Source organism: Trichosurus vulpecula, chromosome X (genome assembly GCF_011100635.1).
Source record: "Trichosurus vulpecula isolate mTriVul1 chromosome X, mTriVul1.pri, whole genome shotgun sequence".
Lineage (NCBI taxonomy): Eukaryota > Metazoa > Chordata > Mammalia > Diprotodontia > Phalangeridae > Trichosurus > Trichosurus vulpecula.
Window position 1 is genome coordinate 910,869 of NC_050582.1, and position 71,042 is coordinate 981,910.

Consider the following 71,042-nt stretch of genomic DNA (forward strand, 5'->3'; position numbering starts at 1 on the left):
ACCTGGGCTGCAGACAGAGAACAGGGTGGAATGGAGTGAAACCTCAGAAGTGGAGACCTTAGGACCTAGAACAGAGAACAGAGAATCTTAGAGCTGGAAAAATGTGAGAGTGGGACAGCCTGGAATACCTGGGTTGGAAGAGGCCTGAGAGCTCCTAAGGCCTTCCTATTTGGAAGCAGGTCAGTGAAGGCTGGAGAGCAGAAGGGAGTGACTTGGCTGAGGTCATAAAGCTCTATTTTGAATTGCGAAGAGCTGGCCCCTGGCCCCACTCCTGGGGCTGTAGATGGGGCAGGGGGAGGCGAAGCTGGAAACATAGGCCTGCAAGAAACCATGATTCCCATCTGCCCTCTTCCTTCCTTCCTCTCCCCCCAATAAGATTTGAGTCATAGACAAATAACCCTGTGGCGGGGCTGGCGCTTGGCTCCCAGCCTTGCCCCGCTCATACCCAGCCACAGACACATTTGGAATTCCCAAACTTTGTCTTTTCCTCTTTTTTTTCAATACAGTATTTGTTTCAAAAACCACCCACTGACAGAAATATTCTGAAAAGGATCATTTCTCTCCTAGACTGTCAGCTGGGAAGAATCTACAAACCCATCTAGGGAGGAAACTGAACCCCAGCCTCGGGCAAGAGACTTGCTCAAGGTCACTGTGCGAGTTAGCAGCAGAACTTGTATTAGAAGCCAGGTTTCCTGCCCCCGGGCCAGTGCTTCCTTCTACAGCTCTCCCAACCTCCCTCCTTGCCTTTCCTTCTCATCTGGCCCTCTCTGGCCTCTCCAGCAATGCCCTATGTCGAAAGGGAGAGCCCAGATCACTGGAATCCACAGAAAGCCCAAAGCCTTCACTTTGGCCAGCTTCCTCCAGGGTGCTGGCAGGCCCAGTGAGGCTGGTTCAGTGGGTTAGGCTGAGCGCTAAAATTCTAGAGTGCTCAGAAATCTCTGAGGCCTTCTGGTCACCCTATCCCTGAATAGGAACACCTCGGAGCAGTCTCCACTCAGCCGCCATTTAAAGGGACTTGAAATCCCTCCCTCCTGGGTCAGTCCATCCTACTGGCAGTTAGAGGGGTACAATCTGCATCATTTCACTTTTCCCCTGTTGCTCAAAGTGGGGTGCTGAGGAGAAGCCCAGGGTACCCTGAAGTGGGCAGTTAAGAGGGGGCCAGGATCACTGGAACGGAGTTTCATTTATTGGCAGGGTTTTGGGGCACCTTCTTATCTTATGGGTACATAGGGAATAAGGCCCAGAGCTGGGATTTCACTGGCACAGAGAACTCAACAGTCTGGCATCACCAGTGCAGGTTGGCACTTACTCGAATTCTCATCTTGGAAAGCTGCCTGAAGTGCTGAGAGGTGAAGCAGCTTGGCCAAGGTCACAGAACCAGACCATGGCTCAAAGCATCAGGACTGAGGCCATCTAGGCCAAAGCCTTCACTTGAGAGAGAAGCAAAGTTAGGCCCATGTAGGTGAGGGGAGCTGCCCAGAGTCACACGGCCAAGTATATGCCAGAGGCAGCAGCAGAGTAGAAGTAAACAGTGGTCACTGGGGGTCTCAAAGCTTTCTGCTATGGCAAACCTGTCACATAGGGTTTTGGAAGAGCCATTCTCTGGGGATGGTGTGGAGGACAGGGGGCTCTGGGGAATGAGACAGAAGGAAGGGGAAGGGGATGGAAGAATCCTAAACCTAAGACACAGGAACTAGGCAGGAGGGCCAGTGGGCACTTGGGCTTTGAAAAAAGAAGAGACAGTCTTCTACTCCCTTAGAGAGGAGCCACCCTGAAGCACTTATCTGAGGCATTTGAATCCTAGAATCATGGGCTGGGAGTGAGCAGAGAGATAAAGAAAGAGAACTAGATCCCACAAGTGACCCCAAGGCTCCCTGGCCTAGTTCATTCTCTCATCCATCTACAATTCCTAGGGGTGAGCAGGACTGCAGTGGACTCAAGATTGAATGGAGCTCGTCACAAGCATTGGAGGAATGCAGCTACAAGGCATTGCTCCAGGGCTGCTGCTCCAGGGCCACAGCTCCAAGGCCGCCCATAGTGGCTGGATGGCTGTGGGTCTCGCAAACTGAGTGATGAACACTGAGCTGAAGCCCCTGTCCGTGGGGTTCTAGGAAGGCCTCTGGGACTTTAGTCAGACCTGTTTGGTTCCCTGGTGCCTAAATGCTCTCCACAGGGGTAAAGTCAGTCTGGACAGTCTCAAACTCCCCCCGGAGGAACTATGGTGTGCTGGAGGGAGCAACTTCCAGGTGAGATGGAAATAGTTTGCCGTATAAAATGGACGTATGATGTGAACCTGTTATAGCAGGATCCCACGATGGGCAGCAGCCAAGCAGTCTTGCTGAGAGATGCTATGGTCTCCCAGAGCCACTGGCTTCATCAGCAAATGGAAATGGGGATTTCAAGTCCCTTTAAATGGCGGCTGAGTGGAGACTGCTCCGAGGTGTTCCTTTTCAGGGATAGGGTGGCCTAGAAGGCCTCAGAGACCAGGTGAATCACAGGGGAACAAGTGGAGGAATGATGGTTCTGGAAAGCATTCTGATCCATGCCCTGACCTGTCTCTGTGCCCAGTGAAGAAAGTTCCCATTCTACTAGCAGAGAAGTCCGAAGGAGTGAGCCATGTCCTGGATGGTCACGCCCATTAACATAGAGGGTCAGAGAAGCATTGGGGCCAGGATCCAGGCTCAAATATAGAGAACTGAGTCAAATTTATAAGAATCCAAGTCATTTCTCAATTGACAAATGGTCAAAAGATATGAAGACAGTTTTCAGAAGAAGAAATCCAAGTTATCTCTAGTCATATAAAAAGTCTCTAAATCGCTATTGATGAGAGAAATGCAAATTAAAACACCTCTGAGGTATCACCTCCCACCTATCAGATTGGCTTACATGACAGGAAAAGAAAATGACCAGTGTTGGAGGGGATGTGGGAAAATTGAGACACTAATGCATGGTTGTTAGAGTTATGAACTGATCCAACCATTATGGAGAGCAATTTATAACGCAAAGGGCTATAAAATTGCATGTACCCTTTGACCCAGCAATACCACTACTAGGTCTGTATCTCAAAGAAATAAAATAAAAAGGGAAAGGACCTATATATACAAAACTATTACAGCAACTTTTTGTGGTGGTGAAGAATTGGAAATTGAAGGGATGCCCATCAATTAGGGAATGACTGAAAAAAGTGTGCTATATGATTGGAATGGAATACTATTGTGCAATAAGAAATGATGGGTGGGCAGATTTCAGAAAGACCTGGGAAGACATATATGAACTGATGCAAAGTGAAGTGAGGGGAATCAGGAGACCACTGCGCACAGTGACAGCAACATTACATGATGATCAACTGTGAATAACAGCTCTTCTCAGCAATACAACGATCTGAGATAATTCCAAAGGACTCACGGTGAAAAATGTTGTCTACCTCCAGAGAAAGAACTGATGGAGCCTGAATGCAGATCGAAGCAGACATTTTAAAAATTTTGTCTGTTTTCTTTTACAACATGACTAATATGGAAATATGTTTTGTGTGACTGCACATGTATAATCTATATCAAATTGTGCGCCTTCTCAAGGAGGGGAGGGAGGGAGAGAATTTGGAGCTCAAAATTTTAAAAATGAATGTTTAAATTTTTATATGTAATTGAAAAAAACATTTAAAAATAATTTTAGCGCCCTTCCTTTAGGTTTTTTATTTCATTTTTTGTGCCCATTTCCAAAAACGATTTCTCTCACTTTCCTCATTATCCACCTTCTCTTTCAGTGTATTCTAGACCCCCATTCTCTGATTCATGCCCCCTACAATTGTCTGGTCTCTCTCTTCTCTCTATATTCCTTATGCAGTCAAAGTTTCCAAGGGATTCACTCTGGGCTCTCTCCTCTAGGGGGTTTCTGCTCCTGCCTTGCAGGGTTTGCCCTATGAACCCCCCCTCTTCCATTGTGCCTCACTTCCAGAACAATGCCAATTATTGCAGGGGTCAGAGACGACGCTGCCCCATGGTAGAGTTCCTCCCCCATTGTATCCCTATTTATGCAGCCCAGCACCAGTCTATACCCTCCCCTGGTTACCTTTCTTTCCTCATTTGCCTCAAAATCCCTCCCCTGCCGCCCCACCTCACCATGTGCCTGTTGGCCTCACCGCCCCCACCTGCGTTCCAACTCCTCCCCCTCTCAATGCAGGCTGAGCCAAATCTCCCACTCCACGCTCCGCTAATCCTAAGGTCCCCACGTCTGTTCTCAGGGCCCACTGGGTGAGTTCCCAGAGGGACTTAACCCTCTTGGTGCCCCAGGGAATTGGAGCTTTGCTTAAACACCTGAACTTTCTCTAGATTTCAACTTCAAAGTGGGAGCCAGCAAGAGTGATCCCCAGATCCGCAAGGCCACGCTTACTTTTTACAACCCTTTTATCTAATCTGATTAAGCTGCTTCCTAAGATAATGATGCTTTCTTTACACAAGGCCTTTTGACTGACAGCTTGAAGGGAAGGAAGGAAATTGCTAGTAGTTGGGACTGGCCATGAGAAGATCTTCAGTCTTTTGTCAGAATCTAGGTTTGCCTAATGCAGGAGGTGGAGCCAGTGAGTGAGTGACAGCCACATGCCCCGAAGATCTTAATTGAGCGAGCAGCCCTAAACCCCACAGAATCTGAATCCCAGAGTTAAGCTGAGGTACCTGGGTGTATTGGAAGGCTTGATTGCTTTGGAGTCAGGAGACCTGAGTTCTAATTCTGCCTCGTGCCATTCACTTTCTGTGCAAACGTCTGATGAGGCTGTGGATTAAGGTGACCTCGGCTGATGGTGACCTACCTGCCTTCCAAGCAATTGCAAATGCTCCCTAGGGCTACCCCGTATATGTTCGGCATTTCCTTCGTAGTTCTGGCCTCTGAGGTGAGAAGAGATTTGTTTCGTTTTCCTCTTGAATCAAAGAACTGTTTCTTTCCCACATTCAACAAGAGCCGTCACCCAGCCTTGGAGGGTGCCCAGAGCCCCAAACCCAGAGAGGCCAATGGGCTGTGATTGGTTATTTCTAAGATTCAATGTGGGTAGAAGTGGAAACAGACCTTCCACTGTGAGTTCCGTTCCCCACCTTTCCAAGCCAGCCCGAGTGTCGGCCAAGGCTCGGTTACCTCTCACCTCCGGATTGACAGAGCAGGCCAGAGGCCCATTGGGAGGGAACTGCTACCTACCCCTGCCCCTGAGCAGAGAGACACCGGCAGAACTGAGGGAGGCGCTGGCGGCCCAGGGGCCAAAGCAGAACTCGCCACCTGAGCAAGGATTTCTGTTTCCTTTTGAACTCCTTAAAAGCACGTTCTGGTAATATCCATTGTGCTGACTTCAGTGGTCAAATCAAACTCTGCAATCAAATTATTTCGAACATGCTTCAAAATACTACTTGACCACTCCTTGTAAGGGATGGAATTAGGGGTAGCTCAAATGCCCCCCTCCCCCGTGAGAAGCCTGCCCTGATGGCCCACATGTCAGCATTCTCTCCCTTTGCAAGGATCCTGGAGTGTAGGGGCTAGCTCCCTTGGCAGCGTTCCCCATCCCTGTTTCGCAGTACCCATGTACAGGGAGGATCCTCCCACCCCACCCCTCCCAAGTGTACCTCCAAACATTTGGGTAGTCCATCTCTTGTGCTTAGAATGCATTGTCTCATCATCTCCATCATCCCCAAGGCCCAGCTCAGGTGCCACCTCCTACGAGTAGCCTGCGGGGATTCCCCCAAGCTGAGGGAGTCCTAGTCCTAGAGCACATTTTCTGTCCTTCTTCTCTCTGTCTCTCTCTCTGTCTCCCCGCCACCTCCAAACAAAGCTTGTAGGCCACTAGAATGAAAACCAAGAAATGCCTTTACTGTGCAGTTATTTGCTTAGGTTTCTGTGAGCACAGTAATGACTGAGTTTAGAGATGTCCCAGTTTCACATGAGGTGGGGCCTTGGGGCATATGATGTCCACTTTTCAGAAGATACTTGAGTCTGAGGGGCTAGAGCTGTCTGGCAAGAAGGCACCAGAGGAAGGTCTTGAGTGTCAGGGTGTGCTCTGAGTTGCCTGAGGTCTTGACCTTCGACAATGCATTTCCCCTCAAAGAGCCCTTATTTCCTCAGCTTTAAAATATGGGTAAATATAACTGTGGAGAAAGTACTTTGTGGACCTTAAAGTACTATATACATATTAGATTATTATTCTCGTCATATTTTGGTTCAGCATTGACTCCGTGTCCCCATGTGTAAAAAACAAGAGGATTGGACTAGATGTTCTCTGAGGTGACTCTAATCCCCACACAGCATCCAACCCTCTGACAGTTCTTCTAATGCATCCTGGTCTGAAGCCAGATAAGGGGACTCACACCTGCCCTGGCTAGGCTCCGGGTCCTGCCAGCAGCATCTTACAGGCCGATTGCAACCTAAAAAGGCCCCTCAAGAAGGAGCTCTTCACTGCCCCTGTTCCTAACCTCCCCTAGTCACTGAAGTTTCATTCTTCAGCATCAGCTCAGTCTCAACCCAACTGGCCCCCTGTCAGGGTGAGCATTCCCTAGTGCACAATAAGGCATATACCTCATGGTCCTGGAAATACAGGAGGGAGAAGGGAAGTCCTACTCTTCTGGTCACTTTTGCAGGGAAGGAAGGAACAATCTCATCCTAGGAGCTGCCTTCCCAGTGACGGACAGGGCAAGCTAGCTTGGAGGAAGCTGGCTCACCCTGTTTCAGGCCTGAAGTGAGCTTGCCCATTGCTGAGTAAGCCAGGAGTCCAGGTTGGAATGCCCAGAAGCAGGATCATTTTTATTATCCTTCCGTGTCGGGCTCTGATAGAAACATTCCAAGGACCTGTGATTACCCTGCCCTTACTCCTTTCTCTTGAATGTTCCATGGACTGTGGCACAGGGGACAAAGTGATGGCTTTTTCTAGTTGAATCTAAGTGTTGGGGTATGAGCTAGTTCAGCTCCGGCAGCAGATGGGACCACAGGAATGGCGTCTTCCTTCCTCCCGTTCCCATGTCCCTCTGCTCTCCTCTGCTGTTAAACTCCACGTACCTTGGAGCTGGTGGGGGTGGGTACATCCATTTAAAAAGTCCTTTTGGAATTTTCATGGATCCATGTCTGGGTGTTTCTGGGCACTGGCTGCATCTGCGAAAATGGGCCAGTTCCAGTACAGTTTATTGGGTGGCTCTCTCTCTCTGGCCCCAAATCTCAGCGGGCCGGGAGCAGGGACGAAGAGCAAGAAGCCTCATTTAGCTGGCATTGTTCCCCTCTTCAACTTATCTCCTGCCCCTTCTCATCTGCATCCCCCATACAGACTCACTTCCATACATGCACACACACACACACACACACACACACACACACACACACATACACAGGCATACCCACTCACACATACACACACGTTCACACATGTTCATACACATACACACACACACTTACATATACACACACTCACACACACACTCATTACTTCACTTCTTTAAACAGAGAGAGCCCAGACCAGGTCCCCAGCACATAGACCCAGAGCTAGGCACAGACCTGGGAGCTTCTGTGTGTTCCTGTGTGAAAGGGAGGGGGAGTACAGGGTGGTTTTATGGGTTCCCCGGAGGTGACATCAGCCTCTTTAAATGTGGCCATTATTTCTTAACTGGCTTCTGTAAAATGTGTTATTACCTCCGATGCTGAGCAGGAGGGAGGGGGTCGATGGCCCAAGGGGGAAAACAGGAGGAGAAAAAAGTGCAGCAATTTCTGGCCTCCCTTTCCTTCCCCTGGGCCTTTGCTCACCATGTTCCTACTACTTGAAGTGCCCTCCTGCCTCCTCTTCACCTGTTGCATGTCTTGCCTTCATTAACTCAATTGCTGCCTCCTTCAGGAAGCCTCCCTGATTGCCCCTAGATGACCCCCCCCCCACTTCTGCTCCCCTCCTCTGTAGAGCACTTTGTTGCTTCCTCTTAGATGCATTTATTGAGTTTTCTGGGTCTGTACCATCTCCCACTGCTAAGCTGGAAACTATATTATGGATGGGGGGGGGAGAGAAGGAGGGAGGGGGAATGGATAGGGCCAAACCCTGCACCTCCTCCTCCCCTGCTCAGGGCTCCATCTAGAGCCGGTCTTTAGGTTCCTCAGCATTTGTTAAATTAAATTGAAGGAGAAAGTCAAGGGAAGTGAGCGACCCACCACCACCACGTGACCTGTGTAGCCTCGGGGCCACAAAAGGCTCAAAACCCAGCTGGCCCACTTCCTTGCCTTGGGACAGCAAGCCTCACGTTCCCAGGAGCAGGAATTCTCATTGCCCAGTCCCTGCAGGGTTCTCAGGAGGAAAACCTGAAGATGTGGCCACCTTCCTCTTCTACAAAGCCCTTCATCATGAGGCCTAGGGAGAGAAGTGCCTCCTCAGAGCAGATCCAGAGGCCCCTGGGTCCATTCTATCATCTCACCACCTTGACAGTGTCTGGGCTGGGGGTGCCATTCACATAGATGTTCCCAGCACCCATGTGGGAGTCTGTCACCACAAGGGGCCACCTTGTTCTCTGATCCACCCATTTAACAGACACCGATGATGAAGCATCTACCAAACTCCTCCTAGCTTGAGTTTCAGGGGTGAAAAGGACCCTGCTCTCAATCAAGCAGCTTATACATGGGGGTTTGCATGGGGGAAGAACATTTTAGTCATGTACTTCAACCAGAATTCCTGGCAGAGGAAGAGACTGGGACTCCAAGAGAGGTTCAGTGATTTGCCCAGCAACGCACAGCTAGAAAGTGTCTGAGGTAGGATTTTCACTCAGGACTTCCTGATTCCACTCCTGCTCCATGCCTAGAGGGGGTCCTCAGAAAGTCTCAGGACTTCCAGGGAGGGGTAGCCAAGTAGGAAAGCTGACACCCAGATCTTTGTCCTTTTCATTGGATTTCAAGAAATCCGCTACTCTGTGCCCGCCACATCCCTAAGAACAAAGTGGTTTGGCAGCAAAGTACTTGGCCATGTGTGGCTCAAATCACATGGATCGCCACATTGAGCCTTAGGATTTTAAACTCTCCATGTGTATATGGGAGGGGGGGATAGAGGGACGGGGGATAGGGGGAGGTGCTTGTATCTTCCAGCAAGCGAGGGTCCATTCTCTGTAGGATGGGCAGGGAGGTGGGGGAGGGCATTCGGTTACTACTATGGACCCAAAGAATCCATTGAATAGGATAGAGTTCCGATGGTCTGTGGCTTAGAGGGGACCCAGATGGTCCATTTGGTTGACTTTGATTCCATCGGCAGGCACCAGGGAGCTGTGGACAGGTCTGGGGCTAAGAGGTGACAAGAGCAACAATCATGTCTCTATACCAACATATCAGTGAGCATTAGGACTACCAACATTTTCTTCCAAATTCATTTCCCGTCTTCTCCCAAGACTTGCAGCAATGAAGAGTATGAGAAAACAGACTCCCAACAATTTCAACCCAAACGAGGCTGGTAGGAGGTGGCCATGAGGAGGATCTGGTCACCGTGAGAGGCACAGAGCCCTGGCTGGTGGGGAGTCAGTGATGAAATAGCCTTGTAGGCTTTCCCATCGGTTACAATCGCCGGGGGCAGGCTCAGGTCTCCCCCTTAGGGTTAGATCAGACGAGTCTCAGATAGGACACAGTACAGGGCAGATCTGCCTGTCTTTGTCAGAGATGCAGGCATGGCACATCTGGACCAGATTTTGACATGGAAGTCTGGCAAGTGCCATCAGGCTGCAGAACGGTTTGATTTTTCTTCATAATTGAATTTTTTCTTTTTTTTCAAGTATAATCAATGTGAATTCTTTTCAGGTGTAATTGTGAAGAGGCGGTGACTATGGGGCAGGGAAGAGAATCCTGGAGTGGGAGTCCTGAGGACCTGGGAGCAGAACCTCGCTGAGTTTTCTTGGGCAGGCCTCAGTTTCCTCATCTGGAAATTCTCAGTACTTAAAATGACTGCTGACCAAAATCATGTCCTGCCTCCTTAGGCTGGTGTGCATTGCTGAGCTCTCAGAAGAAGGGGGTTACAAGGAAGGCCAAAGGAAGGGCAAAGGGACTCCCAGAAATGGCCCAACACCCACTATGGTTCCCATTCAGGATTAACCTCAAGGAGCTTCCAGTCTAGCAGAGGCACAGCCTCCCAGGCTCCATCACCTCAGGAAAATAGGGTTCTCTTTTCCCCTCCTCCCCTCCCCCTCTGGGAGTGCTCTCTTCCTTCTCCATTTTACCTGCATCTTAGGTGCCCCTCCCCATCTCCAGGAGAACATCAGTTCCTTGAAGGCAGAGACTATTTTATTGGGGTGGGGGGAAGGGTAAATCCCCAGAACCAAGCTCAGTGCCTTGTACACTGCGTCAGAGGGTGGAGGGGAAGGGATCTGGGACCTCTGGCTTCACGGGAAATTGATGAGTTCACCAACTGAGACAGTATAAGAGAAGACCCAGGCCAGAATTTTGGAGGACCCCCACAGTTAGCTGACATGATCTGGAGGAGGATCCAGCAAAAGAGATGGAGGATGGGTCAGAAAGGCAGGCAGGAGGAGGTCCAGGAGAAGAGACTGCAGAGAACACAAAAGAATGGTGAGGACTGAGAGGAAGCCATTTGATCTGGCAGTGATGACTCTGGAGAGGAAAAGGCCAGGCACACCACCCAATCTCACCCCCCAGACAAATGATGCCAGCCACCAAGAGTCTAGGGAACACCGTAGAGAAAAGATCACAGGCCATGGATTGGAAAAGATGTGGATTGAAAGCCTGGCTCTGCCAGTTAGCTATGTGACTCTGGACTACAGAAGGCCCTCTGTGCCCAGTGAGTGCCCAGAAATTGGGAAATGGCCAAATGATGGGCTTCTAGGACCACAATAGAACCTCACTGGCTACTTACCTAGCACCAGCCTCCCAAGATCCTTGGGAGAATCAAAGGGGGTGATGATGCCAGACATTATTATTGTCATTGGTAGGCCATAACAAATGGCAAAGATGAGGAATTCTGAGCAGCCTGGGAAGATTTCTCTGAATTGACCCAGAGACAGGAGAACAAGATACACGATGACCACGATATGCACACATGTGCCTTGTCAAGGTGACACCTGCCCCTGGGGAGGAGGAGGCAGGTAGATCTTTGGAGTTTGCCAATTTTGAATCGCAGTAGCCTAAGCAGATCTAACATTGGAACTGGTTCCAAGATGGTGAGCCCCTGGGCAGAGGAAGCCACCAGGCTGCCTAAGGATGGGAGAGCCAAGCAGCAGTAGGGGCAGGTCTGCTTGGCTGCTGCACTTCCAGCCTGAGAGAGAGGGGGAGAGCCAGCCTCCCCAAAAGATGAGCTAAATGTTGTATGATTGGAATGCTCAATCTTGGCCCTAGGGAAGAGGAATAAGCAGCATTCTCCCTTAGTTAGGGAGCTAGGAAGGGACCTGAGTGCAAAATGTGGTGTGTCGTATTGGGCGCACTCACTGTACTGGTTAGATTTGCCAAACCATTTTTCTTTGTTACAATGGTGGGATACATGTATGTGTTGCGGTGGGGGGTGTTATATATGGGAGTGATTAGGGTGTAAAAATGAAAGGCGTCAGTAAATTTTATTTAAAAAATAAATAGCTAGGGATGGTTTGTCTCCAGAGCCTCTGGGGGTTGGTGAAGGTAATGGGGAGGTAGGACAGAGATCTGGTGGAGGGAAGGGTCAGTGATGAGGTAGGAGATCAGGGGAAGGAGCGAAGCACACTGGGAATCCCAGCCCCAGCTCTGCTGCTTCCCCCGGTGTTGTTGTTCGTCCTTCATTTAGAAGAGGGCCAATGACATCAGAAGTGATGTGTTGATCTGAGGCTGAGCTGCACAAAATCTTCAGCTTCACTCTCTCTTCCCGAGCCATTGAAGTCCAGGACCAGAATCGGGAGGAGTGGGGATGGCTCGGGATGCAGGGGATGACCTTGGCGTCCTCAGAGTCCGACCAAGCTCTCAGCGCTCCACGGCGCCTGCTTCGGCTGCCTTCGCGGACGTTGGAACAGATCGTTCTCATCCGCCTGTTCTTCCGACGGATGTCTCCACATGCTTGGGGTAGACAGCCTTCTAACTCACCAATGAATCGGAGGTCTGCCTGTTACCCTCAACCTGGTCTAGCCCGTGTGGCTGCCGCGCCTGCTACAGCTTCTAGGAGCCACAGGCGAGAGCTGAGTGAATCGGGTGGACACCCAACATGGATAAACCAAAAAACTGCTCATCCACTTCCCCTGTATGACCTTGGACAAGTCACAGCCCCTTTCTCTGAGTCTCTTTTTCTTCCTCTGTGCAATGAAGGAGTTGGATCTCACATTTTGTGAGTCTAGGAGAAGGTTTCTCCTGGGGGTTTAATGGGAAGCAGAGGCAGCGCCCTGGGAGGTGAGCTCAGTGGGCATTGCCTTGGTTCTTTGAACCTGCAGCATCCTGCAAAGTGTGGTTCATGGACCGCTTGCTAGGGGCAGCTAGGTGGCGCAGCAGTGGCTTGAGTGCTGGGCCTGGAGTCAGGGAGACCTGAGTTCCAATCTGGCCTCAGCCACTGCCTAGCTGTGTGACCCTGGGCAAGTCTTTTTGCCCCTTCTGCCTCAGTTTCCTCATCTGTAAAATGAGCTGGAGAAGGAAATGGCGAACCACTCCAGCATCTCTGCCAAGAAAACCCCAAATGGGGTCACGGAGAATCTGAAACAACTGAACAACAAAAACAAAAACCACTTACTACATGGGGCCTTTCCTCTTCTCTCCCCCATAAACCCTCCCACCCCCCCCAAATCATTTGCCTCCCTCCTCTGTCTCTATTTCCACATCTGTCTCTGTATCTCTGTCTCTGTCTCCATCTGTCTCTATTTCTATCTCTGCTGCTGTTTGTCTCTGTCTTTCTATTTTTGTCTCAATCTCTGTCTGACTCTGAATCTGTCTCTGGGTAACCTGGGGGAGGGCAGACACGCCTCCCTGCTAAGGGAGGAGGAGCCCCTGGCCTGGGCCCCCTCCCCTGGCAGTTCTTCCCCATTCTCTGTGGCTCAGAAGGCTGGCCAGGCCAGGCCAGGCCAGTGTTGGAAAGTCCTGGAGTCAAATTGGCCCCTCTCACTTCCAGCTCCACCAGGTCAGGGCCCAGTGTGGGAGGCTTAGCTGAGCTGGTCCTCATCCTTGAGACTCCTAGGAAAAACAGCAGCGTTGCTAATCAGGTTTTCTCCCCAGCCCAGACATGGGAGCCAGGTTTCTCTATCCTTCCCCTCCCCCTCCCCTGTCACTATCTAGGCCTGTTTGGGGGTGGGAAGGGCAGAAAGGGACTGGGCACTAGGCTGCTCCAGATTTAGGGATAGAGTAAGGCCGAGCTGGGGGCTGGAGGGGGCTGGGAACAGGGTTGGGGGAGCCCAGGCCCACAGGCAGCGGCTGGGAGTGCTGCCCCCATGGGGATGATAGAGAGGGTGAGACATAAATTTCTCAGGACAGGCAGCAAAAACCCCACTTCCAGCCCCTCTTTCCTGAGTCTGGTTTCAATCAGGCATCCGGCCCACTCACTCCCTGTGTTGTACCACCAGAGCTCCTCCAAAGGCCAGAGTGATTTAGGGTTTGTGCTTTCTTCCTCTTCTCCCTACTGTTTGAGAGACAGGCTCAGGATGGAGCTCATGCACACTCAGACATGCGTGCACATTCATACACATATAGGCACGCACGCATGCACTCACACGCATACATGCACACATGCACACGCACATGCACACATGCACGTGCACACACACACCCCTCCTGCTGGCTCCGTCTTCAGAGCATCATAGGGTTTCAGGCTGGAAGGGCCTTTCCAGAATGCCTAGTTCTACTACCTCACTGTACCCAGGAGATAACTGAGGCCCAGAGAGAGGCAGCCACTTCTCCAAGGGTACACAGCTGGGAATGTGCATAATAATGATAATCCTGATCTGAGCAGAGCTGGGATTTTGGTCCTGGGTCCTTGGACTCCAAATCTGGGTGATTCTGCTCTGGCACCATGCCCACCAGTGTCACAGGGCTGGCATACATGTGTTGCTTTCTCAAATTCCAAGCGCAGCCTTCCAGCCTGAATCAGAGGCACCAGACCCAGAGCAAGTCCTAGAGCCCAGCCTCCTTCTCCTGCTCACCTTTGGACACGCTGAGTTTGAGAAGCGAGCAGGGCAGTCGCTCGGAGATGACCAAGAGGCAGCTAGACACGTGTGACTATAACTGAGCAGAGATTCGGTCTTCGTCCAGAGATCTGGGAATCATCAGCGTGGCGAGCTGCAGAGATCACTAAGTAAAACAGTAGAGACCAGGGAGAAGAGAAGAGGGCACAGGGTAGAGCGGCTGCCACCTGGATGTTAGCGGCTGCCACTTGGATGGAGAGCCAGCAAAGGGGACTGAGATAGAAAAGAGAGAGGGGAGTCTACAGTATCAGAGGCTGCAGAGAGCTCAAGAAGGTTGAAGATTGGGAAAATGCCATTGGAAACAGGGCAGAATGAAGAAGAGAGGGTGGGGGGAGGAAGGGGAGGCGGTAAGGTGAGATCTAGGATGGCGGCTGGGAGGCGTCATATAATCTAATGAGAGATTCTTAAGCAGCCAGAAGACCTGCTCACGTTTGGAGACAATAAGCAAAGAGGGAAGATTCTGGAATGAGGGAAGATTATGGGAGGAGCAATCTGGTGGACAGGATAGGAGGGGATCGGATCAAAAGCACATGCAGAGGAGTTGGCCACCTCATTATCAGAGATTGGAGCCAAGGCAGCGGTAGGGGGGCGAAGTGTCAGACGAGGGAGCTGTTGGCAAATGGTTTCCCTTTTGTCAGTGAAGTAGGAGATGAGGTCCTCAGCTAAGAAGGGAGGGGCCAGGGAAGGTGCGGGATGGAGAAAAGCTTGGGAAGAGCTGCTGTAGGGAGGAAGAGGAGGAGGCCAATGACGATTGCCTTCTCACAGTGAGGACCCAACTGAAATCATGTAACAGAAATTTGTAGTCAACTCAGTCAGCGTGATTGAATCATTTTGTTCATCTCCACTCAGCAAGGGAGGTGGATGGTCAGAGCGATACAGAGTGGGATTTGGCAAAGCACGATCAGCAGTTGGATGGAGAGTTGGGGCTGAGATGGGAGAGGAAAGTGAGTGTGGCCAGAACAGGGGAGGGGGAAGAGCCAAGGAATAGAGGGAATGGAAGGAATAAGGACAAATGAGAGGTGGAGGGCACCCCCAGTGCATGGCCAGACAGAGGAATTTCAGTGTCCAGGAACAGCAGAACCCTTGAGGGTGATGGTGAGATCCGGGCTCTGACCATCTCTGTGCAGAACTGTAATTCATGACCTGAATGGGGAGATGGAAGGAAATGGCTTTCTAAGCCCCTGTTCTTCCATGCCTCAGTGTTCATGCTACAACTGGATGGGGTGGACAAGAGCTCTGGCTGAGTGTAGCAAGAAGCCTACGGGCCTTCTCGGGAAACTCCCTTTCATCACTGGTCCAAGGTGGTCCAATAAGCTGCGTTCAACTGCGGCGAGGATCTGCTGTGACCACCCTAAGGGCACCAGGGTTCAAGCACTTTGGGAAAGGGCAAGAGAGGGGGGCTATCAGAGCCTTCCCAATGCTGCTCAGCCTGGAACCTGGCCTGCCACCTGGCTGGAGAGAATATCTCCAAAGATCTCTTCAGAGCGTTCCCTTGGGAAAATTCCTAGGTGGAGGATGGTTAGGGAAGAGAGGAAGGCATGGGCGGTCCAGCAAGGCCTCCCAGGGCCTGCTTAGGAAAGGCCCTTCAGGGCTGAAGAGAATAGGGACCCACTCAGATCGGATTACTAACCCTGCCCAGGGTAGGGATGGTTAAGGGCAGCAGAGAGAATCTGCCCCCAAATACTAGCCCAATCCGGGTAGTCCAGGACTAATTGGAATGTAAATTAACCTTTAGAAATGCAAATGTGAATTCCAAGCTCAGTTGGGGTGTGTGGAGGGGGCTCTGAGGGGCATGGATGAAAGGAGGCACAAAGGTTTTAAAGAAAGGGAATTGAGCAAAGCTTGGAAAGCTGGAGAGCAGAGAGCAGGATGAGCTGACCGAGGCTCCAGGAGGAGGGGAAGGGGACATGGAAAGGCTGTCCAGCGACCCCTGAATAGAAGAGTCGGAAGAGACAGGAGAAACATCAAGCACGTTACAAATTTGATCTCCTTCATCCCCACAACAACCATGGGAGATAGATAGGTGCCTTTATTATCCCCATTGAGCCATCTAACTGTGGAAGGAGAGGGATCTTGGAAATGACTTCCATTTGGCATGCAGGACCTGGGATTCCCCAATTCCTGGAGCCATTCTTCCTAAAGCTTTTGTTTTCCTTGGCTTCCCTTTCCTGGCTGCAGATTCTTTTTGGAAGCTGTCAGACTGGCTAGTTTTCCTCTTCTTTTTTGACCTTCATAGCAATTGCCCTCCCATGTCCTCTCCCTGCCTCCATCCTGGTCCCTAAGCTATATGTGTTATTTGAAAAAAATCCTGCCTCCCTCCCCACCAACCAGTTCCCGACATCCTGAGGATTAGGTCACATGTGAGCCAGAGAGTAGCTGGGAGACAGCTCTGGCCTCCAAAGCAATCCATGGGTGATCCACTTTGGAAGCCAAAGGTGACTGACCTACCATTGTAGCTTGATCCCTGGGTCCTCCCTATTCCCTCCCAACCATCCAAACCTCCTTTTCCAGCCCTGGCCTCCTTGGACAGCTTCCATCTGCTAGGTTACTCCCAAGACTATAAAGTAGAAGCAGTCATAGAATCTCCACCATCCTCAGGACTCTTGGAGCTTCTGGGCTGGTGAATGTCAGAGCTGGGAAGGTCCTTAGGATAGAGTCAGGTGACCTACTGACTGGAAATAGGATAAGGAGGTCAAAGGGGACCCTCCATTTCAGAAATGGAAAAGAGACCAAGATTTCTCAGCCTGACAAGAATCTCAGAGATGGTCTAATTCTTGCCTCAAATCTTGTGTCAGCAGCCACTCTGTGTGCTGTCCCTGCCTGGTTTTTTCTCACCTGTGGGGCTTGCCCCAAAGTCTGGCTTGAAACCACTTGAGCATCTCCTACCCTGACCCCCTATGCCTAGTGAGCCCTGGAAAAGCTGAGCATGGTTCTCAACTCATCTAGCAGTCCATGAAGGCATCCAAAGACATCTATTGGATGAGGAAGCTTTGCCAAGACAGAACAGCCCATCGATTTTCACGTTAGAGACTTGGCCAGGGCAGAGTCACACAGCCAGGCTACGTCAGGTAGAACTCAAACCCAGCGCTTCCTGGTTCCAAGGCCAGCACTCCAGCCACAGATACTTAACCAATGTTTGTTAAATGATGTAGTTTTTTTCAGTGGAAAGATTGCTGGGTTTAGTGAGAGAATCTAGGTTCAAATTTCATGTCTACAATTTTGTATTCATGTGACATTAGGTAAGTCCCTTCCCTGGGTGCCTCAGTTTACCAAAGTGTCTTTTTAGTGTATAAGAGTCTATGGATTTTGTGGTTGCTTTCAATCTTGACACTGACTTGACACTTAGTGGCTTCCCTGCCCTGAGATATGGTTTTGTCTTGTGTCCCACATGGTCTCTGAGGCTGCCGTCCATCCTGATTCTCTTGGGACCCAGACCTCATGGCAAAATTCTACCCTTTGATAAACTTTTATAGTAAAGGTGCCACCATCTGCTCAATCTCCCCTCAACAGCTTTTCTTCTCTCTCTTTTATATTCTTTATACCCCAAGCGTGATCCTTGAGACCTCAGCTTCACTTACCTCCCTGGGGGGATGGGGGAGGGTAACACTGATTTCATTTCTCTCTCCCTTTAGTGAAAAAGAAAAACAATTGAGGCTTGTGAAGGAGGAGTGCTGAGGCTCCCCAAATTGGCAGCAACCTCAGAGCTGACATGGGGGAAACTGAGGCTTAAGAAGGAGAAGTTGTTGATCATCCTAGGATGTTAAGATTGGAAGGAGGAATCAGCTCAGAGAACAGCTGCTAACTGGCCTAGCCAGCCAGGACCCCATGGGACTCAACATCCCCTGTGTGACTTGCCAGAACTCCTCACTGGGGGTTTCCAGAGCAGAGTCCAGAGACAGAGGGAAATTCCAGGAGTCAGGGACTTTAACATTTCTCACACGCACACACATTCACCCCCTAGGCCTCTCTGCTCACCACACCCCCTGCCATATTGCCAGTCTAGTGGAAAGAATTTCTTCTATTCAGGCTACTTTTGCTGGTGTCCTCCCTTCATTCCTGCCTGCTGCCCCAGGATTCCCCGTCCAGGGCCATATATTCTCACCTGGCCCCATCTCCATTCCCACACCAGCACCAGCCCTGTGCCACCTCCCAATTTTTGTTCTGTGTTGGCAAAGGAACTGCAGGGCTCACTTCTGCTCACTAATTGGGCCAAGGAGGCCCTACCTGGTGACTGGAACATGGCCTCCAGGCCTGGGTATTGGCAAGCCCCAGAGAACTGGACTGAAGAATTCCTGACATGAGTTTGGCCAGGAATCCCAGTGAGCAGCCCTAGCCCCTCCCTAGCCCAGGCTGGCCTTCAAAGGGCCTGGCATGTTTCTAAAATCAAGCAGCAAATTCAATCAGGCGCATGGGAATTTCTATTATTTTCATATATTTAGAAGAGATTTTAAGGTGGATTTCGTTCCACACTGTATATTTTTATGATGTGAGGTCAGGCCATGCTGATAAATACTATAATATTGGCAGCAGGAGGGCCTGGAAAATGTGTGTGTGTGTGTGTGTGTGTGTGTGTGTGTGTGTGTGAGAGAGAGAGAGAGAGAGAGAGAGAGAGAGTGAGAGAGAGAGAGAGAAAGAGAGAGAGAGAGATGGAGAGAGAGAGACAGAGAGACAGACAGACAGACAGACAGACACAGACAGACAGGCAGACACAGACAGACAGACACACAGAGAGAGACAGACAGAGACAGACAAACAGACAGACAGATAGACAGACATAGGAGTTAGGAGTCTTATCATCATCCCTGGGGTGGGGAAGTATTAGGAAGCACAGAGGGAGTTGCTTCCCTCTTTGGGGGAAGGGATACCTGTCCTAAAACCTTTGGATACTGCCACCAGAAGATGGGCCCAGCCAAGCATCCTCAGCCCCTTCTCCCACCTGACTCAGCGGGTTCTTTTTCTGAGAGCAAGGATTAGAAGATACAGAAAGAGGGAAGAGGGAAGAACTGAGTCAGAGGGAGACAAAGAAGGTTACATGTCTTCCAAAAAACTGGAGCGGGACGAACAGGATGAGTAGCTGGGCTTGGTGTTGGTGTCTAACCTTGGGGTACATTGAACATTGATTTCTCAAGGAATCTTCTATGATCTTAACATGAGAGACTGCATGGAAGACAGCCTTTAAGGCTGAATTCTGTTCTGTTGAGTCGAATACTTTTTTGTAATCAATACATACAGCAAGATTTTGTATTCTCTGGACAATTCTTCATTGTGTGACTGTGCAAATGTAGCCTGCAGGAAAAAATGACTGTTCCCTTTTTATTTATTCATCAAGGACATACTCAATGTATTTCTGTCATTCTCATAATGGTTTTTATAAAGATGAGAAAGTGGGCACATGAGCTGGGATTTCAACCCCTTTTTTCAGCATCGATGGGTTTTCCCCCCATTCTTCTGATTTCTTCCCCTTCCCAATGTAGTTTGTAACACAATCCTTAATGTGTTTGAGATTGTGTTGCCTTCAGTAGGTGTTTTCCCATTGTCTACCTGGTCTGGTCCAGCTTTTTGTCCCAACTTTATCTTAAGTGACATTTCTAATTCCTTTTATTGTGCATCAGAGACTGCAGTGTTGAGGTCCAAATGTGTCATTGCTGATGAAAATAACCCATTACAGAAACATTGGTAAATCTGCTCCATTTTCTGCCAGCTTCATGTGGGAATGCTCTGGGGATGATGTGGCTTAGTGGAATCTCACGCCAAGTATTCAGTAAACTTGTCTTGGCCTCCTCTGCTTTTCACTGTTTTATGAGGCAATGCTGTTCCTAAACATTCCAGGGTGTCTTATAAATGAATGTGTGTATTCTGAACCAGTGTTACCTTTGGCTGCCTTGTCTCTCTTCTTGGCAGTATTGGGCCTCTTTTGACCTCCTCATTGTGTTGACTGCTTTACATTGCTTAAACTTTTGGATTTGGATAGCCAAGGTCATTCTTTGCCTTTTGTCATTTCCCAATCTTTGGCATAGATGGGTCATTGGGATAGGGTGGACCGAAGTATATTAATCATGTGCAATGGCTTCCCACCTTTCTGCTTTGCTATTGATTTGAGGCCTCTGCACTAACTAGTTGACTGTCTGACTGCTGAATCAGAGACAGCTGATTTAGAAATGCCTTCCATCTCAGCAATCAATCATTTCCTGTCCACATGAAATCAGTTTCCTTGCTTTTCATGGTATCTGATGCTTGCCATGTCCAACACCTTTCAAATCTCTTCAGAAAGAAAGAATCTATACTGCACAGGCACATAGTGTCTGAGTAGCCTAGGAAGCCTTTTCCAATATGACTTTATCATCCTTTCTTCTGCCAATCTTTGAATTAAAGTCACCATGTATCAAAATACAGGTTGACTCTGAGCAATGGGGGAGGGAGAGGGAACATAGCCCAAAGTGCTCAAGGAACTGCAAGTTTGGGCTGTCTGAAGGAGTAGGGGGACATGAGGCTGAAAAAGTAAGTTGGAGATGAATTTTATGGGACCTTTAATGGCAGTCTAATTTGCTAAAGAGAATGAGAGGTTTCAAAAGGAAACAAAAGTGCTTCAATGAGAAAAAGGAGTTGGAGGTGGAAGAAGAGATCCTTGAGCTGTGTAAGGGTGGTAGAGCATGGAAGAGTGTTATACATGGGACAAAGGGCACCTACACAAGTACAGCTTGAAAATAGGCTTAAAGAGAAGGAAGGAATGCTACAGAAGAACCCCAGAAGCTCTCAGGGGAGACATCATTCACTAAAGGGCAGGAGAGGAAGAACAGTAGTTGGTGAATTCCTGCTGCTCAAGGGTACTGACCTGATAACTACAAGGGAAAGGACTTCCCTGGGGTATGTATCTGAGACATAGCAGAGAAGAACCTCCTAAGACTTGTCAAAACAGACAATTCCCTATTTCTTGTGATTCACAAGGGTGCAAATGACACTGCCAGAAGGAACCTAGAAAGTCAGATTATGAGGTCTTGGGCAAGAAATTGAAAATCATCAGGATGCAGACTGCATTTCCCTCACTGTTGTCCATTAAAGGCAAAGGCTATCAGAAGAACAAAATTAATTTGGGAAGTGAAGAGCTGACTAAGAAAGTAGAGGGAGAGATTTGGATTTCTATACCATGACTAACCATAGAGATATGACAGGTTCCTGGCCAGAGATGGAGTATACCTAGCAATGATTGGCATGAATATATATGCCAGGTGTCCTGTGGACCTCATCATGAAAGTTTTAAGATACAAAGGATGAGGGAGAGAAAAGAGTGCATAAGTCTATCCTCCCAAGTTAGATACTGTAGAGGACAGCCACAAAATCAGGAAGAATAGCAACTGGAGGCCTTAGAAATTCACAGGAGACAAAAATCTTAGACAAGTGCCAATAGTCAGATCCAGGTCAAATGAGCTAATGTGGAGAAAGCACTCCGCAAGCCTTCTAGAGCTATGCAAATCTCAGCTATCAACTGTCCAGGAAATATATATTCAGAAAGGGAGGTGGACTGGCCTTGCAGGAGAGAAAAAGAAGAAAGTTGGCAGGTGGGCCTGCCTAGCCACTGTCAGAGATATTTTAAAGATCAAGGAGAATGAGGTTAGAGAAGAGCAAAGTTTGGCCACTTTTCAAAAAAGGAAGAAGGTGGAATCTGCAAATTATAGGCCACTACCAAAGATTGAGTTGAATTCCTGAGAAAATCCTAGAATAGCTCATTTAAAAGATGGTTGGCAAGAGAAGCTGTGGTCACAGAGCCAGCCTGGTTCCCTCCAGATTCACCTCATTCCCTTTTGGGACAGGATGACCGAAGGAGGGAAATGTACAGCTTGTTTACCTAGATTTTAGTAGATTCTCTTTGACTGTTCCTGTGGTGGAGAAGAAGGGTTGCCTCTATTGGAAGGAAGCGTGTTTGGGGTTGGCCTCTTGGAGCAAGGAACAGGCAGGAAGGCCTGAATAACTCTGAAGACGATGAGATTATCTTTGCCGCTGGCCAAACAGGACTGGCTTCCTGGGCTGTTTTGTGTCTGGCATCCAGGAAGTGAGGGAGAGTGAGTCAAGGCAGAGGAAATGACCTTGGAGGCATTGGGAGATTTATCTGTGCATCTCATTCAAGTCAACACAGGGCCACAGCCATGCTGGATTGGAAGTCATGCTATAGGAAATAAGCAGGCCTACTCTGCACCAGGCACTGGGCTAAACACTTTACAAATATGACCTCACTTGATCCTCATGACAACCCTGGGAGGTAGGGGTTATTTTACAGATGAGGAAACCAAGGCAGGTAGAAAAGTGACTTTCCTAGGACCACCCAGCTAGGAAGTGTCTGAGGTCACATTTGAACTCAGGTCTTCCTGACTTCAGGCCTAGCACTCTATCCACTGAGGCACCCCCTAGCCGCCTCTGCCAGGTCCAGAGTACGCAGGTTGTCTCCTTACTCTGAGGATGCACACCCGTATCAACAGGCCTCCTCTTTTTCAGGATCTCCCCAGCCAGGAATCCTTTGGTGACCTGGGGAGGGTCTAACCCCCAATTCCAGGGCTAGGCGAGGGTGTGTATGTGTGTGTGTGTGTGTTCAAGGCTGCACTGCCCACCTCACCCCCACCCCCACCCCCCAGATTTATAACTCGGGGCAGATGGGCAGTAGGCAAGAGGGGCTGGCTGCCTTGGGATCAGGGCTGCTTTGGTTCTCCTCTCTGCAACCCCAATCTGGGGCCAGAGCCCCTTGGGAGCAAACAAAACAAGACCAAGGCCCTAAGGAGGGAGGTCTGCTTCCCTTCCAGCTCTGTACAGGAGGCCTCTGTCTGTCCCCTGCCTTCAGGTGTTAGTCAATTCTCTCTTACGTAGCCCAGAGTATATCCAGTCGCCTGCCCTCTCTGTTTCTGTCTTTTTCTCCATCTCTGATTCTGTCTCTTGGTCTCTGTTTCTGTTTCTGTTTCTCTCTCTCAACCCCTCTCCTGCTTTGCTCAACCTTCCTGGGGAAAGGAGCAAGCAGAGAAGGACAGTGTGACCTTCCCCACGTTGCCCACCGTCGATGTTCATGGCCTGGTCAGTTCAGGGGAGGCCCATTGTAAGTCACAATTTTTACTGTGTCCAAAGGAAGGCCACCATGATGGTGAGGTCACTGAAGAGTGGGCCAGGTGAGGGAAGTAGGGACATTTAGCCAGAGAAAAGAAGGCTAGAGGTTGGATGGGGTGGGGGTGGGGATGAAAGAGGAATTCATTTTGTTCTGTTGGGCACCACCAGGCAGAACCAGAGCCATGTCTGAGGGCTTAAGTCAAGCCCTCTCCAAGAATGGAGAACGTCTTCAAGTAGAGGCTGGGTGAAATCAGGGCTGATTCCTGCTGGGAAGGTAGGGGTGGGACCAGCTGGATTTTATACTGGTTCCAGGTCAAAGAGGATGAGCAAAGGCTAGCCAACCAGAGCGAGGAGGGAACCAGCAAGAGACCTTGGAAAGAACAAAGGACCGAGGAAGAAACTGCAGAAGAGACCCTTGACCTGGAAGGGATCACTGGATGTGATCACCTCCCTCCATTTGCAGATGAAGAATCTGATTCTTAAAGAGGAGAAGTGACTTTCATAAGTTAACAAACCCAGCTTGACTAGAACCCAAGTCTCCTGGCTCCTGGTTCACAGCTCTTTCTACCATACATCACTTGAACAAACCCTAGGGGCTGGGTAGGGCAAGGAGGAGGATATGCAGAATGGTTAGGTGTGAGTCAAGGTGGGAGGGCGAGAAAAGCAGGGCTGTCTCTGGGGACGAGAAAGTCAATGAGGGGATTCCATCCATTGTGTGACCACTAGAGTCCTTTCTGCCCTGAAATCAAGGTTTTTGTTCCTCCTGAGCCTCAGCTGGTTCTGGTGCCCCTGCCAACTTTGCATCCTTGGATTCCCCGGGAGCATCCCACTCCTCCTCCAGCCTCCCCAGGAGCATCCCACCCCTCCTCCAGCCTCCCCAGGAGCATCCCACCCCTCCTCCAGCCTCCCCAGGAGCATCCCGCCCCTCTCCCAGCCTCCCCAGGAGCATCCCACCCCTCCTCCAGCCTCCCCAGGAGCATCCCGCCCCTCTCCCAGCCTCCCCAGGAGCATCCCGCCCCTCTCCCAGCCTCCCCAGGAGCATCCCACCCCTCCTCCAGCCTCCCCAGGAGCATCCCGCCCCTCTCCCAGCCTCACCAGGAGCATCCCGCCCCTCTCCCAGCCTCACCAGGAGCATCCCGCCCCTCTCCCAGCCTCCCCAGGAGCATCCCACCCCTCTCCCAGCCTCCCCAGGAGCATCCCGCCCCTCTCCCAGCCTCCCCAGGAGCATCCCGCCCCTCTCCCAGCCTCCCCAGGAGCATCCCGCCCCTCTCCCAGCCTCCCCAGGAGCATCCCACCCCTCTCCCAGCCTCTCCAGGAGTATCCCACCCCTCTCCCAATCTCCCCACAATAATGCCTCAGCCAGGTCTGGCCAGCATTCTTGGGGCTTCTGCCTAGGCTCTCCAGGCTTCCAAGGTGACAGTACACAAATCACTCCGATAAACTGAGCCCCAAGGAAAGGAGCACCTCCCCACCCCCACTCAAAGATAATAGGTGGGCCTGTCAATGGGACTTGTCCAAGCAAAAGAGAGTCTGATGAAGAGAGAAGGAAGGAACCAGGCTTGGGACGGCTACTAGGCAGCAGCAGTTCCTCAGTTGGCCCCAGGTTCAGGTGCTGGCCAGCACTGCCACTAGCTCCGGAGCCCTTCTTCCCACGGTTTCTCCCCCAGGCTCCCCTAACACTGTCTCTCCTTCACCCTTCTTCACTCTGGCTCCCTCCAATCAAGCTCTTCTCCTCCAGGCTCCCCAGGCCTTTTTGATTTTTCAGGGCTCCACGAGGTCCAACCGAGGCAGGAGAAGAGGCCTGGCCCCCTGCTGCCCAGTGTATGTCTCCCTGCCACCATGCTCCTTTCTCTGCCCCTGGGGACTGTGATGGAGACAAATTGCAGAGAGTTCAGAGAGGCCAGGCCCCAGTGACAGAGGGGAGCCCCAGGGCTGACGGATGGGGCTGAGATGAAAGTCTTCGGATCTGTGTGGCTTGGCTGAGGGACAAGGGGGAGGGGAGGGGACTGGGAGCTAGCTCCAGGGAATCCTACAGTTCCATCAGCCCCTGGAGCCCTGGTCTGTCACAGTGGCCCTGCCAGGTGAACCAGCCCTTTCAGAGTACCCGAGCTTGAGACCACAGGATTTGGGATCTGGGCCCAAAGGGATATTAGAGGTCAACCAGCCCAACCCTTTCATTCCATAAATGAGGCAAATGACCACCCCACTGTCACTCAGAAAAAGGATTTGAACCCCAATCCTTGGCTGCCAATACAGCATTGTTTCCTCTGCACTTATCTATCATGGGAAAAGTGAAAAGCATGTTCTGCTGCTGCTGCTGGCTGGACCCGAGCAAGTCCCCCTCCATGCCCTGGGGCCATTGTAAATTTTGTATCCTACGGCCCTTCCAGATGCGCCATCCACAGAGCCAACGAGCCCACCGGCCCATTGTTTGTCAGCTCCCCGACCTCTGCCCTCTTCTTTCTCCTGGGCACTGGGGAGAGACCAAGAGGAAACATTGGAAGTGGCCTCCCCATCCTCCTCTGGGGCCCCACTCTCTTCCCTGGGCCAAGACAAATAACACAATCCAGTGGAGAGGCATGCGGAGGTGCTGAAGGCAGAAGCAGACACTGAGGGGGGAGGGAGCTGGGCCTGGGGAACGCAGCAGCTGCACAGACAGACCCCGGGCCTCCCCTTGGCTGCCTCCTCCCTGGGGCCCCAGGAAGTGGGACTTGGGGGGGGAGGGGGAGGGGAAGGAAGGCTCTCCTCACCCAGTAAGGATGCAATCGAAGGGTCCCAGGCAGCCATCCCCCAGACCGCCCCTCGCCCCCCGCCCCAGCCACTGGCAGCCACCTCTGGAGAGAGATGGAGCAGCTGGACCAGCAGGCCGCCAGAGCTCCTTGAACTGTTGGAGTCCTCTCAACCCCCGCATTGGACGGGGGGGGGGGGGGGGGGCGGGAAATGGAGGCTAAATGAGGGGGAATGCCTTGTCTAAGAGAGCAGGAGGATGGCTGACTCTTGGGAGGTCATGTGTACTAGTGGGGGGCACAGAGCCTGGTAGCTTGTGGGCCAAGAAGAGCTTGGGTGGAATCCTTTGGCCCCCGGGCCAGTCCAGCAAAAGCTCTCAGGCCCAACACCCCTCACGTAGAGAACCTTCCTGCTGCCCACTCAGGGCCTCATTGATGGGCAAGGAGAGCTGGCTAGACCCAGAAATCCTCTGTGACTCACTGCTTCCTCTGGGTCCCTTCATCCCTGCCCTTGGGGGCCCCATTCTGAGGCAGCTGATTGGGAGGAAGTTGTTGCCACCCACTGCTCCTGGTTCTGCCCCAGGGGCCAAGCAGAACAAAGCTCAGCCTGCTTCTACCTGGGAGCTTTTCAAGCCAGTGCAGGGGTTTCTTCCCTTCAGCCAATGCTCCGGTGGCACAGACTCCAGGACCTTCCTTCCCAGTGCCCTCCCCTGGACACACTCCAGCCCCTCCATGTCCTTCCTCTACTGTGGTGCCCACACTTTGGTGGTTAGCCAGCCCTGGGAAGAGGCCCAGAGATGGCCGGAAGTGACTTTCCTAAGGTCCCACATCAAAAGCTGCCAAGGCAGGAACTACGGGGATGGGGCATTCAGAGGGAGGGGGAGGGCTGAGGAGTGGGGCGAACCCCAGGCAGCTCAGGCCAAAGCTTGGGGGCTTGGTTCTTCTGGCCCCTACCACTGTGTGCAGCTTGGCTCCCCAGATCTAGGCCAGCGGGAGAAGTGAAGGGCCCTGGGAGCCCTCCCTGGTCTGGACTCCTTCTCCAGGCCAGTAGTGGCACTGGCATTCTCTGACTCTCAGAGACCAATGATGCTCCTAGCCAGGGTTAAATGGAAGCTGAGTGACTGCTCCTGCGGGTAGCACCCAGACCCCAGGTGGGCCCTCCCCCTGCCCTGCTACTGATGCTCCCAGGTGCTCTGAGGATCCCCCAATGCACAAACACTTTCACACATCCACACCCCTCACACACCACACCCACACACTCATCCATCCACACCCTTCACATCCTCCAATACCCTCCACATTCACATCCATGCTCACACACACACACACACACACTGCACACAGAGAAATATACACACACACAAACTCATATGCACCCCACACCCAAACACACATACACATACATACATCCAAACATGCACCCTTCATACACCCAAACATACATGCACATATATACCTAAACACACATGTGCTCAAATGCCCACACACACACATTTACCCCCCCAAAACATGAACACTCCCCCTACACAAACACTCTACATACACACAAATACCACATACACAGAAGCACACACACAAACACTCCACACACACAAACACTCCTCCCAGACACAAACACTCCACACACACAAACACCACATACACACAAGCACACACACATACACACAGGCAGGCAGGAGGCTTTTCCCCCCAACCTGGCCACGTCCAACTCCTGCCTGGGCTGGGGGTTAAAAGGGGAGGCCTCCTCCTGGAATCTGCAGCCAAATCTCTGAGCTGTTCCCACTGACCTGCAGACAATGTTGGGACATCTGATTTGGGGTATCACATACTGTTCCTTTTAAGTCAGGCTGGCTGGAGAGGGGAGGGGGGCAACCCGAGAAGAAAAACAAGCTTGTGGAGGTTTCAAAGGGGACGCTGTCACTGTCCTCTCCTTCATCTCCCAAATCATTTTCTCCCCTCCTCCCCCTGCCCCAAACCTGCTGGTGTTTATAACAATCTCTTGGAAGGAAGATTGAAAGTGAAGTCTGTTTCCTTGCTTAAAAAAATCGATTTTTTTGAAGGGAAAACCAAGATGATTTCCCCCTTCAGCGGAGCCTGTGGGTTATTGGCCGACTGCACACAAAGACGAGCTGTTAGCTTGGGCTCTTCTATGACTGCTCAGGGCTCCAGGGCCAGTTCATCCAGGCTGGAAAATGAGCCGAGGAGAATGGACAGCAGCCAGGAGAAGAGAAGGCTGAGGGGAATCCCAGGGGAAAGAGAGCCCGGCGCCAAGCATCTTTCTCCTTCATCCTCAGTTTCCAGTTCTGTAAAATCGGGGAGCTGGACTAGGTGACCTTCCAACTTTCAATTCCATGGTCTTAGCATCTGTCTTAAAGGCTATGATGGCTCCAGGTCAGACCGAAGGAAGAACCTTCTGCTAGTGAATGGGGTGAAGTAGAGCACTCCCCAAAGGGATCCAAAGGGTGCCTTCCCATCTCCCAGCAGGTCCCGGGGCTGTGACCTTAGCAAGCCTTTTCCACACACGCAGTCTGGGATGCAGCCATCCACTTAGCATGTCCACCCCCCTTCTCAGTGCCAGGTGGCTTCTACCGTGATGCAGGTGAATTTCCCGGTGCGGAGCATGATGGGACATTGGATTCCACTAGCTTGAGGTCTGGCAAAAGAAGGCAGGGAGGCATCTGCCACCAGTGGGGAGGAGAAGAGACCTGGTGAGGGCTAGATGAAACAACCATAGAGACAGGCAATCCTCAGCAAGGAGGTCATGGCCAGTATGGGGGCCATGCCCAGGGGGAGACAGTAGAGCCGAAGCTCCCTAAGAGCAGGCATTGTTTCCTTTCGTTCTTTGTACCTCCAGCAACTAAAGTGGCACAGTACTCTGTGCATCGTAGGTGCTTAAGAGATGCTGCTGGCAATGCGATGAATGGAATCACCATGACTCCTGGTGAAGGAGGGACAAACAGTGAGGAAGTGATGGTGGCCAGTGCGGGCTGAGGCATGAGCAGAGGATGCCCCACGAAGTCAGCCCACACAGTTGGATCATCCCAGGCTGAGGCAGCGCAGATACCTGGGACCTCTAAGGACAGGCTGCCTTGGGGGCCCAAGACAGAGCCAATGGTTCCAAGGCTGACCTCCCCTCATGCCTAGCCATATAGGCCCTGGCCCCTGGAGCCATTCAAGAGCAGGGTGCAGAAATTGGGGCCCAGCTGAAAGCATGGCCACTGGGCAGACCCCAGAATGGATGGGCCCAGCTCCAGTGTCTTCGACTCTGGTGCAACATCCCTTGAGGTCCCCACATCTGACTCATTCCGGCCTCCATTAACTGCCTGCCAGGGCCCGCAGCCCTGGGCCAGACTAAGAAAGGAATCATAAGAGTGAGTTGGCCTTCCTTTGGGGTTTTTTACCCCTCCCTCCCCCCTCCCCCCTCCACATCCAGGGCATGTTATTACTATCAGAAATATCAGACGTTTCAACTTAAATTAAAATCAGGTTAAATGTCTCCACTGCTGAAATTCCACATGGTTCCAGATGGGGAGTAACTCCCTTCCTCCCTCCCCCCTCCTTCTGTCCTCCCTCCCCCTCCGTCCCTCCTTCCCTCCCTCTTTTTCTCTCCTCTTCTCCAGCAGAGTGAACAAAAGCACTTGCAACCTTGCCCCTCCCTCTGATGGTTGGTAGATCTGACTGTCCTGCGGAAACCTGGAGCTGCTTCCCAACCCAGGCCAGCCCAGGGAAGGAATGCTCCCCTAGCCCAGCAGGGCCACCTCTGACCTTGAGAACTTGAAATTGTGTGGGCTACAGGTCTAATGCAAAACACTATGGGCCAAAAGCCAGGGGTTGAGGGAACATGGCCAGAGGCAGTACAGGGCAAAGGAAGTAGGCAGAAACAGCTGGAGTGGGGTGGACCAGAATGGGAGAGGAGGGTGCTCATGAGTAGGAAGGAGCCCAGCAACCAAGCCCAGCCTCTGAGCAGCCGCTCTGTCGTCTCCCTCCCTCAGCAAAGTACGGCCTGTGCTAAAAGGCACCTTCTCATCCCTTCCATTGTTTCATCCACCGACATCACTGGGAGGTAGAAAGCAGAAGTATCATTCTCATTTTACAGAGGAGGAACCAAAGCACCAACTGGTAAAGGGCTGCCAGGAGATGGCCTGGCCAAGTGCTTGTCCAGCTTGGCTGTGGCCCTAAATACAAGCAATTGATTATACAACTTGCTCTATTCCCACCACTTACCTGAGATCACTGAGGTGGGCACTTGGACCGTGGGTATGGGCTGCCCTACTGGGAGCCATGCCCCTGAAACACAGGCAGCAGGTGGCCAAGGTCAATGCAAGGGTGGTGGCAGTGGTAATGGGCAGAGAAGGAATCAGAGACCTGGGTTTGGATCCCGACTCACCTATGGGTCCTAAGCCATCTGGAAAAGGACCAGCTTGGACAATCCAGTTGCAGGTGATGATTATTATGGCTCCCAGGGAAGGGGGCTCTCAGCAGTAGGCAGGGAGGAGCATGATTGCCCCCTTCTTCTGTAGAAGCTTATAGTCTAGTTAGGGAAGCCACCAATTGGAGAACAACATGAGACTGGACACAGCCAAGTGCCATACTGAGAGGCCAAACAAGGGGTGAGGCGGGAGCTGGGAGGGGCAAGCAGAGGTTGTTGCATGGTCCAGGAGACTAGAACCATGGAGGAGATGGTGGAGGAGATAGTGCTAAGAGCTCTGAGGGTGGGATTGCCAAGGCCAGAGCTCAAGACAAACTGCCTCCATGTGGGCATGTTGGCAGTGAAGGGGAGGGCCCTCAAATGCCAGCACAAATGGGAGCCCAAGTCTTTGAACCCAACTGGAATTATCCCAATCATGCTCTATCTCTTTTGGGGGGGATTTTTTGAGGGGGGAAGGCAGGGCAATTGGGGTTAAGTGACTTGCCCAAGGTCACACAGTGTGTCAGTAAGTGTGTCAAGTGTGTGAGGCTGAACTTGAACTCAGGTCCTCCTGACTCCAGGGCTGGTGCTCTACTCACTGCGCCACCTAGTAGCCCCAATCATGCTCTGTCTCAGCAGCTTCAACACACTGTTCTCTTCTGGGACCCCATTATTTTCAGCTTGGAAGTGAGCAGTCCTTCCCAGAATTTCATTGTTTGTGTCTTCATCCAAGTCATAACTAAAATTGGGAAGAAACACTGGGCCAAGCTTCTCCAGAAACATGGTGCAAAGGCTTTTCTCAAATGATGGGCTAAGGAGCAGAGAAAATCTTTTCTCCAGGATTTCCTTGATGTGACCATATCAAAGAAGGAAATGACATTCATCTGTTGAGACATGTCTGTAGATTGTAAGCTCCTTGGGGACAGGGACTTTAAAAGTCTCTGCCTTGGCATCCCCAGAGCCATGCCCATAGGAACCACTTAATGAATGCTTGTTGTATGGAATTGAACAGACTGTTCTTGTGGAAGGCCACGCTGGCTTTGGGGATCGCTGTGTCTTTCGCTGAGTGGTTACTAACCATCCCTCTAATAAAACAGTCTAGAATGTTGCCAGGAATCCAAGTCTTGACATTTGCAGACGCCATTCTGCACCCAGCCTTCTGCAGTCCTATGGCACTCCCCTGTTTTCCGAAGTCCTTCAAAGGCTGGGGATCTGTGATCATGTTCTCTCTGGGTGTGTACAATTATGTGCGGCACTGTGGGAGACTGTTTTTATGTGGCACAGGGATTATGTGTGTGATTCTGAGACCCCCTGTGACTGTGAAATTTTGTGTGGGAGTGTAGGACCCTGTAGGTGTCTGAGTGCGTTGGCTTCTTTCTCTTCCCCAGCTCTGCCTTCCCAGGTCTTTGTGCCAATGCCTGCAGGGGAGATGCAGGAAGGAGGAGGGAGGAAGATCTGAGCCCTGGTCCACCATTGGGCCCCAGGTGGGTTGGGATTGTGGCCCAGCTGCCTCAGGTCATCGGGTGTGTATAGAAAAGTCTCCTTGTTCTCCTGCTTCCAAAGCCCCAGCTCTCAGCACCAGGCTGTGGGACAGATGTTCCCCACCCTCCCCCCAAGCCCTGCTTTCCAGGCTGATTATCCACTCCATCTCCTGAATCCATGTCATTGCATGGGCCATCCCCCGTGCCTGAAATGCCCTTCCTCTTCACCTTTGCCTCTTGGAACCCTTTCAAAAGTCAGCTCCGGGGCCGTCTCCTACACAATCCCTCGATTCCCTCAGTTGTTAGAGCCTCCTCCCCTCGCCCCCCAATCACTGTGTATTTACCTACCTGTAATTGGCTGTCCCTGTAGCTATGCCCTGCCCCCAGAGAATGTTAGCTTCTCAGGGCCAGGGACCAGGTAGCCCTGTTGCCTAACACGATGTCTGGGACATAGTTGGTGCACTGGAATGAAGCTGCTGCCAATGGTCCAACGTTTGCATCTGGGAGCTCTTTCCCTGCCCCTGGAGTTTACCATTAGCACAGCCTCCCCATTGAGGCCAAGGACCACTCGTCTCCAAGTCATCTTGGTCTCCCTCTCTGGTTCAAAGATCATTTTCTTGGCAGAAAACCCAAAGTCAAATAAAAGTTGGATGGTGCTAAGCAGCTTCTCTGGCTTTTCCAAGACCTGACCCTGACCCTGACCCTTCATGGTGCCTTCTCTCAGTCCCCACCAGGTCCTTGAATTTGGCTCATGGGCATCAGGCCAGTGGCAGCAGTTCTACCAGAGCTGCCTTTTGTACAGATTCTCTCCTTGACTTCCTTCAAGTCCCAGCTCCAATCCTCCCTTGGCCGGGAAGCCTTCCCGAGCCTCTCTTCATTCCAGGGCCTTCCCTCCACTCATTATTTCCTGTTTATCTTGGATCAAGGTTGCTTGTGGTCTCCCCCATTTGACTGGGAACTCCTTGAGGGAAGGGACTATCTCTTGCCTTTCTTTGTGTCTCCAGGACTTAGCACAGTGTTTGGCACAGACCAGGGGCTTAATAAAGATTGATTGATTAATTACTCGCATCTTCTGTACTTGTGTTTGAAACATCTAGGTTCTTTTGTGAGCTCTCTATGTGTCTACATCAGAGTTTCTTTTAACAACCTTTCTCTTTTCCCTCTTCCTGGGAATTGTCCTTCTATGTATGTGGGGGGGGGGCAGTGATGGGGGGATGAGCTCAGAACTTTCAGTGACAGAGCTCCTCATTTCACACAGGAAGCAGCTACTGAAAATTCATCTCAAGTGTTGCCAACATTGCTCCAGGTCACAGGACTCCTTAGTGGTAGAGACTGGACTGGGGAGGGAGATAAGGAATGGGAGCAGCCGGTTTCTCCCCACTGGCAACTGGCCCCTGTGTGAAAGAGGGAGTCAGGGGATGGGGCAAGGGTGTCTCTTCTGTCCAGAGACAGGCCAGGCCTCATGACAGGCCAGGTGGTCTCCATTTCTTAGGCACACACACAGACACACACACACATACACATAGACAGATACATACATGCACACACATATACATACAGATACACAATACATACACACGCACATACACCCCTAGGAGTCAGGCCAGGGTTGTGCAGAGTGCAAACTTGGTGGACATGTTCTTTTTTACAGATGTGACAAGCACAAGGGACACCACCCTCTGCCCAAGGCTGCTGACCACTCAAGGCCAGAGGAGCACCAGGGCAAAGGGACAGTGAAGAGAATATGGTTCCCCTTTGAGTATGGGCTCTGGCGTTTAAAACATGAGGGGAGGCTCCTGGCCAGGCACGGATGGAGAAGACTTACTACAGGCAGCCAAGAAGGTACTTTGCTAGAGTCTGCATGTTTGAATCAAAAGGACTTAAAGCTGAAAAGGGAAGGAGACAACTGGCTGAATTTATCTACCACACCAACTTCCATGGAAATGGGCCCAGGAACACTCGAGATGCCCCAAAGTGCCTGGGAAACAGCCTCCAAGAAAGGCACTGTCAGGAATGGCCGTGCCTTCCGCTCTCTGTCCAAATATCCAATGGTTAGGTAATGGAGAAGAGGACCAGAAACCTGGAGCCCAGAGCCAGAGTCAGCCTCCTGGATGTTCCTGTGCCTTGGCTATATGGTGCTCTAGAAAAATGGAAATGCATGAGCTTGGGAAACAGATAAAGAATCAGGCGGAGTAGAGTGGCCGCAGGATTTCTCACTCCATCTAAAGCGGAGCAGCTAATGACTTCTATACCTGCCTTAACGATGATTCCATCCTTTGTGAGCTAGGAAGAGAAACTATAGCCTAACTACACACACACACACAGAGGCACAGAGACACAGACACAGACACACACACAAAGGCACACAGACACACACACACACACACACACACACAAAGGCACACAGACACACACTGTAGTTAGATGGCAGGTACTATGAGAGGGAAAGCCCTAGCAGTTGGGGGAATCGGGAAAGCGGACTATGAAGAAGGTAGGTTTGGGGGGCTGAATCTTGAAGAGAGGGACTCTCTAAGGTGGAGGGAAGGAGGGAATGCATTCCAAGGATATGGGATGCCATGGAGACCTTAAGGGAGCACCGAGCCACCCTCGATGACTCTCTTAAGTCCCCGGCCCAGAGGAACCACCCCATTGGGTGCTGAGAGAACTGGCAGCCATGATGGCTGAGCCACTGGCAGGGATACCTGGAAGAGCCTGGAAGAGGGGAGAGATGCCACAGGATGGGAGAAGGACAAAGATCCCTACAGAGCCTGCCAATGATGGCCCAGTGAGCTTGAATCTCATTCCTGGGGAACACATGAGAACAGACTAGGAGAGAGATGGTTAGTCGATGGCTAGTGAAGGAAAGTGGGGATTACAAAGACCAGCATGGGCTTCAGCAAGGCCAGGCCATGCCAGACTGGCCTTGCTTTCTTTCTTGACAGGGTTAATAAACTGGAAGGTAAAGGATTCCCATATGTCTGGTTGCCCACATTGTAGCAAAGCTTCTGCTAAAACACCTCATACTATGCTGGTGGATTAGATGAAAACCTAGTCGGGAGGATTTGGGACTGATTGAATGAGGAGACTCGAAGTGGCCATCAAGGGTTCTCCAGTGGAGTGGCCCAGGGATCTGTGCTTGGCCCTGGGCTGTTGAGAATTTTTATCAATGGCTTGGATAAAGGCATCAAGGACACAGAACTGAGAGGCAAGTTAACCCATTGGAACACAATATCCAAAAAGATCTTACAACTGCAGAGAATTGGGTTAGATCCAATCAGAAGAGATTCTCTAGGGATCAATGTAATGTTTTTTACTAGGCTTAGAAAATCAGCTTCTCTAGGAGAGGCCAAAGGAGGATGAGGATGCTTTGGTGACAGTTTGTATGAAAAAAAGCATTAGAGATTCTAGTAGATTCTAGGTTCAGTATATGTGTGTGTGTGTGTGTGTGTGTGTGTGTGTGTGTGTGCATCTGTGTATATGTGTGTGTATTTGTGTGTATGTATGCATGTCTGTCCGTGTGTGTGTATGTGTGTGACATGGCTGTTTTAAAAACAAATGTGCAGCAAGGGTGCATTAAGACAGATGCAGTCCCTGCGAAGAAGGTGATGGTACCTGCGTCCTCTGAGGGTCCCCTGAGGCCAGAGGAGTCTCTGATTCTGGATGACAGGACAATGTTTTTACGTGGAATGGATGAGGAGAGCTGAGCCTGCCCTACCCCCCACCTCTGCCCCCACCAACTCCCTAAGGCCACAAGCCAGCTTTCTTTCTTTCCAATGTTTCCCTTTCTCCTCCCCACCCCCCATCTACTCTCCTACTCTAGGCCATTCAGTTCAAGGCCACTTGTAACCAGAGTGGCTTTTGTTTTCTTTGAGTGACTCAGTTTATCTCATTGAGCATTGCTGGGCCATGCTTGGGAGCAGAGAACTTCCTGTGTGATGAGTCATGGAGCTGGCTGAGGGGAGGTGTTGATTCCAGAGCCATGCCCTATTGGGTGTTAACCTAGTCTACCTAGAGGAAGGGGCCAACTCAAGAACCAATCGGCCCTGGTCATTCACTTGATGATGTCAAAAACTCTGTAAGAGGGGAGAAGACGGCTTGAAGAGCCCTTTTTCCTTTTCCAGTTGACGTGGGAGCAGTGGGGAGTGTGACTCTGGGCCAGCCCTTGCTCTCGGGCCGAGCCCAGATGTTGGTAACTATGAATTGTATTGGGTCTGTCTGTTGATATTTGTAATTTGTTTGTATTTTGGTTTTGAGGTTCGGGATGCTGGTTCTTTTCCCTCGAACTAAATGAATGTTCTGAACCTCAGGGTGCTGGCTTTTTCCCCTGAAGTACGTGAATGAAATTGTATTTGGTCTGTCTCTCGATGCTCATCTCTTTGCTCCCCTGAACTAACTGAATGCTAACTGAATGCTGGCGTTTTTTCCCCCAAACTAAATGAATGTTGTCTGTATGCTAACTGAATGCTGGATTAAAGTAAGCTGGTCAACCCCTTCACCTTGCTTTCCTTGTTTAAGCAGATAAAAAGAACCTGTGCTTTCCCGGTGTCCCGGCAGCCTCCTGGGGGCTGGCTGTGGGGGGGATCTTATGCCCCCACAGAAGCTGCTAGCTGGGTTGCTAAAACACCACTGCCCGAAGCCTCTGGCATCCCCCTTTTTCCTAGGATAGTCCAATCTGTTCCAAGCCCCAGCACCCCATAATCGGGAGTCTCATGAGAAAGCTGGGAGTAACTTTTCCCAACAGGCTCCTTTCTCATAGCATCCTGCACTCATCCCAGCTGCCCCAGAAGGTGCCAATATAACCGACTCAGGCAGAGCTAACTCCTGCCCAGCCCGACTGTACCCAATCTCCCTGGGCTGGGGCGGGGGGTGGCCCTCTTCTCTCCCAGCTCCTCCAGCCTCTCCTTCCCACCTTCCCAGGGGCCCAGCCTCAGATGCCGGACCTCTGAAATCATCCTTTCCAGCCCACTAGGCCTGGATCCAGCTCAGCTGCCAAACAGCTCAATTCCCTCATCGGAGACTGCCCTTGGCTCCCCGAAGACCCATCATTGTCTTGGGAGCTCAGCCCTGGGAGACAGGCATTTCTATTATTCTATGCCCGGCCTCCCCTCCCCACCCAGTCCTGCCTCGCTCCCCTGATGAACTCTTTTCTTTCTTCATTTCCTCTTTAGCTCCTTCCCAGCCCCAGCTCAAGCAGATCTGCTCACTGGATCTCACAGCCAAGTTCATGACCATTCTCGGCCAAGGCTTCCATCCCATCTCCCCTATCTGGCCCTGCCAGAGAAGAGGGCCAGAGTGGAAGAGGCCTCAGCAGCCGCCTGCCCAGTTTTTAATAAGCATCTGGGATAAACGCATTCAGCCCGGTACGGTGAGAGCCCACCAAGGAAAAGCACCATCACCCTCACCTCGAGGTGGCCCATTCCATTTGAAGAGACCTTTCGTTGTCCAGAGGTTTTTTTTTTCTGACCTCAGGCTGAAATATGCCTCTTCCAGCTTTCAGCTGTTGTGCCTGGCTCTGCTTTCTGAGGTCAAACTGGACTGATGGAAGCTCACTTTCCCAGGAGAAACTACCCACCCACCCTCCCTCTTCTCTACACCAAATGTCCTGAGTTCTTCTTTAAAGGATCCTTATATGCTACAGCCTCCAGGACCTTCACCATCCTGATGGCCTTCCTCTGGATGCCCTCCTGCTCCTCAGACACCTTCTTACTTAAATGGTGGTGCCCCATGCTGCTGAAGAAGTCTGAAATGGGCAGAGCCCCATGGTGATCTCATGTCTCTCTTTCTAGAATCTCTGTATCACTTAATGCAACCCAAGGTCAGTCGCATTTGGCTTTCTTTGGGGGCCAGCACATCCCACACAGCTGACTCATACTGACCTTGCAGCCCTGCACTCAGGCCCCCAGATCTCTTTCACACAAGCTACTCTGTAGACATGCCTGTCCTACCCTGTATTTTTGAGGTCGAGTTTTTGAACCCTTTACAAGGATCCCTCTGAGATTTCTAGCTGTCCAGATCTCATTTTGCATCTAGACTGTCACTTTTCTAGCTGTGTGACATCTGCAAGTTTGATAAGGGGACTTTAGCTGAGTCACTGATCAACAGCTCAGGGCCAAGCACGGATCCCTGGGCCACTCCACTGGAGAACCCTTGATGGCCACTTCGAGTCTCCTCATTCAATCAGTCCCAAATCCTCCCGACTAGGTTTTCATCTAATCCACCAGCATAGTATGAGGTGTTTTAGCAGAAGCTTTGCTACAATGTGGGCAACCAGACATATGGGAATCCTTTACCTTCCAGTTTATTAACCCTGTCAAAAAAGAAAACAAGGCCAGTCTGGCATGGCCTGGCCTTGCTGAAGCCCATGCTGGTCTTTGTAATCCCCACTTTCCTTCACTAGCCATCGACTAACCATCTCTCTCCTAGTCTGTTCTCATGTGTTCCCCAGGAATGAGATTCAAGCTCACTGGGCCATCATTGGCAGGCTCTGTAGGGATCTTTGTCCTTCTCCCATCCTGTGGCATCTCTCCCCTCTTCCAGGCTCTTCCAGGTATCCCTGCCAGTGGCTCAGCCATCATGGCTGCCAGTTCTCTCAGCACCCAATGGGGTGGTTCCTCTGGGCTGGGGACTTAAGAGAGTCATTGAGGGTGGCTTGGTGCTCCCTTACAGTCTCTGTGAATATCTTGTGTATTGGCTTATGGGCATCAAACTTCCTCCTTCTTGGCAGAGGAAACAGGAGCAAAGTAAGGCTTGAGAGCTGGGAGCTCTCTGACTCCTCTCTGGTGGCCTTGAAATCAGCTCCTCCACCACCTTCTTGGACCTTTTTCTTTCCCCTTCTTGCTCTCATCCTATGCTTTCCCCAAGCCTTGGCTCTTCTCCTGATGCTGCTTGTCCAGTGGCACAGCCCCCTATCTGTTCCCTCCCCTGCCTTCCACCTTCTGTCTGTATCTTTTTAAAATCTCACTGGGTTGCCGAGCAGCCCAGGCACCCACAGCAGACTCTTCAGACAAGTCATCCTGTTCCTCTTTATTGTAACAATTCCCCTTCACGTTAGCAGAATTTCAATCTGGAGAGTTTCTGGTCCCTCTTGGGTTGACTTCCTTTTTAGACATTTTGTCTATGGAGTCCCATGGAGCCTTTCCCTGAACCTTATGAAATTGCCTCTCCCCAGTTTGAACTCTCTTTGCCTTGGAAGCGCTGCCAGCTTGCAGTGGGCTCCCCCACAAAAAGCCACCTCAGGCTCTGTGCAAACACTTCCTTGGCAAATCGTAGCTCACTGGACCCCCACCCCCACCCCACACACGCACATACATACATGCATGCTTCTACCCGTCAGTCAGAGGACACAATAACATCAAAGCAAAATCATTTAATGAAATCCCTTTGTTTAAAGTAGCATTAAAATGTCCTTCCCTGACAAAGCTGGAGTATGGTGTCCTACAGATACCTTCACCTTCGTTTGGAAGAGAGGTACACATATCTCTTCCCATTTTCTCTGTCACTTCCTCCAGGATTCCCTCATCTTCACCCTAGAAGCCAGTTCTTGGCTCGTAGTGAGCATCCCATCCAGAAGAGATCGGATGCTCTATCTTTGGACCAATGAAAGAATCATTTCTTTCAGGCCCTGTCTGCTCTGAGATTTGGAGGCTAGAGAGGGAGGCAGGAGGTGCTCTTCCCCTAGACCACGGGCAGCTGGGCTAGGCCCATCCCCAGGAGACCAAGGCTGAGTTCTCTGGTCCTTACCATTGCCTCCCTGCCGGGCAGGGTCTCCCACCTAGGTACATGGCCCAGTGCCCTGGGAGTGAGGCCTCTCCCAATGGCTACAGGCCCTGATTTTCTAGGGGCAAGCCCTGTCATTTCCTGGGAGCCCAGCCTTAAGGGATCCAGAGACAAGTGTTTTTTTCCCCACTCAGCCTTTATTCTGTATTAATCTGACAGGAATATTCACATGTGGATGCTGATGTACCTGTGGTTTGGAAAGGGATTTGAGAATCTGGGTCCCCAGAGATGCTTGGAAAATTCAGCAGCTTTAAGGAGATCATGGCAGGCTCATTTACCAAGGGAAGAGCCCCGTGCTGGCTGAGCCCTGTGCTGGCTGGCCCCAGCTGCTGCTCCTCAGAAGGCCTGTGAGACGCAGCAAGCCCAGCTCCCAGAAACCTGCCCCAGAAGAAGGGATGAAATGCAGTGTTTTCTCCCCAGTCCTCCTAGCTGTTTCTCAGATTCCTTGCTCCCTGGTAACAGGAAGGAGCCAGACCACAGAGGTTTGGAGACGGGTCAAACCAGCCTTGAAGCTTTGGGGGGCTGCTCCCAAGTGTGCAGCAATCCTCCAGCTTGTGAAAGCACACCCCAAGCCCTGCCCCAGGATCTTTAGCCTTTAGAGTGCGCTGACCTTCAGTCCCAGTTCCATATGCCAGGAGAAACTTCAGCCCTCAGAACTCCTGAAACCCCCTCACCCTAGAGCCCTTGGGCTCTGGCACCCCTAAACCTTCAGTCTCTGGCTCTCCAACCCTAGAAAGCAATTCAGTAAAGTCATGGAGGGGGGAGAGGGAGGTAAAAACAGAGACAAGAGAAACAAGACAGAGAAAAAAGATGGAAGGAAGGAAGGGAAAGAGGGCTGAGTACTCAAAGCCTTGAAGGCTGAGGCTAGCCACACTTACTATGAAAGGAATGCGGCAAGGGAGAAGGGAAGCAATAATCTTGCCCACTGGGCTTCATTAAGGTCCAGTGCCTTTTCACCCTCCCATTCATTTATGTCTTGGGGTTAAGAAGTTTGGTGGGGATGGGGGGGTGGAGTGTAAATCCAAAGGATTCTTGGCAGTTTCTTGGAAGGACAGCATCCATACTGAGATATAGGTGGATCCAGTTCAGCAATCAGGAGTTAAATAGGTAGGTGCAAAGAAGCTGGAACCCTATGTCAGAGGGAGAGGGCCCTTGGTGAGCAAGAAGTAAACACTGGGGGGCTTAAAGGAAGGCAAAAGTCTTCTGCTTATCCTTTAGTCCAATGACTGGGTTATTGGGGCTCTGCCTTTCTAAAAAAACCAAACAACTACAGCCCTTACCTCTGGGGCTTTGCCTCAACAAGCAAGGGCAGATCCTATCCTTTTTCTTATGAGGAAAAAATGATTGCTTCAGTTGAGAACTCCAGCCAAAGGCCAAAGCTGGAAGCAGAGAGAAGAAGGTACCCAGTGGAGCCCAGGCTGGTCATGAATAAGAGACCTTTGGAGTGTCAGCAAGGAGCAGCCACACTGCAACAGCAGAGATAGAACTTGTCCCAATTGTTCCCTAGGTGTGGACCTTTGCACATAAGTGTGCTCATTATTCGTACGGATAGCGTTGGGTTTTACCTTCATACTCTCTCGCCTCTGAGCCTGCCCCCACCCTTGGCAGGCCCTCATGCCCTCATACCTGGACTGTGGGGGTGGGGTGGGAGGAGGGGGTCTGGACAGCCTCAAGTATCTCCCTACTCCAGTCCATCCTCCATTCAGCCACCAAAGTGATGTGGGACTGCAGTGACTCCTGGCATCAAAGAGCAAATCTTAATCCGGCCCCTTCCTACCTTTTCAGTGTTCTTCCACTGGACTCCACATACTCTCTGACCTACTGATACTGGCCTTGCTGTGTCTGGAGCACAATAAATACCCTTGTCTCCCAACTGTGCACCTCTTCACTGGAAAGCTCTCCCTCCTCACCTCCTGAAAATGGGGGGAATCTCAACTTCTGCAGCTTTTATAGTATCTGCCGCCATCCTCCACCTTCTCACCTCAGTGCCTTCTGTCAGACATGACCTTTCATTTACACTGTAATATATATATATGTGTGTGTGTGTGTGTGTGTGTGTGTGTGACATACGTATATGTGTGTATGTGCGTATACACGCATGGCTACTTGCATGCTGTTTCCCACATTAGACTATCAGCTTCTCAAGGACAGGGACTGTCTTTTGCCTTTCTTTCCATTCCCAGCACTTAGCACAGTACCTGGCACACAGTAGGCACTTACTAAATGCTTGCTGACTGACTGTTATACTCTTGGGAGATCGTGTCTCAGGTTTATTAGTCTATTTCATTAAATGACTTGACTTTGAGCTTGTTGTATCATCTGGCTGAAAAGTAAAAGTAAACACACCAGTTGGGGCTTGTGAGCTTCAGTTGCCAATTGATGTGGCCCTGTGGAGTGTCTTGAGCCTGGAACAGTTTTGTAGAATGAGACCCATCGTAAGTTGGGGGCTGTCCAGAAAGAAAGAGGAGGAGAAAAGGAAAGAGAATCCCATAAGAGGCTACCCTCTTACTTCTCCAAGTTCTGTTACGCTAATGATTTACAATCACCATTGACCCAAAGAGGAACTGGGATAAAGAAAGGCATGCTCATACATTGTTGGTGAAAGGTGTGAGTTGGTGTAATGTTTCAGGGAAGCCATATGCAAGTTTATGAGTTACCAAAATGTACATGCCCTAGCAGCCCCACTACAGGGGCCTAAAGAGGGCATCAACATGGGGAGAAACCCCACAAAAATATTCATAGCAGGCAGGAGGCCAGGCCAGCCCAGGCAATGAGCACTTATTAGGGGCTTACTGCATGCTGGCAGCACTATTTTACTAACAAAGACATTGGCTGGAACAATGATGGCATATTCTGGAATCCTAAGAAATGACGAGCTCAGGATGAACTCAATGAAATGTGGGACGACTTAGATGAGGGTGAAGAGTGCAGAATGGAAAGAACAGTATACACATTGCCTACAAGTGGATAATTAATGACAACAATAACAGCAAAAAATCCATGTGAAACATATAGCAAAGCCATTTGATGGGGGTCACTCATGGAGCCAAGCGGCCTGCTTGGGCTCCTACCATGTTTAAGAGCTATACCTTTGGGGGTTTTTTATGTCATCATACCCAGTCCCTTTTTTGCCTTTTGTTTGTTTGATTTCATTTCCCTCTTATACTCTTACTGATAGGCTCACATGCTTGTCAGTGAAAAGGCAGAGAAGGTTAATTTTGAATTTGTTGAAAATTGCTGCTGGTTGGCCACATGCCCTAGAACAGCCAGTCAGACTCATAAGACAGGGCTTGGGTCCCACAGCATGTATTGGGATGAACCAGATTCAAAGACAATTGGGAGCTATTTCGCAAAATAAATAAAAACACAATAGGACATAGATAATCCGAGTATGTGGTTTTCTAAGCCAATAGGCAGCTGAGGGGACTTTTGTGTCTGGCTTAGTGACTTCAGTCCAGTTTGCCACCACTGCCCTAGAGGCCAGTCAATAGTGCACTCTCTCTTCTATGAGGGCCTGAAGGGCCAAAGGTTGCATGTGAAAGCCACATGTGGCTGTTGCTTAATACAAAAAGATTTAAATGAAATATAATCCTGCCTTGAGGCTGGAAGATAAAAAAAAATGGCCTTTCCACAGCCCCTCCAGCCCAAAGCCTTGAGGATTTCTATCTGACCAGGTCCCATCTAACTGAATTGCCAAATGAAGTCTCAGCTTCTGGGGTTTTCCCACATTCCTGGCCCCTTTTGCCCTCGTCCCAGAGTCACTGTTTGTAAGCATGAATGCTCAGCGGTGAGTGTCAGGCCTTCCAGGTGTGTGAAGGAGGAGGCTCTGGCCTTCCCAGTACCACTTGGCCATCAAGGAATTAGCCCATGAGGTCACAACGCCAGTTTCTAAAAGGAGGGGTAAGAAGGTGGGGGCCAGGGCAGCTAATGGAGGGTCAATACAAGAGCCCATCTCCCTGCACTGGCTAAGGCTGAGAAGGATGAGAAAGAGAGGGAAGGGGGCGGGACAGAGGAACACACTAAGGGCTTTATGTTTTTGCTAAGGCCAAGGAAGTGGTTTCAGTGTTCAAAATGCAGAGTGGTATCTGTCCTCAGAAAGAAGGGAGGGGGCTGAGGAATTCCCCCCAACATGCACACACACATACACATATGTCCCCGGGATGCACACATGCCTGCACACGTATACACACATTCAAGGCTACAAGAGATAGTGATATTCCTTTACAGATGCGGAAAAAGGGTTACAGGCTAAGGACAGAGGAAAGGACTGATGTGGAGAACCTGGCCTGGCTCAGGAGAAGAGGCTGGAGTGGGGGAGAAGGCAGTGCAGTGAAGAAAAGGCTGAGCCCGTAGAGCTCAGGAGTAGGCTGGGAGCTCTTCCTGAGAAGGGTGCAGCTGCTCCTGACAAGGAATGGTAGTCTGGATCAATGGATACCACTGGGGAGAGAAACAGAGACAGAGAGACAGAGATGGAGAGAAGAGACAGAGACAGAGAGACAGGGACAGAGGGGGAGAGAAAGAGAGAGATGGAGAGACAGAGATGGAGAGGAGAGACAGACAGAGAGGAGAGAGAGGCAGAGACAGAGAGACAGACAGAGACAGAGATGGAGAGACAGAAAGGCAGAGAGAGACAGAGAGCTCACCTAGCATCAGAGCAAGAGGTGACTCCTCACTAAGGGGCCCAAAGGCAGTGATCAGAGGGACTGACATTAGCAAGAGGAAGGGTGGCTGCCTTCCCAGCATCCTGTGTTTGGAATATGACAATGGAGAGCCTCCCAAGCTTTATCAAGCCCGATGATCACTCCTCATTTATGGTGATTCTGCCAGAAGAAACCTAGACAGAATTAGGAAGTTCTGGGCAAGAAACTGAAGATCTTAGGGGCAAAGGTGGTGTTTTCATCATTGGTGCCAATTGAAAACAGGCGCTTCAGTCAATGGACAAGTATTTCAGAAGAGAAAGGAAGATTTGCGAAAAGAGCAGCTGCTTCAGAAGCTGTCTGGGAATAGGATTTGGATTTCTGTACCCTGAATAAAATCAAGGAATCATGGGCTCTTGGCCAGGGACCGAGTGCATCTAGCAATGGGTGACAAAGGTATCCTTCTCTTGAATCTTGCAAAGGCAATCAGAAGGGTTCTCCACGGAAAAGAAGCAGTGGACAAAGTTGCCATGATTCAGTCCCCAGCTAGATGCCACAGAGGGCAGCAGCTCCGAGCTAGTAGGAGATTTGAGGAATGTCGGTGGTTCCAGCTTCACTAGAACATAAAGTTTATAAGAGGAAAATTATGAAATGAAACTGGAGACTAACATAGCAACCAGATCATGGAGGATCCTTAATACCAGCTAAGATGTTTGTATTTCGTCCTGTTGGCAATGGGGAGCCATTAAAGATTTTTGAGCAAGGGAAGGAAATGGGCACACCAAAGGTTATTTTGGCAGCGATGCAAAGGATGGGTTGGAGAGGAGAGAACTGGAAGCAGGAAAACTACAGAGGAGTCTCTTAGGGGCAGTCTGGGGGAGAGGTGACGAGGGCCTGAGAGAAGCCATGCCAAGGCAAGAAGCAGATGGGTAGAAGAGGTACTGTGAATATAACATTGAAAAGACCTATCTATTAATTAGGCATTGAAAGTGGGGAGGAAGCAAGGGGGATTCTCAAGCTACCATGAATCTGGGTGAGCAGGAGGCAAAGTGTCAAGAGCCCAGTGATTTCACTGGACTCTGTCCACCCTGGCCAGCCCCCATCTGGAGAGAGTGCTGGGTGCCAAACACTGGAGGTGTTTAAGAGGCCATTCCTGGCACTGGATGGAATGGGTGGCCCCTGAGGTCCCTCATAGTCCTAAGCTGCTCTGCTTCTCATTCTGGGACATAGCTGTCCCAAGGCCTGGAGGGCTTGGAGGCAGGGAGCTAGGCTGCCAATGGCTCTTCCCCCACCTGAGAGCCCATTTCAGGAGTCCTCAGTAGCCATGCTCTTCAGCTCATCACTGGTAATTACAGTTCCCTAGCTGGCGACACTCTGTGATCAAGGCCACCCGGGGCTCCAGACGTATTAGTCCCTCTTTAGAAAATGCCAGCCTGCTGGCTTCTGTATATATGTTTCTGTCTCTATAGCAATCCAGCTCTGGGATAAGCCTGTGGCCAGAAGATAGGATACAGAGGCCTCCAACCTTGTCCAATGAGCCAATATGGCACAGGAGGGTTCTGTAACCCAAAGGTCAGGCCACATGAGAGTCATGGCCAGAGTAGACTAGGCCTGGTGGCCTCCTTGTTACTAGCCTTAGTGGGGTGTGGTGAGAAGTCAGAGCCAAGAGTGAGTCAGAATGAAGAAGCAGAACCAGGGACTCTGCCTAAAGTGATCAGATTCTATTTAGCATTTCCTAAGTGCCAAAGTAGATAGGATGCCTCTGTCTGGGAGTTTACAGTATAGTCAGAGGACACACTCTCTCTCTCTCTCTCTCTCTCTCTCTCTCTCTCTCTCTCTCTCACAAACACACACACACACACACACACACACACACACACACACTGTCTCTCTCTGTTTCTGTCTCCTCTCTGTCTCTGTCTCATCTCAGTCTCTGTCTCTTTGTCTGTCTGTCTGTCTCTCTCTCTCTTCTCCATCTCTGTTTCTGTCTTTGTCTCTCTCCTCTCTGTTTCCCTGTTTCTGTCACTCTCTCTCTGTCTCCCTCTCTCTCTCTCTCTCTCTCTCTCTCTCTCTCCTCTCTCTCTCTCTCTCTCTCTCTCTCTCTCTCTTTCTCTCAGGTGCCTGTGAGTCCAAGAGAGATAGTGAGGTCTTTGACAAGGAGAGGCAAAGTGCCCGAAGCACACTGAAGAAGATGAGCCCCAATTCCTGGCAGGGAAGCCTGCTTGGCTTGTGTGAGTTGATCTTTGAAGTGTTTGTTGTTGAGGTTTTTATAACTAGTTTTTTCTATTTATTTGAAGCATAGTAAAAAAAAAATTGACACACTTTGGGAATTCAGTGGCACAAGGTACACTGCCATAACTTTGGGGACATTATACATCAAAAAAAAAAAAAGCTAGATTTTCTCCCTTTTTGAAACACTGCTTTACATAATTTTACTCGCCCAAACAGGCCATTTACAAATACTAGGTCAATAAATTTCTAACATCCATAAAAATGTAGCTTTCTTACTAAGATGCAAGAATTAAAAACATCGGTGTCTAAATAAGAAAAGACAACCAAACTGGAATGAAAGCCTCGATATCGTATCTAAAATCGGGCCTTTTGTTTCGGCCTTCATATTCTTCTCTCCCTCTACCATACCCTGCTGGAGTTCCGGGTCCCATTCTTCTAGGGCCCTGCCCACCCACAGGCCCAGCCCCTCCCTGCCCAAAATGCTAAGTTCCTATGTCACTTCCCATCATGGAACCACTCAGGGCTGTTGGTGGAACTCTAGGGCTGGCCTCAGAACCTATGCCAGCACTACCTAAAGGGGGAAACTTCTGGCTTCCTGAGCCCTAGGGATCCCATGTTCATTGTTCCTGCTCCCACTCTTCTCTCTCTCGCCTGGATCCACATATCCCGTCCCCTAGAGCTGTCTTCTCTTTGGCGTCTCATTCGCTCTTCCATCATCTCACTTTGGCCAATCATCATTTCTTCTTCTCTTCTATGCCCTTCTTCCTCTTACTTTAATTGCATTTCTTTGCATTTCGGGAAGTTCCCCACTCCGTCTCGACTCTTCTCGACGCCTCGTGAGATCCTGGCGTGAAAGATTTGCCAACGCTCGTGATGTGCGCCTTCCATTCCCCTTTCCAGTTACTTTCGCATCTTTCGTGCTTTTCTCAACGCTCCCTTTGCCGCCTTTCTGTTTCATCTAAAGACTTCCCTCTCTGGGAAGATTCCAACTCAAAGGTGCCACGCCGAGCAAAACGTGGAGGGCTCTCTCTCTCCTTCTGATACAATGGATTCTTCTGGGCAAGCTTTTCAGGAAGACGGTCTTCAGCATCCAGTTGTCCAAGTGGTTCCGCAATGACTGGACGAGGAGTTGTCAACAAAGACAGCCCTTCGCTGCACCGTCCAAATGCCTTTTCCTGTAGATCTTCCTCGATCACCACCAATTGCGGCGTCCATTCAATAGGTCCCAACTGGCCGAATGCTTCTTCCAATAATAGGTGGAAACACAGGGTGAAAGATTCCGTACAGAGAGGGCAGTGGCATGTGTGGCAAAACGAACACGAAGTTGTCGCCCTCTCAAGGGTGTATCCGATCTGCTTCTGCGACTCCCGCCAGGGCCCTGGATTCCAGGGTGATGAAACCGAATCCTTTGCCCTTGTTGATGAAGACTTCACCAGGTTCTCCATATTTAGCAAAGATCCTTTAAAGTCTTCGTCTGTAACGTCGCCAACCAAGAGCCTACATGGCTGTGTCGACGTTTGCTCTCCAGGTGTCCTCAGCAGACAAACTTGCTCTGAAGCCCTCCGAGTCCGAAATCTTCTCTTCGCTGCGGCCCGCGGCCCCGTCGGGCGAGGGTCCTGGGTGAGGGGGCTGCGGCGGCGGCTGCTGCTGCCGGTGCCTCCGGCCCGCCCAGCTGTGGCGGCTTCGGGTGTCCTCCAGCAGGAGCGAGGCCCTCCGAGCATCTCGCCTTTGGGCTCGGACCGGGCTTCGGCCCCGCGGCGCCCGGGGGAAGGGGGGACGGGGAACGGGCTGGAAGACAGCTAGGCCAGCGTCGAAGAGGTCTGCCGAGGCCCCCCAGAAGGGGCGACGGTCCGGATGAGGCCTGCCCCGCCCCCAGGCCAGGGGCTGCACGGACCGCGCGGAGACAGAGGCCAGCAGCGATGCCCACCGTGGGTCCGGGGCTGCTGTCCGGAGGAAGGCCCGGCTTCGGAGGGTGGCCCGGCTTCGGCGGGTGGCCCGGTTCAGAGGGTGGCCCGACTTCGGCAGGTGGCCCGGTTCGGCGGGTGGCCCGGTTCGGAGGGTGGCCCGGATTCGGCGGGTGGCCCAGTTCGGAGGGTGGCCCGGTTCGGCGGGTGGCCCGGTTCGGAGGGTGGCCCGACTTCGGCAGGTGGCCCGGTTCGGAGGGTGGCCCGGATTCGGCGGGTGGCCCGGTTCAGAGGGTGGCCCGGTTCGGAGGGTGACCCGACTTCGGCAGGTGGCCCGGTTCGGCGGGTGGCCCGGTTCGGAGGGTGGCCCGGATTCGGCGGGTGGCCCGGTTCGGAGGGTGGCCCGGATTCGGCGGGTGGCCCGACTTCGGAGGGTGGCCCGGTTCGGCGGGTGGCCCGGTTCGGAGGGTGGCCCGGATTCGGCGGGTGGCCAGGTTCGGAGAGTGGCCCGGTTCGGAGGGTGGCCCGGTTCGGAGGGTCCGGCGACGACGCCGGTCGCTACCGCCTCCTGTTGCTCTACTTGCTGGGCCAGTACCTGCGCCGGAGGCGGCGGGATGGAGGGCTTAGACTCGGTCTGGAATGGGCTGGCCTCAGCGGCCCCTCGGTTCTAGTTCAGGCCCATGCCCGGCGGCGGAGAACGGAAGTCTGCCCGCGACTCCGGGACGCGTCTCGGAATATGTCCCTGGTCAGCACGCGGGCGAAAAAAGAGCGGAGAAGTCTCTCGGGGAACGTGGGGGCCACCTTGCTGGTCTCAAAATGGCGGGGGACACAAGCCGAGCTTCGAAGGGTTTCAACCCCAAGGAGGTGAGACCCAGCAGTGTGACGAGAGGCTCGAGGAATCTGAGAAGGGGCTGCGGGAGTGGGAGGTAAGAGTATTTCAGTTAACTGGAACGTAGACTTTATGGAGACAAACAGTGTGAGGTAAAGTCTGGAAATGTAGGGAGGAGCCAAATGCAGAGGGCCTTGAATGCCAGGATCAAAAGGCTGTACTTAAGTTGGTAGCCAATGGGGAGCCAGGGCAAGCTTTTGAGTCAGGGGGTGGGGTGGGATCAAGGCCTGGAGGCTGGTGCTGGGGGCATGGGCAATGCAGCATCCTCAGGCTGGGGGACAGAGCAGCACAAGGCTTTCAGAAGGCTCTTCTTAGGGTTGGCTGCTGCCTATCCGGACTTCTCTTCAGCTAATGGCGAGTCACAGGGTGGGAAGACGGGAGGCTTGGCTCTGCAAAGGCCACGTAAGGGCATGAGATTTCCATTCTCCCTCCCCAGTTCCCCCCAAACAAAAACAAACTAGCCCTAAGTACGCCCCGGGATTCCGGACAGCCTCATTGGCAGTCCAAGAAGGGACCCCAGTGACGCCGTCAAGAAGCTTCGAAGAATTGCAGTGGAAGAGCCAGGCAGGCCCTACATCTGCGCCCTGAAGGTCGGAAGAGACGGGATCCTCCTGGCTACCCACGGGGCCCCATGGAGAAAAGAAAGAGTGGGGGAAAGAAGAGGAGGAGAAGGAAAAGAAAGAGTGGAGAAGAGAGGCAGGGAGGAAGAAAGCTAACAGAGGAAGGAAGCAGAAGGGAAAAGAGAAGTGGGGAAGGGAGAGGGGATGAAGGATGAGAGGCTGAGGGTGGGGAGGGAGGAAGCTGGGAAAAGAGGGTGCCCTCCTGAGCCTTTGCTGGGGGCAGCTCTGGAACTCATGGCAAAGGGGAGGAAATGTGCCCAGGGCAGGGAAGGGCACAAGAGAGTGCAAAGAAGAATTCTGGTCATTCAGCTGGCTGTCACAAGGAAGGGTACCAGGCTACACTTGGTGGGGGAAAGTCAGACTTTGGCAACATTCATTGCCCATCCCCCAGCCTGGCACTAGTGCCAGGTTGGCTTCAACCACTGACTCCCGTTGAGGCAGGGGACACAGAGAAACAGAACCAGGCCTACCCTGTCACCCACCCTTACTATTACAACCCAGGCTGCTGAGGCTCCCACCCTGGGGCTGGGGGTGGCAGAAGGATGAGAACAGGCCCTCCATGGTGAGGACTCTGGGTGGTCTCTGGGTGCTGCCCCCTTTGGTTCTTTGGAGGCAGGGCTGTCCCCAGTCTAGCTGCTGTACAACAACACCCTTGTCACCCTCATAATGTTTATATCAGGAAGAGGGACCTTAGCTACCTGGGGAAATCTGGGCTCAGAAAAAGAGCTTTGCCATCTCCATAAAGCAAAGGAGCCCAGGCCTCCCTCCTCCTCCTCCTTCTCCTCCTCCTTCTCCTCATCTCCCTGGGGTGTCCGTTCAGATGTGTGTGGGCATCTGGACTATCACCATTCCTCCAGCTTCCACAAGGGTGCCTCATCAATACCCAGGCATGAGCTCAAGTATCTCTCCACAGACATATGTCCTGGGCCCCGGAGGGGTCATAGTTTCTCTCTTTGAGCTTTAATGGAGAATTTCCAGGTTTTCTGGCTACTCGAGGGCAACCAGAGGCAGACCTGAGGAGAAGAGTCTCATGGCCAAGAAGCTGTTTGGTAAAGCACAAAAGCCTGAACCCTTCAAGTGTGAGATGAGACCAAGGGCACACCTGGACCAGCCTGACTTGCTTTGCATATGGTTGGGCTTGATGTCCCAAAGGGAGCTGGCTCAGAATCTCAGGCAGCACCTGCCTCCCCCCCACCCACTCTAACCATGCCTGCTGGCCTGCCCAGGAAGGGTCTCATCTCCCCTGCCCTTGCCTGGCCTGCTACCCCATGCTGGACTGTCATGTACCTCTTGGCATTAGGTAAGCAGCCACATGGATGCACTGACCTCCTCACACAGCTGAGCCAGCCACACTGACATCTGGCTGCATGTGCATATACTTCTCCCCTCTCCCCACATGTACACACTGGGAAACGCATGCCCATGTGCCCTCCTACACGTACAATGCCCACCACCGCAGCCCTGAGCAACAGGGAGGCCCCGTGGTCCCCCTTCCTCCCCTGCATGAGTGGGGCTCCCAGGACTCCTGCAGACAAGGAACCTCGAACCCTAACCTGGACTCCTCCTGAGATGATAGATCTGGGGACTCCTGCTCAGGTTTCCTGGCTCCAGCTGCCTCTGGGAAATTTATGGCTTGGGAACTTTCTCACAGACCGGATTCCCAGACCTCCAGCTTGCCATGGTTTATCAAGATGCTGGTTCCTCCTCTTTCTTCCCCCTCCTCTTCTTTCTTCCTCCTCTCCTCTTCTCCTCTTCCTCCTCTTCCTCCTCCTCCCTGTGTTCCCTCCCCCATCCTTTATCTGGAGCCTGAGGCCTGCTGAGCTTGGCTGGTCGAGCACTTTCAATGAAGCCAGTGCCCAGCTCCAACTGGCAAGTAGACATTCCCTGATCTATTCCTGCAGCTTGACCCTCACCTCACCTGGAGACGGAAGAAAGGAATGTGGCAGTATACAAGTGGGCACACGTGTCTTCCCACGGACTTGTCAATAAACTGTGTGTCTGTGTGTATGTGCATATATGTGAGTGTGAGAGAGTGAAGCTCTTCTCAGGCAGCTGGCACTCTGCCAGCCCAGCCTTCAGGAACCTGAGGTCACCTCTAGCTCAATGACTAGGACTCTGGTGGCAGGAAGGTTTTCTCACCCATTTACAGAACTCTACTCAGGACATTCTGTGGTGGGCCCAAGATTTCCCCAGTGTGGGTGCTGCTAGTGCCCACATCTGCAATGGGCCCCCCATGACCTTGTGGAGTCCAGGGCAGCCTCCATACCACTGTGATGCCATGGGCTCCTGACAGCACATTTGCACAGGGCCATTTGGTGGTGAAAGAAACAAGGTGGCTGGCCCTCCTCAGGTGTCAAGAGAAGGTAAGACTGAAAGTGACACCTGGCCATCGAACTGGCGCTCAATCCAGGCTGATAAACGAGAACAAAATTCTGAAAAAGATGAGCGAATTTGTTGCTTCCATAGAAGCTGGGGACCATGACTGAGTTCTAGCTGAAGAGTGTGCCAAGGAGTCAGGAAAAGGCATTTGGGCCCAGCTGAGATCAGGTGTCCAGCTTAAGAGGCCTCACTCAGAGTGGGAAAGGGGGTGCTACCCTGGAAACCAAAGCCTCAGGGAGGGATCCTGAGTCCGGGGAACCTAGCCCTGATCCAAAGCTCCTACTCCAGGGAGTCATCACGGAACAGGAGGATCTGGAGCCCAAGTAGCCTGGTACCAATCGCTTCCCCTCTCTGGGCCTGCCTCAATCTCTCCTCTGGAAAATGAGGGATAATGTTCAGTCTGAGGTGAGGGCCAAGCTGCAGGAACAGAGCAGGGAATGTCTATTTGCCATTTGGAACTGGGCACTGGCTTCATTGGAGTTGCTCAACCAGCCAAGCTCAGCAGGCCTCAGAGATTGTTGAGGCTCCAGATAATGGATGGGGGAGGGAACACAGGGAGGAGGAAGAAGAGGAGGAGAGGAGGAAGAAAGAAGAGGAGAGGAGGAGGAGGAGGAGGAGGAGGAGGAGGAGGGATAGTGATGAGCTGGCAAGCATCCAGAGGCCAGTCAGCATGGGCAAGGGCTCCTTATGAGATCAAGGAATCAAGGGTGTATAGCCTGGATCCAAGAAGATACCAGGTCACAGGGCTGGCTTGTGGAGGTGGGTCTAGCCACACTCCACTTGGCCCCAATGGGCAGAGTCAGGGGTCAGGGGATGGGGGTAGGCAGAGAGGTAGCTGTAAGAAATAACCTTGCCCCAAAGTGGCCTGGGCTGGTCGAGGAGGTAGGAGGCCCCTCCTCCCTGGAGCTCTTCTGGGCAGAGATGGGAGGGGGATAGGGTTTGGGGGGGTCTTTCTCGGGCAGCTCCTCGATATGAACAGCGCTTCCTCTGAGGCTGGACAGGACCCAGGACTGCCAGGGCAGGAGAGGTCCAACTGGGCCTCCAGGGCCCAGGGCCTCACCTTCCCTCAGCATCATTGGCAGTTAGGGAATGGAGGCACTCAGGATTTTTTGCCATACAAACTGGCCAGAAAGAATAGGTGTCTGGCTTCTGACTCCATCCCTGTCTCCATAGGTGGTGGGTGACCTTGGGCAAACCATTGCCCCACCCTAGGCATTCTATGCTTCATGAGGAAGATCAGGAGGGCTGACAAAAGGATGTCTGAGTGTCCTTCCAGCCCAGACAGTCTAAGGGCAAAGGTCCTTCCTGGCTTGGACATTCAACATTCTGCATCACAAAGTCCCTCCCAGCTTGAAAGTTCTCTCTTCTCTATTCTTTGTCCTTTCATCCCCAAGCTTCTGGTTCCTGGAAGCTCCTTCAGATGGGGTTGAATTCCTCCCCCCACCTCCAGGGGTATCTAGGTGGGAGGGTGCTGAGGAGCCTCATCATCTTGTCTACCTACCCCAAACCCCAACCCCCAATCAAATCTCTGATGCCATCCAGTATGCAGGTACCTCATCCCTCACTGGTTTGGGGGCTGGCTCTCACACTGCTCCCTCTTTCAGTACTTCTGGGGTTCCCAGTTGTCCAATTTCAAGGTCATGGTCATCTTAGGCTCCACTCCAGCCTGGGTCAGAGGCTGCCCTGAGGCTTTCAGGGCAGGGCTCCAAATTCCACCTGCTTCTCAGGATTCCTGTGTCCCCCACAACGACAAATTCAAGGCTTTCTGGCCTCCACTGCCTCCCAGCATGTTCCAGGGGTTCAGTGGAGACACAGGATGGGGGAGGAGCTCAGGTCTCCAGGGGAAGGGCCTCAAGGCTAGAATGGCAATCTGAAGATCTGGGTCGAGTGCTCACCCAACTCATCTACATGCAAAGAAGCCAGGCCCAAGAGGGATGGGGACTGTGTGTGGTGACTTCCCTCCCTTGGTGTGGGCAGGGCCACAACTGGAATGACCTTGGGCTTCTTGGGCATGTTACCAAGGTGTTGGGGACTAGGGCAATGTAGAGGCTCCTGGAAGCTGCGGTGGCACCCTAGGAGTTAGTGTTGGAGAGCTTTGGGAAGTTGTGTAGGCCAACCTTTCATTTCACCGAGAAAGAAACAGAAGCTCAAAGAATCTGAGTGACTCATTTGGCTCATTCACAGTCAGAGTAAATAGCAGAGATGGCCTTGCAGACTCGATCCTCCCACTCTGGACCTCCAGAATTCTCCCTCCCCTGCCCTCCTCCACCACCAAAGTCAGTCCTTCCCAAATCCCTCCACACAACAACCCCCACAGGCAGAGAAGGAGCAGGCTGGCAGGAGCAGCAGGCAAAGCTGGCTGGGAGGATGGCCCTGTCATGAAGGGAGGGATTGCCAGCCAGATGGCAAATGGTTGGGCCCGAGCCTGGTATACAGGCAGCTGCTGCCAAGGGGAGCAGTGCTGAAGCTGGGGAGCAGATGGGGGCTGGAAGCAGAGGCAGGGGAGAGAGCCATACGGGAGCCTCAGGCAGAACCCTAAAATGGGCAGCAGCCAGAGAGCCCAGGTCAGCCCAGAGAAGCAGGGGGCCTTTGGGGAAAAGGAGGGAGGTAGATGAGGGACTAAGCAGAGGGGGCACTCCCTTCTCTAGACCTTGAGGAAGACTTCAGAAGAGGAGGGGACCAATCCCAGGCTGGAAGACTTCCCACCCCCTCCTTCCTCCTCCTTCCTCCTAGGGTCACTGCTGACCAGTTCCCTCACCCTAGGGGTGACTTTTGTTGCTTCTTTGACAGTAGGAACAGCTGCTAGGAAAGTCAGCTCTCTACCAGCTGGGATTTTAATGAGGTCAATTAATTAAGAAGATTACTCTCCCCTCTCTCATTCCCTGTACCCCCTGGGCCACACTTCGATGGAGGAGGGGAGGAGAGACTCAGGGGCCCCTGGCAGGTTTCCACCTCCTACCCACAGGAAAGTCCACCCTTGAGCACCCTGTTCCCAGTTCTCATTCTTGCCTCCTCCAATCTCACATGGTGTGTGTCTACTGTCTAGACAACACCATGTGGAACTTGACTACAGGTTTCCTCGTAGACACTGACAGGCAGTTGTAGGTAGCAAACACCATATCGACCATTCCTCAGCCCTTTCTGAGGCCACACTGGCTCTCAGGTAGATGACTATCTTCCAGGTAAAGGATCAGCCTAGTAGGGAAGACTCTGGCAAGAATCTTGCCACCCATGACAAGAGAGAGATGCACCCCACCTCCATGATTGTCACAGAACAGTCTATTTTTTTTATCTCTATAGAGATGGACAATGGAGGCATCCTTGAATTCCTGGGGGATAACCTCCTCTTGTCATATAACATGGAAAATTCTAGTCAGCTTTTGTATAAACAATGGACCCCCATCTTGTAAATCTCAACTGGAATAGAATCAGCACCAGGCACTTTGCCACAGGAGAGGAGCCTAATGGCATTCAGAACTTCTTCTTGAGTTGGAACTTCAGCTGGAGGGGAATTGACTTCAACCTGAGGCTTCAGTATTGATTGATGACAGTCTGTTGTGAATACAATGGAAGTGTTCGGCCCATCTCTCCAAGATCATATCCTTACTGCTGATCAATGTGGCTTCATCAGTGCCGAGTAGCTGAGATGCACCATAGGTCTTTGGGCCATAAATAGTCTTCAGGGCATCATAAAAGTGCTTTGGATTATTACTCTCAGTGTAAAACTGAATGTCATCCGCCTTCTTCCTGAGCCAAGAATCCTGCATCTCTTGAAGCTTCAGTTGCACTTTACTTCTGATGGAGTTAAATGCTTCCTTCTTAGAAACGGATGAACTATGCTGCTGGTAAACCCTGTGGAGTTCTTGTTTTTCAGTTAGCAGCTTCTGAATTTCCCCATCATTTTCATCAAACTAGTCTTGATGTTTGTGAGTGTTCTGGCCCAGATGAGTAAACACAATGCTGTACACCAAATCTCTGAAAGTGGTCCGCTCCTTTTCTGCTCCACTGAGTGTTGGCTCAGCTTTCCCTCCGAGTTAGCAACAAATTGTTCCCACTGAGAGTAGCACTCTAATCTGCTGACATTAAGTCTTCTGGTAGTTGGGGCTGCTTTTGTTGAATGTGAATATTTAGCTTGGAGAGGATAAGTCTACGATCAGTCCAGCACTCTGTGCCACACGTTGCCTTCCTCACTCTCACATCCTGTCTGTCTCTTCTCCTTACAATGACATAGTCTATGAAATGCCAATGTTTGCTCTGAGGGTGCATCCATGAAGTTTAGGCAAATAGAAGACAGTGTTGGTGATAAGAAGGTCATGAGATGCCCAAGTGTGCAGTAGTAAATCACTATTGCTGTTGCTGCTTCTGACTCCATTCCTCCCAAGGACTCCCCACCTTGTCTGATAGTATATGCCTACTTTGGCATTAAAGTCAGCTTTATGACACTCCCCTTCACTGTGGCCACTCCGGAAAAAAGCATGTATCCAGCTCCAACTTCGGTAAGCTGGCCTTTGTATGCCAGCCTTGTTTCACTCAGGGCTGCTATTTGGAGGTAACACCTGCTGGGTTCCTTTGCAACAAGAGTGTTTGAAAGACAAACATGTCTTTCAGGTTTACAGGCCTTCTTGTGGTCCATAAGTGTGTTGTAAGTGGAATCATCTTCACCAATTTTTTGTACTTTTTTGTATTTTGGCTGCAGGGTGAGAATTCTTCCTACTGTGTTAAGCAGGCCAAGACTGGGTAAAGCAGACAATCTTTAGGACACCTTTTCTAGCCCCCTCCTCACACTGGAGGTGAGCAGTGTGGTCTTTCCAAAAAGCTGATCAGAGCCCCAGGGGGTTACTGAATTCCACTAACAAAAGTCAAGATGACCTTGGCGTCTTCAATGTCTGACCAAGCTCTAAGCGCTCCAAAGCATCTGCTTTGGCCGCCTTCATGGCTGCTGGAGAAAATTGCTCTCATCTGCCCATTCTACAGGGGGAAGTCTTCACGTGCTTGGGGTAGACATCTCCCTGATTCACCAATGGGTTTGAGGCCTGTCTGTTTCCCGAGACTGGTCTGCTGAGACAGTTTGCCAGGATGTGGCTGCTGTGCATGCTACAGCTTCTTGGAGCCATAGGTGAGAGTTAGGTGGATCACCAAAGTGACTCTGGAAAGGGCTCAGCAGCCCTTACACCAGAGGGGCTAGTCTTCCCTGAACACATTCTGTACCCCAAAGCTCCCTCAGGGTTCTATGATTCTAAGCTTTGGCCCAAGGTGGGGTTATACCTGGGGAATTCTAGGCTCTCACATTTGATTGCATACTTTGGCTAACTCTGCATGAGAACTGGGCCAGGACCAAAGGCTACTTATTGGTGCCCTGCCTGACTTCTTGGGGCCCAGCTATTCTGTGACAGGGCTGCCCTGGACCATTTGTTGCAGCATCTCTGGCATGTGGTGGGTAGATGAAGCTGCTATGAGTTTGCTGGGAGTTTGGGTTGCTGACCCATTCCCACCAGAAGCCTGGGAACTACCCCAGTGCCTGTGGGGCCTCAGATCGAGGCTCATGGTAGCTGGCAGGGCTGGAAGTGCCTGCCTGAGGCGCCTCCTGATGTCTCCCTTGCTTATATAGTATTGGCAGCAAGAGACAGTCCCCTGGTTTGCACCAGGACCCTGAGCTATCTTTGGGGAGAAACTGGGACTGGCAGGCTTCCTTCCTTGGGCAAAGTGAATGCTGCCCCAGTAATCAGTCCCGATTATCTTCTGAGGGTGGCCCATGACAGACAGCATATTGGCAAAGGCATTGGTGGGGTCTCCAACTGCCTACTGGACATTGACTTGGAGGATTTGCAACCTGAGGGGCTTTAGGGGCCCCCTAGTCCAACTCATTCATTTAACTAAAGAAGGAACTGGGACCCGGAAAGGGGAAGTGACGTATGATCACATCATAATCAAAACAGCTATTATGGTGTGCTAGGCACGAGGCTATCTCATCTTGATCATCATAAATAACCCTGGGAGGCAGGTGCTATCATGATCCCCATTTTAGAGTTGAGGAAACTGAGGCAGACAGGTTGGATTTGACCTCAGGTCTTCCTGACCCCAGTCTTTGCTCCACAGAATCATGGATACAGAGCTGGAAGGGATCTTAGTGGCCAATGCCCTCATGTCCCTGAGCCCCTGGAAGGGAAGAGCCTACATCTAGATGACAGAGGTTAGGAAAGAATTGCACTGGCCCCAAGCCCAGGTCCTCAGTCTCCAGCACTGCAGGCCCCCTCCCATACCTACCTCAGGGCCTCAGCAGCCCCCCAAGCCTGGAGCTGAGGCTCCTCCTCTCGAGTCTTCTGCTGCCTTCACACTTTCATCCAAACAGCTCCTGGGCCCTGTGCTTCTCATCTGCACTGGCCCCTGTCTGTTTCCACTGCCTGGCGCTGGCCCTCATCGCTGTCCCCCTGCATTCATCCCTCTCTGAAAAATTGCAAGAACTTTGTGCCAGGCCTTACTCCTTTGCTGCAGCTGACTCAATCTAGCTGCTCTTGCCTTCAGCTCACTGTAGGCCCCTCCTTGGAGTCTAAGACCCCTCTCTAGGTATCCTACAGGGCAGTGGTTCTCAGGGGGTGGTCTGTGGCACAGTGGTGGTCCACAAGGCCTTCAAGTGGTCCATGGGCCAGTTCAAAATTCAAGACATGCAAAAATGCATCGTGGTGGTTGCTGGTAGTGGTTTTTGAAAATGTCTTTTCCGAGACTGAGCCAGATCGCTATTAAAAATCCCAACAATGAACATATTTTTTTCAGGCTAGCCACAATAACGGTTATTTACCCAGCCCAAGTGCCACAAGATCATTTGGGGTTTGGGGTTGGGCCAAGCAGGAGTGGGTGGGGGTGGCTGCTTTTCCTGCCCCCCCCCCGAGGCTTGGAAAAGTTTGAAGAGTAGTATCCTTGGGTTTACCCCCATTTTACAAAGGGAGAAACTGAGGGGACAGGGTGAAAAAGGAGCTAACCCCACTCTTCTCAGGCACCCAGGATCCCAAGTTACTGATGAGAACCAGGAGCCATGTCGCCCCAAGGAGAACTTGACCTGGTCCTGCTGGCCTAGCCACATGGGGAAGAAATGTTGCTGTGTCAGGTAAAGGCTTCTGGGAATTGGCTTATCCTCTCTTGCAGGCCTTGGGGTGGTGACTTTTCCCTGGCAATAGACCTCTCCCAAAGACCCAACTCTAGACTCAACCCCAGGACAGCTCGGTGGACAGCTTCCTCCCCTCCCTTTCTTTCTCACACACATATTCTCTCTCTCTGTCTCTCTCTCTGTCTCTCTGTCTCTCTCTCTGTCTCTGTGTGTGTGTGTCTCTTTCTCTCTGTCTCTCCCCTCTCTCTCTCTCTCTGTCTCCTCTCTATCTGTCTGCCTGTCTGTCTGTCTGTCTCTCTCTCTGTGCCTCTGTCTTCTCTCTCTCTCTCTCTGTCTCTCTCTGTCTCTGTCTCCTCTCTCTCCCTGTCTCCTCTCTCTCTCTCTCTCTCTCTCTCTCTCTCTCTCTCTCTCTCTCTCACACACACACACACACACACACACACACACACACACACACACACACACACGGTGCTTGCTCCCCTACTCACACACTCCCCCACTCACACACTCGCACACACTCACACAACCTGCATTCCTGAACAGCTGCCACTGCGTCATTGGCCGCAGCCCCAGGAAGGAGTGTGGGGAGCTATCAAACTGTGGAATGTGCTTCCCCCAGTCCTTGGTGAGCTGCTGGGTGGGGGGCAGGGGCTGCTAAGGGGATGCAGTCAGCTCACTCAGTGGAGCTGGAGCCGGTACTGGGGTCAGAGCAGAACACAATGGGGGAGAGGGAGAGCCCAGAAGGCCCTGGGGGAGCCTTGGCCACATTGCTGGGCAAACCTGGAGGCCAGGCCAGGAAGTTTGCAGGGAGGGAAGGGGCCAGTCAAGGGGGAAGAAATCCAGACCCCTGGGATGCAGGGGAGCAGCCTGATTGGCAGCTCAATAGATCTGGGGCCCTGAGCATGCCCTGGGCCATACAGAGGCTGTGCAGAACACCTCCCCCACCCCCAATCTTCCCTGACCATCAGCAAGGATCCAGGGAAATCCTGCTTTGGGCCCAAGGTTGCTTCCTTCCATAATTAGAAGAGCTCCTGAATCTCTAACCAGGGATCAATACAGAAGTCCAGAACCTCAGAGTGGGAATGGACCTCAGAACCAGACCTGAGCAGGCATCCCATGGACAACAATCTCCACCCCTCCCCCAACACATCATCCAAGCCTCCAATGGAGGTCTCCAATGTTTAAGAATGATCTCATAAGGCAACCTACTGGACATTGTTATGGAGCTTCGCCTTTTCTCCAGTCAAAAGCTGCCTCTGCAACTTCCCCCGACAGTTTCCAGCTCTGCCTTCTGGGCATGGAGAACAAGGCTGCTCTTCTACCTGACAGCCCTTCAGAGGCTTGAAGACAATGTTCATGTCCTTTCTCCATCGGCTCTTCTCAGCCTATGCATTCCCAGAAGTCTGAGCATGTGCTCCTGAATGTCTTTGAAATGAGATGCCCAGGACTCAGACTGCATAATATAGAAAACTAAGCAGTGCATCCATGTTCTGTCTGTGACATCCCTCCACCTAACATGTCTAATAGCCAAGCTTAGACAGAAATGGTTAGTTTGGCTGAGCTGCTCTTAATGAACATCGGCTGCCTCTCAGTGATCATTGCTTCCCTTTCTAAATGCTAACAGACCATCCCTTTAATATGTTCCAGTTCAGTTTGGAAAGTACCTTCTTGCCCCTTTGAAAAATTGAGTCATTTGTCCCTCTCCAGTCCCATACCACTACTCCCATTCTCCACAATTTTCCTAAGATCCTTGACAGTGGCTCAGCAATCACATCTGGAAGTTCTATTGTCCTCGGATGTGCTTTGTCTGAGCCTAGTTTCTCTTGGAGGGCAGCTGATGGTCTCTTGCTAGCTACCAGGCAACTGACCAGGGATCTCTGCTCATTCTGCCCAAAGTCTCTAAGGGGGGGCAACAAATAATACACAGCTGAAGATTTTCTTGTTACTCGAAAAAGAAAGATACATGACAGAGCATTTATTAAGCACTATGCCAAGCACTATGTTAAGAGCTGGGGATACAGATGCTACAGAGAGAAGGGGGGAGAGGGAGAGACAGAGACAGAGATGGAGAAAGAGGGGAGAGAGAGAGAGAGAGAGAGAGAGAGAGAGAGAGAGGAGAGAGGAGACAGAGAGAGACAGAGAGATGGTCCTTGCCCTCAAGGGGAAGACAGCGCATAAGAGGGAGCTGAAAAGGTGAGGTGGAGGGATTGGAAGTGGTAGAGAAATCATCCAAGGAGTCAAGGGCCAAATTTGAAGAAAGCATGACTGAGATGGGTATCTCCTCAGATGGAGGTCCAGGGAGAATTCACCAATGGGGGAGAAGGACACAGGGTGCAGGGGGAGGGAGGAGGAGGAGTCTGGGGAGTCATGGGCTGAGGTGGCTTCCAGAGCTGGCATCCAGTTCACCTCCAGAGTTCACAGAAGACCATCCCTTCTAATACTGGCCCTTGAAGCAAATACCTTTGTCCTTTGGAATCCAATGCACAGGGTCCCTCCTGCCTGCAGAGGGTTGGGGGAGGCTAGAGACCAGGATGCCTGAGTCTGAGGGCCAGCTCTGCTTCCTCCCAGCTGCAAGGCCCCTCTTCAGTGTCCCTTTCACATTGACCCTTGTGAAGATATAGGGAGGTGATAGAAAATGCCTTTGATTCTGGGTCTCCTCTCTCCCTCCTTTCAGACTCTCTGTGTCTCGCTGCTTGTGTGCATGTACATGAGTGAGCGTGTGTGTGCAGGGACATACACTGTATGTGAGGAGGGTGGGGAGGGGGAGGAGATGTCCCAACTGGCTTATGCCCTCCAACAGGACTCTCTAACCTCAAAACTTGGGGGGTAACATTTGTCGGACTCGAATGGAGACAATGGAAGCTGTAACAATCCGGTTTGGGGGGGACAATCTAAGGACAATAATGGAGTAATAGTGGCCCTCCTCCTCCTCCTGGAGCACTCCCTCAAGAATGGCATGAGCAGCGCTCCTTCCTGTGACCAAGAGCTTAGCCTGGAATGCCAAGGAAGACACTGGGCTTAGGCAGGTCCCAGTACCAAGTGGGCACTGTGGGCGGGCAAAGATCTTAGCTAGCTCAGAGTGGAGGCTCCCTAAGGAAGGCCTGAGTCTTTGTTCTTCACACTTTGCTAAAGGAAAAAGAAGTCTAGAATTCGAGGCTGAAGCTGGAGAAAACATTATTCCTTAATCTTTTCCATTTTACTCAAAAGGAGGTTTTTCATATGCCGCTACAGTGGCAATGCCCCTGCCTTAGTGTAGACAGCCAGGTTTCTCTCCTTGTCTCCCAGGATTCTTCCTGGCAGGCCTTCTCTGTCTTCTCTGCCTAGCTGAGTCCTTCATCCTCCAAGGTCTCACTCAAATGGCACTATTTGGAAGCCTGCCCTGCCCACCATGGGCCACCATGCTCTCTCCTGCTCTGACGTCCCATGCTCTGGCCACCATCCCATTCTCAAAACCCAGATCCTGGGGATTTAGTCTCTGCAATATTATGGATTTCTGTGCCTCCCCTATTGCTGCCACGCCAGGACAAGCCCCCAGTGCCAAACCGCTTTGGCTGATGCCCCAGGCTCCTGACAGGGATTCCTGCTTCCTCTTTCTTCCCCTCCAATCCATCCTTCAGACCTCTGCCACATTAAGTCTCCTTACAGATACATGCTCAAGTCACGTCTCTGCTCCAAAACCCTCTATGGCTCCCTATCACACACCAAGTCACATTCTGGCATTCAAAGTCCTCTCCAGTTTGGAGGCAAGGAGGTTCTCTCTGCTTTCACAGGCCCTTTCTGCTTTCTGCTTTCGTGGTGGGACTCCAGCAAGGCATTCATACCTGACCTCTGCCTCCCCATCTCTCTACTCCAACCAGACTACTCCCTCTCACCATAGGCTCCTGATGCCTGAAGAGTCCTCTCCAGCCTCAGACACCTGCCTTGCTAGCTTTCTTTCAATTCATTCCTTATCCTCCTCAGTCTTTCAGTAGCTCCAAGATCAACTAGGCTGTCCATGCTGCTTTCCCGGATCCTTTCCCCTCAGCCATTCCCCATTTCCGTCTCAGCTAGCAGACCTCCTCCAGAACTTGGGCATAGGCACCACCTGTTTAGGCAGCATTCCCCACTAGACCAGAAGTTCCCTGGATGCACACACTTTGTCTTAGCTAAATTTGCCCCTGATGCCTAGCACAGTGGATGCTCTGCAGACACATGTTTTGGTTGGATTGGGTTAGATAGGCCTCCGAGAAGCGAGAGTCTCCAGAGGGGAGCTCCTGGGGAAGGAAAGAGAGGAAAGGAGAGGGGAAGGGAAGAAGGAAGGGGGGTGAGGGGAGCTCTGGCCCCACAGGCTAGGCTAGGTGGGACGAGTACCCTGGGATGACAGGTGAGCCGATGCTTGTCATGGAAGATGAGCTCGAAGTTGGTTGCTGGGGGATCTGGCTTGGGGTGTCTTGTTTCTTTTTTCATCTCTCCTCTCCAAACTCAGCCATAACACTCCCCAGATGGCCGTTCCTGCTGGCTTCCCCGCCCACATCACCATGCAGACTGGAAAACAATCATTTTTCTGCCCCGTTAATTAAAGACTAATTACTGATTAGAAACACATTGACCAGGGCCCCACTGCTCAGACACGAGTTATGCTCTAGCCTGCTGGGGAGAGGTGAGCTGAGAGGGCAGTACCCCCCAACCAACCAACCAACCAACCGGGCTCTATGTTAATGAGATGCCAGATGGTTATTAAAAACATATTGATTGGGGTTTGGCAGCTCAGGACCAGATACAGAACTGACACACGCAGTAGCCATTAACCCTCAAATTGATATGTTTCTAATAATAACTGACATTTATAAATAACTCCCTGGGTGGAGCTTCTGCTCTCTCTCTCTGTCTCTCTGTCTCTGTCTCTCTGTCGCTGTCTCTGTCTGCATGTGTGTGTGTGTGCACGTGTGTGTGTGTGTGTGTGTGTGTGTGTGTGTGTGTGTGTGTCTCTCTCTCTGTCTCTGTCTCTCTGTCTCTCTCTCTCTCTCTCTGTCTCTGTCTCTCTGTCTCTCTCTGTCTCTCTCTCTCTCTGTCTCTCTCTGTCTCTGTCTCTCTGTCTCTCTCTCTCTCTCTCTGTCTCTCTCTCTGTCTCTATCTCTCTGTCTGTCTCTTTCCAGATTGGGCTCCTGGGCAGGGGCTGACTCTGGACTGCCCTCCCTCCCTTCCCTATTTGCCCATGTCTGTGGAATGGCAGGGCCCAAAGGGACCCCAGAAATATCTGGGAAGACTCTTGGAACAGAAAATGTCGGAGGGATCTCAAAACAGAGACCATCAGAGGAGAAAAGAACTTAGAACTTAGAACTTTTGAGCTAGAAGAGATCTTAGAAAACAAAATTTCAAAGCTGGAAAGGACCTCAGAAAACAGCCTGAGTTGGAAGCCTGGAGTCCTACTGGGCTTCAGAGTCAATTGTTAAATGTTCAGTATGAACATTCACACCCCAGAACTCGAATTGGATTGATTGTTTTGTAGATTGTCTAGGCTTCAGAAAGTGACAGAGAAAATGTGAATGATGTAGATGAAACTTCCGAGTGTGTCATGGGCACACGGGGGAGCCGGTTGTTAGACATTTACTAGCACATCACTAGTTGGAGGGAATATGAGAGCCGAGAGAAATTTAGAACTAAGAGATACCTTAGAGTTGGGATGCATTTATACAGAAAAATTTGAGCTAACATGCATTTGATGGGAAAGATCCTCTGGCCCAACTCTCTCATTTTCCAAATGGGGAAAGTGAGACCCAGAAAGGCAGTATGATGCTTGCCCTCAATTACGTAGCAACTGAGTCAGGAGTGGAATTTAAGTGTCTCGACCCCAGTCCAGTCCACCGTGCTCTTCTAGGCTCTCAGTTTAAAACTCTGGCCCTTCCTTTAATCTCCAGCTTCTCCTGGCAGCCTCCACTGCCAGTTTCCTACCTTGTCTTCTAGCTCTTCCTCCCACCTGCTTTCTGGTTCCTCTTCCCACCCTTAAGAAGCCCCAGAGAGCAGTGAGATTATGTCTTCCCAGAGGCTCACAGTCCAATGTTACCAGAAGCAGGACGGTAACTAGGAATCTTGGTGCCCTAGAGGAGGGTGGGACGCAGCATCTGCCCTGGTCAGAGATTCCAGCCTGCAACCCCAAGGCATGGAAGGGGGGCCCTGGGAGAAGGGCTAGGTAGGGCTAGCAGAGGACCTTTGGGAATGGAGCTGGCAGGCTACAGGCCCACCATGGTGGGGAGGAAGTGTGTTTCTAAGGATGCCAGCGCCCTGGGACAAAGTCCCAGTCAGACCAGCCTTCTCATTGCTCTGCCCAGCTCCAAGAAGACCCACATCAAGCATGGTGGCCCAGCTCAGTCGGGCATTCTTCTCTAGCCCTCAGAACACCTCGCTTCTTAGCTGCCAGATGTGTGTGCACCTCGCTTCTTAGCTGCCAAATGTGCAGCTTTCCAAGGGCCAAGCAGAGCAAATCTAATTCCCTCCAAATATTTCACAGACTCAAGTCTGTGGGCAGGGGCCTCAGTGGTTGCCATCCACTCTAGGCCCTACCTGAACACTAACCCCCACCACCACATTTGCTTGAAGATGGCAGCGAGGACCTCTACCTGTTAGGGTGCTTTGCCTTACTTCAATGGGAAAGATTTCTTCCCAGCTCCCACCCCCACCGCTCAGGCTGTGCCTTCTGGGTCCAAGCAGAAGAAGCGTCTGGCACAGGCCAGCTCTTCAGGCAGTCCTGGCTGCCCTGAGTCTTCTCTTCTCCAGGCTGAGCCTCCCCCCTTCCATCCCTTCAGCCAATCCTTGTGTGACATGATCTCAAGGGCCTTTCTCATCCTGGCTGCCCTCTTTCTGGACACTGTGCATGGAATGTTGGGCCAAGAACCAGTGGCCCAGTGGCCCAATGGCCAGCGCCAAGAACAGCCAGGCACTCACTCCCCTTGCACTGGAATTTTTCAGTAAGCTTGTCTTTACTTTACTGACCATCGCTGTGCCCTGGCCAAAGTGCTGCATCTCTTTCAGAGGTGTGACAGGCCAGCCTCATCTCCCATACATAGCACTTGGGAAGGTGATTACTTCAACTTGTATTCTACTCTACATGGATCCTGAAAAAGTTTCAGCTTATTCAATGTGGCCCATCACCCTTGCCTGTCCAGGTTGTTTGAGATGCTGACTCTGCCACTCAGTGTGTTGTCAGTGGTCCCTCCCTCCCAGCTAGATGGCCTCAGAACTTTTGATGAGCAGAACATCAAGACCTTTTCCCAAATCATGGATATTAATAATGGCCCAAGGCCCAGTCCAGGGTCCTGGACCATCATGCTAGAGATCCATTATCTTTTCTAGCCCCTCCCCCTTCCTTTTCCCCTATTCCAATTTGTCAAACTTCAAACATGGTACCCAGAGCTGAATTTAACCCTCCCTTGAGGGAGCTGAGTAGGGCAGCAGCCAGGCAGCATCAAAACTCCCTTTTCCCTTTTCTCACTTTCCCCCAAGGACTACTGTTGAACTACGGCCATTCTGTAGAATAAGTGAAGACATTAATGTCACACAATGTAAATCCCTTAAATCATTCCTAAAAGTGCTGAGCCGAACAGGGCTGATCATAGATCCTGGGAAAATGCCACTGGAGACTTCCATCTAGGGCAACAGGAATCTCAGTCTTCCAGTGTGACCATCCACTGGAGTGTCCTCCCATCCAAGCCACATTTTGCCATCTTGTCCTGGCTGTGGTCCACACCTGCCGCAATGGATCATCTGGAGCTGGTCTAAGAGTTCAGATGAATAATTTCTTTAACAAAAACACAGGCCCCAGTAAAAGCAATCCCCAAGGTAGTAAAAATCAGTCCAGGGAGGGCAAAGCAGGGAAAATCAGCCAATCTGGAGGTTCCCGGAGGGGGGCGGAGGGGGGGCAGCTCTGTCCCTTAATCTCCACAGCTGGGTCCCACCTCAACACCCCAGGGGCAAAGTTAAGACAAATGGCTCCAGGCCTGTTCCACTGAGGCTAGGCCCACAACAGCCTAATTGGCACTGGACTTGAGGATCTGCAACCTGCCCAGGGCAACAGGAGAGGGAGATGAGGAGCACTGACTTCGTTGCTGTAGCTTCATCTGAGTGAGGCTTGAGGGAATGCTTGCCTGGGCCATCTATGTGTGAGGGAAGGCCTGCTGCTGGCAAACAGAAGATCCCCTGCCTGAGAACCAGGAGACACCAGCATAGGAGAATGAGGGTGAGGCAGTGACGTCACCCTGCAGAACTGAGGAGTAACTGAGAAGTCTGTCTGTGTGAGCCCGGTAGGAGGAGGCAGGATTTTAGAACGTCTCTGCCAGCCTAATTGATCTAAAATGGCCAAAGAATAGGGCTGGCGAGGTTGGAAGACTCATTCAGACTACCAGTCCATGACTGCCTCTCAATGCTTGCTTCTTGCCCACGGGTCAGGCCCTGGGCTCCCCTGGCTCAGCAGGGCTGAACAAGAGTGAGCCACAGGCCTTGGAGCCACTACCTTCACCAGGATGTTTCTCCCATTTATCACCCGGAGCATTTATACAAGCTGCTCCTTCCCCATCTCCTTCAAAGCCTGCCCATGCCACCCCATGGAGAAGTGGTGCTCCCTCCTGGCACTTTCTCATGCCTTCTTGCCCAGATGTCTCCTCTGCCTAGCTGCCTCCCAAGTGTCCCCCTTATGCTAGATGTTCAAGAGCTTAAAGCATCCCCCAGTTCAACCACTTCATTTTCCAGACAAAAGATGGAGGCAGAAGAACCAACCCAGGGTCACAGTAGTAGGAAGAGTCAGGACTCAAACATTCTTCAATTGGGCCCATGATTCCTATGTGCCAGGCACTGTGCTAAGCACGTGACAATTATTGTCTCACTTTATTCTTGTCTGAGGTCAAAATGGCAGAAGCAGGGTGGGGTAGAGGCGAAGAGGAGAAGTATGATCAATTCCGGTTTGGACACGTTGAGTCTGAAATGTCTCTGAGACATCCTGTCTGAGGTGTCCAGATGGCAGCTGGAAACATGTAGCTGAGGAGAATGACACCAGGGCTGACTGTGGAGATCTGGGAATTCCCTGTGATTGATGCTCAGTGAGCCCATGGGAGCAGGTGAGTCATCCAGGGAGAGAGCACCGAGGAAGAAGAGCAGAGGGTCCAGGACAGAACCTCAGGGCCGCCTATGGTCAAGAGACCGGCAAAGGGGACTGAGAAAGAAGTGGGCAGCCAACTAGGAGCAGAGTCAAGAAAAAACCAGAGAGCAGCAAGTGTCCAGAGAAGACAGTGCTGGACAGTGCCCAGACCGCAGAGGTGGCAGGAGAAGAGGCCCCCAGACTCAGTGCTCCTTCCTGCCTCCAAAGCTCCCCGACTCGACAGGAGCTGGCTCATCTTTCATCTCTGTGTCCTCAGCAGAGCTCAGGACATGACTGAGGCCCACTGCATTGAACTGGACCATGCTGCTGGTGGGTGCTTTCTTTGGTGTGTGATGTGGAAGTGTTGGGAACCCTGCCTGATGGGAGAGGCTGAAGGAGTTCAGTCTGGGATGGGGAGTTGAGAGGAAAGGCTGCCAGAGATTGGTAAGGGGAAATGAATTGGAGGCCTGGAACCCAGGCCCCATAGGGAGGGGTGAGGCTCTGCCTACCTTCTGGGAGCAGAGCTGATGAGGGCATGGACCTATTCTCCACTAACCAGCAGGATTCATGGGTTGAAATTGAGCAAGCATCAATGTAGCTTCTGAGGGAGGGGCCTCTAAGCTGGTGAGAGAGCAGGACAGCAGGGTTAGCACTCTGGTGCACTGGAGGTGAGGGGTGCCCAGAGAACAGGGGGCCACTTTTGTCAGAGCTCTGGGTCACTGGCCTGCAGAAATGGCAAGGGATTTACCCAAGGGCACAGTCCCCAAGGAGGACATGGCAGAACAGGAATCCAGCCCATTCTGATCGCCCCAAATGGGCATAAAAGGGAGAAGGGCAGACCACAGTTAGAGGGCATCTGTGGAGGTTGTCCCTTCATGCCACAAACACATGCACACACACACACACGCAGTGATCAAAAGGAAAGGGTTGGCCTTATAATGCAAGGAAGATTGTGCCTTCCTTAGCTGGGAATGTGGATGGTGAGGCAGGGGCACCTGCTGTGGGGGAAGGGAGGGATAGGATCGGCCTCTGGCTGGATCCCAAGGGGGGAAGCTGAGGGTCAGGAAGGAAGGCCAAGTAGCAGCCAGGGAGCTAATCAGCCCCCTTCTCCTCCTCTTCTTCTTTGGGCTCTTTCTCCTTTACCCCTTACCCCTGCCAATTGACCTGTCCCCTCTCCTCCTTTGGCTCTCCCTTTTCCTTCCTCTATTCTCTGGCCCATCCTGGGGAGTCAGCCCTGAGCAGCAGCTCCAATGTCTCATTGCCCCATCCACCGGCTTCTTCTCTGAGTGGGTGACCTGGGTCACCTCCCCCCCAAGATGCTCTTTTCATATGCCAGTGGTGAGTGATTGTGCAGCCAGTGGCCATCAGGTGGCTGGCTAATTGGAAAGGCAGGGGGCACTCAGCATCAGAGACAGTGCTACTCTGTGACTGAGCTGCCTTCCTTGGGTCATGAGTGAGTGACGTGGGTCTACATAAGTTTTTTCTCTGTCTTGGTGTGCTTCATGCTCTTTTCCCTCTCCTGGGGAGTGGCCTGGAAGCCCATGAGAGCAAGGACCACAGCATTGACCCTAGCCCCAGTCCCCGGGGATCTAGTCAATAGATTTCTATTGGTAATCATGACAATAACAGGGTGATGCTGGTGGAGATGGCTAGGGATGGTGGCATCAGTGAAGAAGGGTCTGGTCTGGTGGCGAAGAGTCTCCTTGTGCTTGGGATTGCCATCCCCTCCATCATTGGCCCTCATCTCCTGCCCACCTCCACCATTAACCAGACCCTTCGTCACTGATGTCACCCAGGGGAGAGAGCAAGAACGGCTGAAATGGTGGCATCAGATTTATTAGAGACACGACAGGCCCAGCCTTCTAGCCAGTTGTCAAAGAGGGGGTGAAGGTGCCACTGCTCTGATGAGTTCTGAATCTCAGGTTCTTTGGCACATGTACTGTGCTAAGAAGGGAATCCCTAACCATCCACCCAGCCCAGCCCCGTGATGACATCTGGTATTTGAAATGAGGAGGTGAAAGCAGAGGAAAAGAGAAGAAAGGAAGAAGGGGAGGGAGGAGGGGAAGGGAGATGGGAGAATGAAGGAGAGAGAAAGAGGAAGAGTATGAATGAAAGAGAAAGAGTCCTCTCAGGACTTACTTAGGACAATGTCAAAGTTGGTGACCAGGGCTACCTTGGTCCAAGGGCCAGCAGAGACCACCAAGGGCACAGGCTTCTAGGCCATCAATCTCATGAGAGGCCAGATTGGCACATCAGGCACACACGTGGCAAGGAGCAGAGGAATAGGGGATGTGGGGCTGGGATTTCCTTCCAAGGTCTCATCCTGCTCATATCTGTGACCCCCTTGGAGGATGTAGGCTCTGCCATGAATCCGGGGTCAGCCTGGGGACTGAAGAGGGAAGGGACTGTGTAATATTTAGTCCTGTTGCCTCTTTAGCCTGAGCCCTGGACACACTCATCTGGTGTCTCAGCCCTCTGAAGACCCAGAGGAAGAGAACACTGTATGTGTGGGGATGGGGTGGTGGCGGGGGGAGGGGCAGGGGTTAGGCTCCAAAGCCAAAGCAGTATGCCCGGCCAGTATCAAGTCAAA

General features: G+C 51.6%; 1 pseudogene; it reads right to left on the reverse strand.

The window, feature by feature from the left end:
• Positions 1-29,058: 29,058 nt before the first annotated feature.
• LOC118832676 lies at positions 29,059-60,704 on the reverse strand (annotated as a pseudogene).
• Positions 60,705-71,042: the final 10,338 nt, after the last annotated feature.